This window comes from Phymastichus coffea, unplaced genomic scaffold, assembly GCF_024137745.1.
Source record: "Phymastichus coffea isolate CEN01 unplaced genomic scaffold, Cenicafe_Pcof_1.1 PCOF00021, whole genome shotgun sequence".
In the NCBI taxonomy this organism is placed as follows: domain Eukaryota; kingdom Metazoa; phylum Arthropoda; class Insecta; order Hymenoptera; family Eulophidae; genus Phymastichus; species Phymastichus coffea.
In genome coordinates this window covers 2163429-2235517 of record NW_026706832.1, presented here as the reverse complement: position 1 = coordinate 2235517, position 72089 = coordinate 2163429, and positions in this window count along the sequence as shown.

The window sequence follows — 72089 nt, the reverse complement described above, 5'->3', positions numbered from 1 at the left end:
GCAGAGGCACAATGCCGAAACGTCGACAGATATAACAAAGACAACCGCAATATTGGTGGACGAACGAAATAGCCGAGTTACGCAGGATATGCTCGACAAATCGTCGACGAATGACAAGGGCGGGGGGCAGACCCTACAGGGAAAACCTCCAAGCCATATACTAAACAGCACGGAAGACGCTGACGAAAGCAATACGGGACAGCAAGACGCGATGCTGGAGGTGAACGAGGATCCCTGGGGAAACGGCTACAAGATCGTGACCGGGAAACTAGGGGCCCGAGTCTCACCGGAACTTAAAGATGCCGAAACAGCAGGACGGATTGTTGACGGATTGTTTCCGACGCACCCGATTAGGACAAACGCTATGGATGACGTGGACGCACAAATGCCCCCCACCTTTGCCGCTGAGGAGCTCATCAGAGCAACGAATGCGATGAAGACGGGTAAGGCACCGGGACCGGACGGAGTACCATCCGTGATCCTCCGGCTTGTGGCTCTCTACGGCCAGAGATACTCCTCGACCTGTACAACACGTGTTTGATGACAGGAACGTTCAGCAATCGGTGGAAGGTAGCAAGGCTCGTTCTTATCCCAAAAGGTAGGGGCGATCCTGTCAAGCCTTCGGCTTACCGACTGTTGAGTTTACTTGACACGACTGGTAAACTCTTTGAACAACTACTGAGACCGAGACTGATGGATGCGATACAGACCGGAGGAGGTTTATCGGGTCTGCAGTTCGGTTTCAGGAGGGGTCGATCGACGATTGGAGCGATCAAAAAGGTGGTCGATTCTTTCTTGGAACTAGACAGACACTTCCACGCTGCGCGACCTATAGTGTTGCTGACGACGCTCGATATTAGGAATGCTTTTAATTCGGCTAGGTGGAAGGATATCTTGGAGGCGCTGAAAAACAACTTTGGGATCCAGCCATACCTGCTTCGGGTTGTGGAGGATTACCTAACAAACAGACGGATAACATACGAGACGATCAAAGGACAAGTAACGAGACAGGTCACCGCTGGGGTGTCACAGGGGTCGATACTGGGATCTGACGGTGGTTACGGAGAGGTCCCCCGAGCTGGCGCAGCTGGCGTTGAACCAGACCATGAGACGAGTCGGACGATGGGTGACAGACCACTGACTACAACTCGCAACGGAAAAAACGGAACTGATGTTTCTCACGAGAAGACGCATACAGAGGATACTGCACATGAGGGTGGGGACATGCGAGATAGAGACCAAGAGGGAAGTCAAGTACCTTGGAGTGACCCTCAATACGAAGATGACCTTCTGGCCCCATATACAGAAAACAACACGGAAAGCGGCAGAGAGGATAGCATCCTTGAGTCGCCTGATGGTAAATACGACGGGACCGAGATCGGGAAAACGACGACTGTTAATGGCGACAGCTCACTCGATCCTTCTATACGGCGCGGAAATATGGGCAGACTCCCTGAAGACAAAAAAATAGTGTAAGACGATGATGATGGTACAGAGACAGGGCGCACTGCGAATCGCTTGCTCCTACCGAACAGTCTCTGCGCAGGCTGTTTTGGTGGTGGCTGGCATTATACCCGTGGATCTTTTGGCCTTTGAGCGCAAAAGGATCTACGGGAGCAGCGCGGACATAGGACGAAAGAACGTGGCAATCGCTGAATGCGACAGGACAATTGACATTTGGCAAGGCCGGTGGACAGAGGAACGAGGTGGTAACTGGACGAGACGATTGATACGGGACTTGAGGCTGTGGTTCGGAAAGAAATTTGGTGATGTAAATTTTTACGTCACCCAGCTCTTGACGGGCCACGGGTACTTCCGACGGTACCTCTACAATATGAACAGACTACGAACACCCGATTGTAAGTACTGTGGACACGAACGAGACGACGTGGAACACACGTTTTTCGCGTGTGACCGCTGGACAAGACACAGACAGGAACTGGAAGAAACGGTCGGCAGCATCACCCTCGATAACATTGTGTCTCTCATGCTGCATGAACCCGAATGGTGGCGCTTAGTCGCTACCTATACGGAAACTATACTGAGACGTAAGAACGCGGACGGCTGCCTGACAGACGACTAAGCAGACGAAGTGACGCGACGTAACGAGATACGGAGGAACGACACTAACGGACGAATACAGACAGAACCTCCAGTCAGAAGTAATATCAACATTGTTCCTGGCTGGGGGGAAGGACACCAAGGAGATGGCGGTTTAGTGGCTAAGCCTATTTTATTTTCGGGGAGTCCCACATAACCCCTTAGTCAGAAAGACTAAGGGGAATCCACAAAAAGAATTCCGCAACTCCATGTAAAAAAAAAAATAAAAATTACAGTAATACTGATAATAGTGTTACGTCGAGGACGAGTCAGACTATTTTATAGCGATAAAATTTGAATTTTTTTATGAAAGGGCAGTTCCCGTAATTAAAAGTAATAGTCATTTAATAGCTGACTTTAATCGCAGTGACGCACTTACCCCTTCTGGGATTAACCCTTCATTGATTAGTTTTTATGTATTTTGTGCTATAAAAGAGGACGCAAAACAATTGTAACGGAGACTTTATTTTCTACTCTGTGACACTACGCACCTTCTGTAATTCGATCAATAAATATTATAAATCTATTTCTATAATAACTTATTTGAGAGTTATACCTAATCCACGTTCATCTCTGAGTTCTGAGGTACGAGTTTCTGGACCAGTTAAACTACAGGTAAATTATTTAATTTATACTTAGTTACTCGGTACTTTAGATACGTTGCCGCCCTGCTTTCGTTTGAGTCTCCTACCCGTGGTAAAGCGCTTACGCGTTGACCGAAAAGAGACGGTCGCGTTTGAGTAATTCTTGTCAATTCGCGGCCGTTACGTGAGACGTAAGAATTGGGAACCCCTCCGGGTAAATTTTTTTAACGAAAATGTAACGTCGGGCCGTTTATTATCCATAAATTATTTTTCCTCGTGTACTTTTGCGTAGCTTAAATTTTAACTCCGTAAAGGGAGAGCATTCAGCTGAAGCAGCTGGAGGACACGTCAAAATAGCCGTTCCTTTGTCGCGCGCTTTCCAAATTTTACCTCGAACGATCGTAAAGTTTTTTTTGAGTAGGTTTAGATATAGAGTAAAGGAGCCGCGGAATTCCGCCTGCATCCTGTTATTCGATTTCACCCAAAAGTTTTCCACTTTTAGAAGCTAAAACTTTTGCTATATAAAAAAAATCTTAATAATTAATTTTACACAAATGAATCGGGAAAATAACAACATGATAGGAAAATTTCGCAGCTTCTTGAAACCTCCCACACACTTTTTGATTAGAAACATAGTTGCCGCGCAATCATCGAAAATATCTCAAAGTTTTGAAATTATAAATTAGAAAATGAGATAAATAATCGAAAAACAGTTACTTAAATGAACTTTAGCAAATCAGTTATATAGTCCACAATTAAATAATACCCCTTTTTCATTCCATATTATTTAAACAACGAAGTGAGTTAATAATTTAAATTACTAATTGTAAACATGTAGAATCAAAGATTTTCATTATCTAAAAATTTTTATCATTATCTTTCCTTTTCCTCTTCTTATTAGAGTAGCCAATCGAAACTCGTGAGAATAAGTCTTCGAAAAGTATTTCAGCAGGAATTGAGATACTTTTCTATAAGACAGTCGCGCCGTTAAACAAAATTTAAATACTTTTTATGTGATAATTCCGGCAAGGTTTGGGATTTTCACAACCAAGTCCCGTTTCCATTGGACCCTGGTGTTTGATGGAAGACTTGCAGTCCATACTTTTTTTTCTCTTTTAGCGCAAAACGCGAAATAGGAAGCTCTAATTCTCCAATTGCTCATCCCGGTTTAAGCGTACGCACGCAGACCAAAAAAGAGCACCTGAGATAACGTCCGCCTCAGACGTACCTGAGATAGTGACCCGGACGTCACAAAAAGCAGGATTAGGCAAAAGTTAATTTTTTTTTACAAACATGGCTACGGAAGCCGATTTGAGAGACAAACAAAATGAGGAAGCACTATTAATATTAAGAAACTGCATAGGAAAAGTAGATCCGAATTTTATAACTAGTAGAGAACCAACATTACTAGAATGTATAAAATTTCTGCACGCTCTTCAAGATTTAGGTTTCGAATTAGAAAGCAAAAAACAACAATAACTAGAAAAATTAATAAAAATTTTAGAACATTATATAAATGAACAATTAATAAGGAATTCATGTCAAGATCCACTTTTACTCACTCATTGTAGAAGAATTAACAAAACGTAATATAAGTCCAAAAGAAATTCTAGTCGTAGTAAATCGTAGTGACAGACTAATACAATTTGAAAATAAATTTGACCCAATAATTGAATCAAACGCGGAAATAACGGAAAACGAGTCAAGGGAATATTTCCAAGCTTTGACAAACTTGACAAATGACAATGATAACGAAAACGAAATAGATAAAATAAGAAACGAAATTCCTATTATAAATCATAAGAACGTTAAATTTTTAATACCAAAAATCACTGACAAAAGTCAAAACGAGAAAAGTAGCAATTCAGAATACTTTACGCCAAAGTCAACAAGTAGATCATTTGCCAGCACAAGACCGATTTATCGGTCAACTCCACAAGAAGTAATCACAAAGAAGAAGTGAGAAATGTAAGTTTGAAAGATATCGTAGATTTCATTCCTAAATACGATGGATACTGCATTCCACTACATGACTTTCTAGACGGTTGTTGGAAAGCTTATAATGTTATTCCACCCAGAAATGAAGCGGATCTAGCAAGATTAGTTAAAATGAGATTATACGGGGATGCATTAAAAAGTATGCGTGGAAAACATTTTGAGACATTTAGCGAGATTGAAATGTATTTAGATCATCTTTTCGGATCAGAAAAAACTTTCAACCAATTATCTGGTGAGCTGGCTATGCTCAAGCAAAAAGCCTCAGAAAATGTAGTATAATTCTCAAACAGAGTTAAAACAGTAGCGTGAGAATTATTAAGCGCAGCAGTGCGTGAAAAAAGATATAATGTCGGATTCTTAAATCAATTAGAAAAGGATAAAGTCAAGTTATTCATCCGTGACTTACACTGTGTGATTAAAGCGCGAATGGGACAGACAAAAAATCTTGAAGAAGCAACAGCAAAAGCGGTAGAGATTGAACGCGATTTCGCAACACAGGAACCCAATGATCACAACCAGACAGTAAAAGTACTTGCAGAAGCAAAAAAAGAATTAGCAAACATTAAAAGTGTAAAAGTAGTAAAAACCGTTAACTCGAAAGTATGTCAAATTTGTAAGTTGTCAAATCATTTAGCAGATATGTGTTTTTACCGTAACAATGGCAGTACAAAATTTAGAAATGAAAGATTCAATAGTAACGAAAGCCAAAGCAAATGAATAGTCAAAATTCAGCCAATAGAGAAAGAATGAACCAGCAAGTAGCTCCGCCGTAAGCAAATCAGAACTCTGCATCAAAAAATCAATACAGGGAAATTTTAATTCTAATAATCACGGACCAGGAAATCCAAAGAGATCCGACTATTTGTAATTAATGCGGTATTAAAGGTCACTGGAAAATCAGATGTAACAAAAGAATTTTTAACGAACAAAAGAAACAACAACAGGGAAACGCCGGTGGTTTCCAGGTGAAAGGCGCGACCGGAGAAACGACCAGCCAAACGGAGCGCCGAGCTTAGGTAAGAATACCAAGAAATTAGAAGTAACGAAAAGACTGGTATTGCTAAACTTGTATAGTAAGTCACCAACTTTCATTTTAGAAGATAAAAATCAAAATATCAGTCTTTCTATCATGCTAGATACTGATGCTGGACCAACTCTACTGAAATGGTCTAAGAAACCAAACGAAGCATATCTGAATAAATTGAATATTTTAGAGTTACGAGGTATTACATATAACAGTGTAGTAACATTAGGAAAAATAAATATTACAATAAAAGATTCAGAATTCGAATTTCATATGGTACCCGATGATTTACCTATTGAAGAAGACGGACTAATCGGCAGTGAATGTTTGCGTAAATTTAACGCTAAAATAGATTATAAAAACAATATTTTAAAAATCGCTGATAAAGTATTCTCTTTATCCACAAACAATACAACTACTGATAATCAATATACAACAGCGCAAGATGATGATAGTTATTCAAAATCAGTAGTAAACAATTTAGACAGATTTGTGAGAAGCGTTCCCAATAATAAGGAAAGCCATGAAGAATCAAAGATAGATTTTGAGCCAGTTTAAAACTATATCAGGAAAATTAAAGAGAGCGGTTACGAAGACAATCGTTCAAATAAAATTGGAGTAAAATTGCGAAAATTCGAAATTTGTAAATTGCCACACAAAAAATTTGAGATTTGTAGTTCCGAAATTGGACTGGAAAAAGCTAGCGAAGTTAAAATTAGTGAACCTGAAATCTGTACATCCGAAATTAGAAATTCGAATATTGAAAATTGTAAAAAATCAGAAATTAGAAAAAACCAAAGTACGTACTCAGTTTAGCAATTAGCCAACAAAGAATACGGGAGTACACGCCCAATTTCCGCGAAAGCTAATTCGTTATTTATTCAGAATAATATAACAAGTAGGGCTGAGCAAAGCCATAATGAAATCACTCTCCATAAAAATTTCGTAGGTGATTAAATTCACCCCACGAAATTCTCTATGACAGAAAATAAATTGAGTATACAGCCATACTATAAGTTGAAAATTAGAGAAAGTAGTAGCAACGATCGCAAAAAGGTAGATTGTTACGATAATGCTGACGAAACTACCCTATTGAAAAGGGTTAATAAAGGTATTAATGTATTAAATAATACGAATTCTTACACAAGTAATAAACCATATTCGGTGAGTAACTTTTTATCAGTAATTAATTCTGGAACCACCCTCCTCGGAACATTGGACAAAATCAGAGATAAAGAATACATTAAAGAATTATTAGAGGAAGTGGCACAAATAGCCGAAAAATATAAAGCTACGAGTATAAGCCACCTTCAAAGATCCAATAAACAACGAATAGTTTTACAACTTTTGGTCGCCGTAAAGTTTTTATTGAAGGGGAAAACACGATTAACTCCTACTATTAACGAACACGCGCGGATAGCCAAAATAAGAATGAATCAGAATACGGAAGATAGGGCATCAAGAATAATCGGCATGTCACAACTAGATCATTTGTATTTAAATGAAAAGGAACATATTGTTGATATAATAAATAAATTCACCGATAGATATCACTTACCTGGAGACAGATTAGGATATACTAATCTACTCCAACACGAAATTCCATTAACATCGAAGGTACCTATCCGCATAAAACCTTTTAGACAATCCCCGGAGTTAAGAAAAGAAATTGATGCTCAAGTTTTAAATATGCTTGACCAAGGTATAATTAAAAGGTCTTTTAGTCCTTACTCGTCTCCAATATTTTGCGTAAACAAGAAAAGGAATGCTGAAGGCATAATCAAGAAAAGACCAGTAATAGACTTTCGCGCAATAAATACACTGATTCTAGATTACAATTTTCCAGTGCCGAATGTAAACGATCAGTTAGATGCGTTAGGAGGATCCACAATATTCTCGCTCTTTGACCTTTATTCAGGATATCATCAATGCCTAGTTAAAAAGGAGAACAGGCAGGTGACAGCATTTCAATGCGATCAAGGACTTTTCCAGTTTACAAGGTCACCTTCCGGATTGAAAACCAGCGCGCCGGTCTTTCTATCATTAATTCACCTTTTAACGACAGGAATGAAAGAGTAGTAACCTTCTTTGATGATATTTGCCTACATAGTAAAACTATTGAGGAACACTGTGAGAGCATCATTGAATTAATGGAACGTCTAAGAAAAGCGAATTTAGTATTAAATCCCGAAAAATGCGAGTATTTTAAATCAGAGGTAGTATACCCAGATTATGTAATCTCGAAAGACGGTTTACTACCTCACAATGATAAAATTTTAGCCGTCCAACAATTTTCCACGCCGAGAAATCCAAGGAATATTAAATAATTTATCGGCCTGTGTAGTTACTACAGACGATTCATTGACAAATTTTCCGACATCGCGCAACCCTTAAATAAACTGTTAAGAAAAGATCAGCAGTTTATATGGGAACAAGAGCAGCAGAAAGCCTTTGGACTGTTAAAATGCAAATTGTGTGAGCCACCTATATTGGTTCACCCAAAATTTGAAAAACCATTTATTTTAACAACAGATGCTGTGGATACTGTGTAGGATGCGTTTTATCTCAAAAACAAGATGAGATTGACTTTGACAAGCCAGTAGTTTATGCATCACGAGCGTTAAATGATACAGAAAGACGTTACAGCACTTTCGAGAAAGAAATGTTAGCAATTGTTTTCGGAATTCTTAAATTTCGACCGTACTTATATGCAAAAAAATTTACCGTCATTACTGATCATAGACCTCTAGTTGGATTAAGATCGCACAAAGATCCCAACTCACGAGTAACTACAATTAGACTGAAGGTAGCAGATTTTCAATATGAAATTAAATATAAAGCCTGAGCTACAAATATAAATGCAGATGTTTTATCACGTAACCCAATAGAATTACATACATTAGATCCGCAATTAATTCAAGAACCAATAAATATAGTAAAAATATTAGAAGCAAATGATGATAAAGTACCGGAACCGGAAAGGATGATCATACGATCGCGCACTGAACAAATTCCTAGCGCTAAATACGAAGAAGCTTTAAGCGCATTGAAACCTAGTAAACAGAAAAAGAGACGAGACCAAAGTGCCACTGAGGTAACAACACAACAAAAAGGAAAAGACAAGAGATCAGAAACCCCTGAAAACACCAATAGCAACACACCATGTACGCAACGAGTCGAGAACCAAGCAACAGATGTACAAAGCAAGGGGATAGGTGTACCATTAAAAACTAGTTTAGAGACCATCAAAGAAGAAGACGAATACGAATCAAACGAAACTAAGATAGACGCAACAGAGGAGATCGTAAATAATGAGAATGAAATAGAAAACAAATTACCTCAAAGCAACATCATTTATTGTCGCGAAAAATTGTTTAGGAGAAAAGATAATTATTTGTATTTTGTCAATGATAAAGAAGAACCTCTCGATGAAGGAGCTCATCTTTTAAAAGAAGTAAATAAATTACCAAGATTAGAAAATTTAAAAGTAGGATATCCTAAACTAATTAAAGTTGAGAAAAGTTATCATTTAGTAATGCCGCTAAGGTGCGAACAACGAGAAAGCACCGAGGATATAATTATTATGCTAAAAGCATTACTCATGAATTTAAGAAACATTATTGATGAAAACAAGATAGCCAAAAGTTTTAGCTTAGCTAAAAGTGAAAGCATAGAGAACGTGTTATGCAGTAAAATTATTAACTGTATACGAGATAAGCTTAGAAAACTAGATATCAAAGTCATAGTATGCACCGGACAGGTAAAATATCCCCTACCGAATGAGAGTGCAGAGATTATACAAGAAGCACATTATTCAGCAGTCGCAGGACACGTGGGAGTTAATAAAACATTTAATCGTATTCGACATAAGTCGAACTGGGAACAACTTAAAGAGGACGTACTTAGTTTTATACAACAATGTGTTGATTGCGAAACAAAAAAATTAGTACGTGAAAAAACTAAACAGAAGATGGTCGTCACCGATTCTCCGTCAGTACCATTTTTCAAAACTACAATGGACATTGTGGGGCCGATGCCAACAACCAAACTAAATAATCGTTATTGTTTAACATTTCAGTGCATGTTTACACGTTTCGCTATAGGTATTCCAATACCTGATCAAACGGCTATTACTATAGCAGATGCTTTTATTAAACGCGTAGTCTGTGTTTTCGGAGCACGAAACGGCTTGCTTACCGATTGCGGGCAAAATTTTTTGTCAAAATTAATGAAAAGAGTTGCAAAAAGATATCGTATTAAACAATTTCTCACAAGCGCTTTTCATCCTGAATCAAACGGATTAAAAGAAAGACAACACTCCTCATTAAACGAATATTTAAGAGTTTTTACAAATAAGTTTGAAGATTGGGATAAATTTGTAAAAATGGCAATGTTCAATTATAACACTAGCAGACATGAGGTTACGCATTATACTCCATATGAACTCATGTTTGCAAGAGTTGCACGAGTACCATCAGCAACTCCGCCAGAACCGGAAGATCTTGTGCCTACTTATGCTGATTATATGTCACAACTAATTAACCGTTTGAATACTTTGCACCAAATTGCTCGTGAAAAAATTACACTTGCAAAAATTAAGTCAAAACATTATTACGACAAAAAAATCAATCCCAGAGAAATTAAGGTAAATGATTATGTTTGGCTTTTAAGTGGTCCCAAACCAAAAAAATTCGATGACCAATATTCTGGTCCATATCTGGTATCGGAAGTATGGCCCAACGGAAATGTACGAATTGAGATCGGCAAAAACCGCAGCAAAATTGTACATACGAACCGTTTACCCATATCGCATATTAGGCCAACCGAATAAGAGTTTCGCAAAATTAAATAGACAATCGCGCCAATTGTATGTTCTGATTAAGATCTATTAAGGAACAACTTAAATTTATTATTTACAAATGATGAGTCTTCTAATTTGCCTACTGCTCTTGGAACTTGTCACCAAGGCGACGACCTTTATTGCTTATGATTGTGCGCAGAAGTTCGCAAATATTACATCTTTTTCTTTAGTAGATATTGCAGACTGCGAATTGCCACCACCAATCGTCAATTCTACGCGAATCGAAGTATCACTATTGCAACTCAATGAATATTCGTCGGTCCGAGTGCGCTATTGCAAAATAAAAATAGATAGGGACGCTAAGAGATGCGGCTATAATAATCATAATATGGAAGTTGGATTAGGAAGAATAAAATATCTACGCGAAACATCTAGAGACGAATGCGAAAGAATTCACGTACACAAATCAATATCTATAGGAGATCGCCTCTTTCAGTCCTTACTAGTGAATAATTCAGTAGTACACGCTACAACTTTCGCAGGATCAGCTTGTAGCACAGGTGGATGCAGTAATGCAGGCTACTATAATGACCCATATGGCGAGTTTCAAGACGTTTTTGTGACAGGATACGTAAAAATTTCATTGCAAGAACACTGGAAAACAGTATCGCTAGATAATAATAAACTCACATTATCAACAGGTACGGTTTGTAAATTCAGTGACGATAAATGCATAGATAACGTTCTCGGTTACGCTTTTTGGGACCCGATTCCCATGCACGAGTGCCAAGAAAATAAGTTCACAGAACTTTATACCGGATACGTAGATAAAGTCATGGAACAGGGTAGCGAAAGGCTACCACTATACGTGTTAAATACACAAGGAGTGTCCTTCGCATTTAAAGATCTAGAGCATTACCTAAATGCGGATTTGTCTTAACCAGAACAGAACATCCGAGAACTTTTATCCTAGACGATGAAAATAAACATACCTTCCCAGCAATAAAAGATAAAAACATTAAAAACATTGATTTATTTGCATATTTTAATGCAAAGATACTTTTCTCTGAAAAACACGTAAGAAAAAGCTTACAAAAGTTATATTATGACGTGTTATTTCAACAGTGCCAGTTAGAAAAGAAAGTCATAATGAATGCACTAAATATCGCAACAATTAGTCCGGATTTATTAGCCTATTATTTGATGAACGGACCAGACTACATGAGCCTACTCGCAGGCGAGGTAAGTAATTAATAATTAAGTGCTTAGCAGTAGACGTACGGACAACAAACTCTTCAGAGTGCTATCAAGAACTACCTGTACAGCGCGACGGTAGACCTATGTTTATGACACCTCGCACGCACATATTAAAATTTTTCGGTACAGAAACAGCCTGTGATGAGACAGTACCAGTAATGTTTAAGGTGGGAAGTGAATGGTTTAAGATGTTACCACGACCGACCTATTTTAGCGACGGACCAGGAGTTTTAAAGCCTTAGACAAAACAAATTTATAGTTTTTCCAATATTGAAAAAGCTATATTAAAAAGCTATATCATGTTTCCAAACGAACAAGCAGTGATTTTAAATAAAGTAGCAAAAAGTGTATCTTTGGACGGACGTCCCGGAGCAGAATTATCATTTTATCATATGCTCGATGAAAAAGCGCTAGAGAAATTAGCCGAATCTACATGGTCGAAATTATGAGGAAGATTTATGAGTTTTGGTTTGGTAAGCGCGGGCGTTATTTCCGTAATTATGCTTTTTCACGTGATTAAATTTATACTCGATAAAATCATTCATGGATACACACTCTATTCGCTTTTCGGATGGTCTATCAAAATAATAGGTGCAGTGTAGAATTCACTTACAAATTTACTTGTCCATTTAGTTAGGACTCCTACTAAAGAACAGGAACAAGATAAGAATCAAAATAAAATCGAGCGAGGAATAGTGGTCAACACCAGTTATATAAACGTCCCTCCAAATTCCCCATGTGCTCCAAGTTCCTCGGACGCACCAGCATTGAAAGCGAAAGTAATCGAATGTACCTTTAAACCGAACACGCAACAGGTAGCAAACAGATTAATAGATACTAGACTGTATCACGTATTACAAGAGCCTTGCACTCGGTCAATTCCTCCAAGGAATAAACGATCTCCTTCAGGTAGGGATAAATAAAAAAAATTGGTATTAAAATTAGATTTGTCATCGTGAATGATTCAGAAAAAATCCAAGTACTAGAAAATCTAATTTGTATAAAGACAAAATTAATATGTATGGCTCAAAGAAATAACGAATCAACTCATAAATTTGGAAAAAGAGCCATAAACTTATTAAAATCATACAAGATTGCAGGCCATTTAGCTCAATTACAGTTAGATGAAGTAACAGACACTATGGAAGAAAGAGAACAATTAGCAACGATGTGTTTTGTTGAATACCTAAACAAAAGCATAAAAAGATATATGTGTCAATACAAATTTTATAGCTCATTACAGCAGGCAGTTGCACACGCTGAACAAATTAGCAACAATCTAAATGAATTAGAAAATATTGCAAACGCAACAGATTTAGCAGCTAATCAATATCAAAACATTCAAAGATCTTTTTTTTAATCACATAATGTATTTGATTCATTAGATAAAATTTGTAAAAGGGTATTATAAAAAAAAATTGTAATAACGATAATACACAACCTAACCCAAGCATGGATTAACAATAGTGTATTTGACGTTAATGGTCCTAGAAGCTTGTATAAAAAAAATATCATTTATCGAATAATAATTGTAACATATATCGAATTGCAGTTTGCAGAACACACAAAAGAAAAAAAAAAACAAGATGCAAAAGGAGCAATCTGCCTGTATTTTCTTCTCGGATTTATGGTAGTTAGGGGACGAGAAGAAAACCCCGTCGTACATCTGAATTAAGACAATCCAGGGATTGCGTTTCATAAAATTGAACGTATAGCCTTTACGCGTGAAAATTGGAGTTTACTAACAACAATTGACATGCAACACATTTTCATTTGGAACGAGGTACTTACTAATCAAGTAACTACTTTAAATAACATCTTCGTAGAAGATAATGTATCCAACATAGAAGCAAGTTCGATTATACAGCATGTTATGGATGATTTGCGGGATATTAATCATGTTGACGATTCCCTGAATTGTCTTGTCAACACTTTGCATGTTGACAAAATTAAGGGGGGAGTAAAAGTTTTATCTTTTCAAAACAGTTACGCATTGAGTAACACAAAAAAAGTTATAAAAAGAGCAACTAACATGCGTATAAATGATCTATCTTATATTGTAGGCGATGAACCGAAAATTTATTACTTTGACAATGGCTGCATGAACAAATTAAATCAGTAAACTTGAAAACTGACTATATTAAAAGATGCGTGCAACTGTTAAAACAGAACCCAAATATAATAGACAAAAATCAGGCCGCTAATTTCCATAAAACAATTTCACTCATTAAAGAACTACAACATGAAAGTAAAGAAATTATGATATTAATGGTTGAAATGTTTAAATATAACAAATATTTATTAGCTATGCACACCTTACAAATAGTAATACATGAAATAGAAAATACATCACTTTTAAAATCCATTGTTAAACCTAATAGTATTAATACAGCAAATATTGCTGACACAGTTACATTTTATGATGTATAAAAAAATACTAATTGTAGAAATAGTACTACCGTTCGTAGATACCGAACAGTTTGTCGTGTACAAAATGATGTCTTTTCCAGTTTTTCAACAATCTGAGACAAACAAGTTAATCGCTGCATACATTGAACCGCGGAATGATTACATTGTTGTATCAGAAACTAATAATTCATATTTCTTTATGAGTGAAACGGCCTTTGAATTTTGTAGCATTGTAAAATATTATAGAATATGTAGATTAGAATTAATAGAAAATACCAAAGCATCTTGTGAGTTTAACATGCTAATAAAGCCAAAAATCAAAACTTTATATGAATGTAATGTTAAATTAAGTCAAGATGACGATTATTTCCTAATCAAAACTGCTAGCAGTCATCTCTGGTTATTTTCAACGAGAGAATATGATTCATTAAAAATTAAATGCATTAACAAATTGATATCTATTCCGAAGCTTTCTTCTGGCATAATTAAATTCCCAAGGTCTTGTGACATATGGGCCGACGGAAAAATATATAGAGGTGTGACCGGCAATAAAGTAAAAAAAAATCGAATTATTCTGCCTTTTCGACTAACCCTTTTAAATATAGACGAGCGGTTAGACAGTACAACTAAAATTGAGATAAAACCGATCAATACCCTAACAACAAAAGTAGAATCAAAAACAACTAACTTGTCAACTTGGAACCTTATTTGTATCAGCATTCCAATTATATGTTCAATTATAAGCCCTCTAATTATGTTTATAGTATATCACTGTGTCAACAAAAAACAGAGTAGGAGAGGCACTACAGTAAGCGAAACATATATACCAATGTCTAAATTAGATACCGGGTTTAGATACGATTTTACGTGGCCACCGTTTTACGAGATACCCCGCATACCTCCTAAAAAGGTTCATGACTATGAAAATATGTTAGCAACTCTATTAGAATCAACACAGGATGAAGAGCTAAAGGAAGAATCGTCTGAACAAATAGGAATCGAAAGCTCAGAATCAATAAATATCAAAGAATAAATAAGTATACCTGTTATTGAGGGAGTCAGTCAGCCAGTTGCAGTTTTAGCATTCACATGAAATATTTAGCTTTGCGGGGGAACGTTATCCGTAGTATTAGGCCAGGTGTGGGTAATAAAGCTTTCCTAGTGTGACTAGAGTAGGTCATGGATTGTAAAATGGTAATCATCCAGAAACATAAAAGTAGAAAGAAAGAGGTAGGGAATTAGAAAAAATCACTATTAAAACGAATGGAGTAAGAGGAAATTAGTTAGTCTATAGAAAACAACAGTACAAGCAATTAATATAATCCAGTAAAAAATGTACGCTCAGTGTGTTTCCATCAAACTCATAAGTAAAAGAGGATTTTGCCACGGTTTTCTCTTGAACGAGAAAGGTGTTGTGCAATGAGACCCTCTAGGACTGTTCGAAACGAGTGAAAACTACTGTTGGACACCCGAACCGTTCCATATTTATCGCTAGGGAGCTTGCCGTTGGTTGAACAAAACAGCAAGTGAATACGGATACAAAGTGCGGACCTTCCAGCCAACCAACACGTATGAATTAATCGGAGAAATAATATATATTAACTCATCAGAATTTCAAGAAATATACAAAGAAAGTGTAACGAAGATGGGATACTCACTGCTAGGTTCAGTAATACCAGGACTCACAGTGACACAACAGCAAGCCAGAGGCAAACGTTTTACATTAAGAAACAATAATGAGATATTTCAATATCAGGAATATCTTACAGTACCAAAGGATAGTTTATTCAGGAGCCAAAATTTGCTATTTCAAACCGTGAGTGAAAGTACTGATATCTTCATTCAGCATCTGTTTAATATAATTTATGGTAGTCTTAATACAGATAACCGCCTTACGTTTGGATATTGTGCAGTGTGTCAAGTACCATTATTAGCAGTACGTAATTGTCATTACTGCACGGCATTACATTTAAGCAAGCAGTGTGAGGATCTGTTGATGCAAATTTTGGAATGCCCCTTTGCTGAACATCGGAAGTCATTAGAAAATGATGACGAAAGGTGCCGATTCCATCAAGAAGGTAGTGAATTAATTCAGACGTGGAGTAGGCAAGTAGATCAGTTATTTTCAGATAACAGTAACTATTGGCTAAATCTTAGTGAATAAATTTTTTTTTTCGGGGCTATTTTTATATAAAAATAGACATAAATAAATAAATTATTATTAAAGTGAATTTATACTGCAATTTCCTGGCAAGACTCCTCCAAATACAGTTGACATAGAATACACTAAATTCGACACCTGGTATTTGAATAAATAAAGTGGTATCTAGCAGTAGGAAAGAAACAAAATTAGAATTTTATAGCTAGATTAATGATTAATTTTCCGGTTTGAAAGGTAGAGTAAAATAAAAGAGACTTAGTTGCCAGTAAGACAACATAGTGTCAACTAGTTTTGTCTCTGTGACTCTATAAGTAATTGTATAACATGTTCGTGAGTAGGGTCTTGCAAAAGTTGAAAGAAGTTTATGGAGAAAATCACGGATTTATGATCACAGAAGAAGGAGTGATAAGTGATCCCTTAAACTTGTTCAACAATCCGGAACCACACGACAACATGGTTTTACCGGAAATGTATCGACGAGGAATCATCTTGTGGTTAAACAGCTAGTGTATGCGTTGTTTCACACTTTTCCGTTTTGAGGGTGGCATAGTATAATCAAACATTACCACCCCTTTCTCTGGGCGCCAATAGGTTGGCATAGCCCACTGTCTTTCACTCCTTCGCTTTCAAACACTTTGGAGATCCGGAAGTCAAGTTTGCTACGACATCCCTGACGCACACAGCGAGTCGGAGCCTTTTTGGTCTAAGGCGGTGACCTCCTCGAAAGGAGTAACGATCTTTTCACTGTTCGACGCTCAGGGAGAGCGGAACTAAAGGCTTGACCCTCGGTTTGGGCGCGACGGGACTCTAGTTGCCCCAACGTCTACTACGTCGGAAGCACGCAGCATACAAATCTTACGAGATTTGCTTGACCTGGTACCACTACCCCGCAGAGGCCAACCCAAATTGGGATGTCAGAAGAGAGATTCAGCTAGGACAGCCAGAGGAGATTCCTAAGACGATCAACCAGCTAAACCTCCCATCCTGGGCTTGCGTTCGAAAAACATCCCACCCTGCGTACCTGTATTAAGGGATTGCTCCCACGACTCACAGGTCCATCGCTTCGACGTGCCGTGGCACGTCTTCCCATTGGGTTTCGGTCATCCCCGCTCACGCTGGTGGGTGTCCGTTATTCGAAAATTTTGTGTTCTGATTTTTGCCCGAGTCTCGGATTTCGCTTTCCATGGAAGGCTTTTATGACTCACTGATATTGATCTCTGCTCTTTCGATTAATTTTCTGACTTGGGTCAGGGCCGGGGTCTCGCCTAGCCGACAAGGCAACTCCCCATCAGTTTTCAATATTCGTGCCAGTCATGCCATTCATTCGAATCAATTTCCGAGATCTAGGCTCAAATCAGGTGTTTTAGCGTTCGAAATTAGCGTTCAAATTGTGTTTGTACGCAGAATTTGTACATTTGCCTTATGGAGGTAGAGGTTTTGCGGACCTATTAACCTTTGATAACTATGTGCAGTGCTCTCGGCCTCTACCTGTGTGGCGTTTTTGTAAGTTGTGTATTTTGAAATACTTAAGCCACGAACCAAAAAATATATTCCCCATCTGTTGGGAGTGCTGGTCAACTGCTCATCAAAATGCCCTTCAACCTGGAGAAAAGTGCCGTATGTGTAAACCTGGCACCGTAGGAGAAGAAATATTTTTAAGAAAATTAAATGTAGTGTGAAGTGGTGGTTTCTTGCCTTTTGAAAATTAGAGACTTTATGTTAAGTAGTGCTTCGAAGTGTTTCTCTTTTAAACATATATATGTGTAAAATTACTTTGTATCTAGTACGTAGTATTTATTGTAACTTCGTTATATGCAAGATATGAGTATAAGTATATTATATTTTGATGTACGAAAATTCAAATAGACAGGTGCAATTTGCGAGCGCTCTGCGTCGCTAGTCTTCAGGGGCGGGCGTTTTACGTCGAGGACGAGTCAGACTATTTTATAGCGGTAAAATTTGAATTTTTCAGAAAGGGGAGTTCCCGTAATTAAAAGTAATAGTCATTTAATAGCTGACTTTAATCTCAGTGACGCACTTACCCCTTCTGGGATTAACCCTTTATTGATTAGTTTTTATGTATTTTGTGCTATAAAACAGGACGCAAAACAATTGTAACGGAGACTTTGTATTCTACTCTGTGACACTACGCACCTTCTGTAATTCGATCAATAAATATTATAAATTTATTTGTATAATAACTTATTGATGAGTTATACCTAATCCCCGTTCATCTCTGAGTTCTAAGGTACGAGTTTCTGGACCAGTTAAACTGCAGGTAAATTATTTAATTATTACTTATTCACTCGGTACTTTAGATATGTTGCCGCCCTGCTTTCGTTTGAGTTTCGCACCCGTGGTAAAGCGCTTACGCGTTGACCGAAAAGAGACAGTCGCGTTTGAGTAATTCTTGTCAATTCGCAGCCGTTACGTGAGAGGTAACAATAGCAATGATAATGAAAAATAATAATAATGAGAATAATATTTATTATTGAATTTAGATTTTTTGATAAATTCATTAAATCGTATCAAATAGTATAATTATGGAATTCCAGACTCTAAATATTTTACTATAGATAGAATAATCATTACTTCGAGAATTCATCTAAAAAACTTTTGGCTTACGAAATAATTGTAACAATGTAAAACTCCTAAGTTTGACAACATTAAAATGCAAAACGCAAAAGAGGTTGATAATCTAATTTTATTAACCTATGTTTTTTCATTTGCAAAAAAGTGTGGACTTTTAGAATTTATAAAATTATATAATTATGCAATTTATAAACTACTTTATAATTTATAAAATTACGTTTGAAATTATGTTAATTTATAAAAGCAGAAAAATAAATAATCTTTCATTAAAACATAAAACGAGACGTTATTTGTTACATACAAAATGATTGAATAAAATATCGGTAATATGTCTATACTCGTGTTTACGGTAAAGTATAGGCCTTCGGCCTGTCTGAAGGTGAGGGGTTTGGAGTCGTTTGGTTAAAAAGCACAGAGATCTAGCCTATTTGTTGTTTAGGGGTTTAGGGTTTAAGGCTCTTTAGTTCACATGTACAGGCTACAAAGATCACACATTTGTAAACAAGTTGATATGAAAATTAAAATTTTTTTTCGACATATTCGTCCACCACATTGGTTTCGCTATTTTGAATTTTCAAAATCTCATATTCGATTTGTAAAGAGCGATCTCGAAAACCCATATATACAAACCTTCTACAAAATATTATGGATTGACGTATACTTATAGTTATTTTGTGTTAGGGGTGATTTACCCCTCCTCCCCCCCCCCCACCCCTAGTGATAGTATCTATGAAAGAACCGAAAATCTTAATTTGTTTATTATAGATGTTTACAAATTTTTTCCAATTTTTTTAGTTATTTAAAACTTTTTTATTATATAAAATTTTCTTTCGATATTTCTGTCCGCCATATTGGTTCCGCCATTTTAAATTTTCAAAATCTAATAACAGATTTGTAATCAGCGACCTCGAAACCTCTATATACAAACTTTCTACGTAATATTATGTATTGAATTACATATTTATAGTTATTTTGTGTTAGGGATGGTTTACACCCCTTAGGGGTAATATTTATTAAAACACCGAAAGACGTCAACTAAATTTTGTTATTATGGATGTTTAAGTATTTTTTCCATTTTTTTTGTCGGTTTAAACTTTTCTATTATAAAATTATGCCAAAAAATATGTTTTCAACCCCTAAAAAATAGGGAATGCTACCCTTACTCTTCAAATCACCATGAAATACTTGCTCCTTTTGTAAGAAATAACCTTCACTTTTTTTCACTGAAAAATATTAATTTAAGCCGAGATTTTAAAATAATCGTCTTTTGGGGGTTAACTTTAGGGGAGGTATTTACCCCTTAAAAGTGAAAATTAACCGATAAAAAATACGTGTCTTGTAAGGAGGTGCTCGCCCCATCAAACAAAAGTACTGCCCAGTTTCTGGCAGAGTGGGAGAGGAAATGCACGCGCTAGTCAAGTATATGCTAGATAAAGATGTAATCGAACTAGCGATCAGTGGATGGTCAAGTCCAGTGGTGATAGTAAAGAAGGCTTATAGAATGTATAGATTTTGCGTTAATTACCAAAAGGTAAACGCAATAACCAAACCAGATGCCTATCCTTTGTCATATATGGACGACATCTGAAGACGGATAAGGGATGCCAAATTCATATCCACGCTGGACTTGAGTAGTGCGTACCATCAGATTCCCTAAAGCAAGAATCGCGCCCGATATCTGCCTTTACAGTACCTGGATTGGGGTACTTTCAATTTCAGAGAATGCCCTTCGAACTGTCATACGCGGGAGCCACCTTCCAGAGGTTGATTGATAAAGTGATAGGCTCGGATACGGATCCATCTGCTTTTGCTTACCTCGACGACGTAATTGTGATTTCGTCGTCATTCGAAGAGTATAAGCAGTACCTGGAAAACGTATTAAAGAGATTTCTAGGTGCGATCCTAACCATCAGCAAAGTCAAAAGCCACTTCTGTAAGACGGAAGTAAAGTACTTGGGAGTTCTCGTGAACCAGGACGGAGTAAGACCAGATTTCGACAAGATAAGACCAATACTAGAGTATCTAAGACCCCGGATTGTCAAACAGGTTAAGCGATTCATGGGAATGACATCATGGTATAAACGTTTCATACCGGACTTCGCCATGCTCGCTGAACCTATAAACCGCCTGACGAAAAAGAATGTACGTTTCTCTTGGGAGGAGGAGCAAGAGAGAGCTTTCACGAGGTTGCAGGAGGCGATAACTTCCGCCCCAATACTGCAATCACCCGATCCTAGAAGTCAGTTTGTACTACTATACTACAAACTGACGCCAGTGACAGTGGGATCGGGGCAGTCCTCACACAGGATGTCGATGGAGAGGAGCGTGTGATAGAATACACCAGCCGATCACTCAACAGCGCTACATAATTATACAGTCTCCGAGAAAGAGTGCTTGGCAGTGGTATAGGCCATTGGAAAGTTCCGGCCGTACATTGAAGGGCATCACTTCAAGGTTATCACTGATCACAGTTGCTTGAAATGGCTCATCAGTATGAGAGATCGCACGGGAAGACTAGCGCGGTGGGCTCTAGCATTGTAAGGCAACGTCTTCGATATTGAATATCGAACGAGAGATCTCAATATGGTGCCAGACGCACATCCCACAAAGAAGCTAGTGGGACGGAGGCTGTATCACTATCAGCTTGATGAGGACGGTGAGGATCCATCGATAATGATGAAGCGTAGAAGCTTGCGGTGCATAGGGAGAAAAGACACCTAGTGCTCTAGTAGTTCCATGATGCTCCGATAGCAGGGTATCAAGGACGAGAGCGTACGTTCTCCAGGGCTAGGCGATTGTACTATTGGCCTAAGATGTATGATCAGGTCAGGGAGTACGTCAAGAGTTGCCCGGTATGTCAGCAGTGCAAGGTGGAACAAAGGGCATCTTGCGGGCTGATGGATCGTAGACAAGTGTCACGACCCTGGCAGGTGGTGGCCGGTGATATCACTGGTCCATTCCCTAAAAGCTCTCAAGATTTTGAGTATGTTCTAGTGTTTGTAGACTTTTTTACTCGCTAGGTAGAGTGCGTTGCGATACGCAAAGCCAATGGGAAGACGATCGCAAGGGAATTAAACTAGCGGATTGTCACTAGGTTTGGCGCGCCAGTGATATTCTTGTCGAAGAACGGTTCCGATTTCAAGAATTAGGAAGTCAAAATACGCTGGTCCGTACGTGATTGAAAAGGTTTGCGGTTCCAACACGTACAGACTGGATAATCAGCTGGAGATCCTGTCCGAGCTCTTCCATGCCAAAAACATTAAGCCGTATTATGGTCCAGGGGAAGAGGAAAGCGAGGAAGCGACCGCCAACGATCCTCGCGAGCCGCGTGAAGAAGGGCCGTTGGAGGCGAACGAATCCGCGAAAGCGTGCGAAGATCTGGGGAGAGGGGATTTGTCGAGCAAGCGGATAGAATTAGTAGCCCCCACGACCGTCTGTAATGATTTCACTGAGACGTCGGATTTACCGGTATTTTCCCCAACCAAGAGAGGTAGAGGTCGACCTCGGAAGATCTCAGAGACGGTCACCGGTCAGGCAAGTGGCGATAATTTAAAGGAATCTAGAGGGAGAGGCAAGCCTCGAAAGACTGTGCCCGTCGTGCAAAGGACGGTTGAACCAATAATCCTGAATAAGAGACAGGAAAGGAACAGTAACTGACGAGGGCCAGGGCGTTCACGAGAAAAATAGCGAGAGAACGCGTAATTCGGTGGGATGCGGCGTTTAGTAGAATTTTTCTTCGCGCAGGGAGTTTCATCCATAATTTTGTTTTGTTTTGAATATTACAGATGAACCTGAGATTCGTCGTGGAAGAAGAGACTTTCGAGGTGGTCCCCCAGATGCTATTTGATCTGCAGCTGGGTCCTGTTGCGATACAGCTTATAAAAGATCTACGTAGTTTCGCCGGGATCCAGTTGGAGGGGTCACCCCGAAGAAGGCTTCTTGGGACGCTTTAACTCAGACGGATGACCAGGACGAGGTCAAGCGTACTAAATCCACCGTGTACCAGGGGGTGTACACTCTTAACTCCGGCGTAACCCAGACGTTGGATAGTGCGAGCCAGTGCCCTGGACCCAGGGAAACCTGTGGGACTTCGCACTGGGTCTGCAACCACCCCCGTATCCCAGAGCAGCCGACTCTCTTTCTCGAATTCAGACATGTACGTCTGGGGCTCAACGAGGTTGAGAGTGCCTGGCGGTTCGCAGTAGATCTCCAGTCTTAGGTGCACGAGCACTTGAGACACTTTATGAACCGCCAGGGCGCAGAAGAACTGTTTGGGGAGTGGGCAAATGTGGCTCAATGCCAGAGGGCCTACGGAGAGGCGCTGCTGCAGGTGGAACAAGGACAGGATTTCCGCGCAGCGCTCCCGATGACGGCTCAGGAGAAGAGAGCTCCGGGAGCTGCTGGTGCTGGGCCGATGGTCACGGTCCACGTGAATGGGCGTGTGGCTCCTGATACCACAATCGTAGTCAGGTCGCAGGATGAACGTGCGACCACCACGGCGGGAGGCGTTAAAATCTCCGCCTCCCAGGGAGTCAGCGCCTAGCACTCCCTTCGAACTATTAAGCAGACCCAACACGATCGAGAGGCTTAATCCCGATCGCAGCTGAGGGGCTGCTACATCTGTGAGAAGCCTGGGGTGACCAACTCCCAGCGGTGCCCGAAGTAGGCTACACATTGGCGCTACCCGAAACATCGAGCGCCAGGTCTAGTCAAAAAGTGATGTAGGCCCTAGAGGGCAAATAATAAAGTGCCCCTACATAAAAGAGGAAAGCTTTTGGTTTATTTGGTTCTTTTTCTCCCTTTCTTTTTCGCGTTCCTGATGGCGGCGAATCACGGGTATTCATCCTGCCCGGGTAGTCAGGACTTGGAGGGCGCTGCAACGGTAGTCGATTCGATTAATTCATCCATTCGCGATTCGGTACACTCGCGATGCTAGTAAGCACGACTAAGAAAGAGAGAGGGCGCGCAAGAGTTTAAAAAGTTCAGTTAAGCCTCAGCTGTTACTTCATGTAGTACCGCCAAATTAGTTTTGCACAGTGTTTTACCGTTTCGCTATAAAAAGTTTATCAGAATTGTTGATACGTGCGAGTGTAGCGAGGAAGCATGACAGCAGCAGCATTTAAAGCAGCAGCAACTATAACAACAGATATTTGCGAGCCAGGCAACTGATTGTGATCTGAGGAGCACCTTTAAATTATCTGAATAAACAATTACGGCTGATCACCGTAATTACACCGTAAGGTAAGTGCACCTCCCTTTTATGGTGCGACAAAATACTAGCGAGAATATTTTGTCTATCGCGATCGTAATTTTTTGTATTCGCGCCGAGCGTTAGTTTTCGCGGCAAAGTTTCGAATACTCTCTCTCTCTCTCTCTCTCTCTCTCTCTCTCTCTCTCTCTCTCTCTCTCTCTCTCTCTCAAGACACTGAAACGAAAGTATCAAACGTATAGGTGAATACACATACGAGGTGTGTTCAAAAAGTAAGGTGACTTTGTATTTTTAAGAAAAAATATTTATTTATTTATCAATATTTATGTTGTCCCCTTCAAAGTAATCTCCCTCAGAAACAATACACTTATGCCAACGGTTTTTCGAATCCTAAAAGCACTTCTCATAAGCACTTTTCGGTATAGCCTTGAGCTCTTCCAGCGATGCAGTTTTTATCTCTTCAATCGTTGCAAATCTCCGTCCTTTCATAGGTCTCTTTAGTTTTGGGAACAAGAAAAAGTCACATGGGGCCAAATCCGGTGAATATAGTGGCTGAGGCATGATTGTGGTGTTGTTTTTGGCCAAAAAATCTCTCACAAGCAAAGGTGAGTAAGCAAGGGCATTATCGTGATGCAAAAGCCATGAATTGTTTTTCCACAATTCTGGGCGTTTTCTTCGTATTGCTTCTCGCAAACGACGCATAACTTCAAGATAATACTGTTTATTCGCCGTACGTCCATATGGTAAGAACTCCTGATGCACCACGCCATGGTAATCGAAGAAAACAGTGAGCAAAACTTTGACATTTGATCGAACTTGGCGTGCTTTTTTCGATCTTGGCTCATCTGGGCTCTTCCATTGGGACGATTGGACTTTGGTTTCGATATCATAACCATATACCCATGATTCGTCACCAGTTATAACCTTTTTGAGTAAATCTGGGTCGTCGTTGACGTCATTCAACAGATCTTGAGCGATGCTCATGCGACGGTTCTTTTGGTCAAAATTTAGTAATTTCGGAACAAACTTCGCTGACACACGACTCATGCCCAAAACGTTAGAACAAATTTCATGGCATGAGCCAAGCGATATACTACCATCCTCAGCAACTTTTCTGATAGTGATTCGATGATTTTCCAGAACAATTTTCTTCACTTCTTGAACGTTTTCATCAGTTGTTGACGTGCTTGGGCGTCCAGAGCGAGGCTCGCCATTGGCATCTTCCCGGCCATCTTTGAAGAGTTTGTACCTCTTGTAAACATTTTTTTTACTCAGAACAGTTTCACCGTATGCCACCATCAACAGTTCAAGTGTTTCGGAGCACTTTATTTAATTTTTTACACAAAATTTGATGCAAATCCTTTGATCCATATTTTTCGATAGCAAGAAATCGCCGAGCACGGAAAACACTTATAACCTTTACGCCTCTCACAACCAAACAAAAAATGCTATACACTTGATACTTGGTACAAATGTTTAGGAAGAGTGTACCAACATAACAAAACAAAAAAATCGATTATCGAAAGTACGTTGCCCGTGAAATTTGAAAAGTCACCTTACTTTTTGAACACACCTCGTATATTCATTCGTATTTAACGGAGGGGTGGTTAGCTCTAAATCGTGGGAGTTTGTGCGTTAATAATTTCCCTTTGTACTAGTTAATCAGCAGGCAAGACGTAAACGTCAGTTCAAATATATAGTGGCTATAATTAATTAGAATGTCGTTTGAAAAGTCCGTGCAAAGTTAAAGAGATGGCGCTACTAGTGCATATCAAGGTCATTTTCAGTTAGTGGCATATCTTGGAAAAGCACACACCAAGTTTCAGCCAGATTGGACGATTACTTTGCGTTTTACATTCGTTTCAATCAAAGAAATCGAGAGGTTGTAAAAAAATGGACGAAAAAGATTTTTGTGTATTGATTAAACATTACTTTTTCAAAGGCAAAACGCCTCAGGAGATTAAACAGAAGCTTGATAAACATTATGGTGATTGTGCACCTTCGATTAGAATGGTTTATAAGTAGTTTCAAAATTTTCGGAGTGGCCATATGAGCACAAAAGACGCTGAACGTTCTGGACGCCCTGTTGAGGTTACCACTTCAGAAATCATCGATAAAATCCATGATACGGTGATGGCTGACGGAAGAGTGAAGGTGCGTTAGATTGGTAGTACTGTAGGCATCTCGAGTGAACGGGTACATAATATTTTGCACCAACATTTGGACATGAAAAAGCTATCCGCTAGATGGATGCCGCGATTGCTCACGATTGACCAAAAACAAGATCGTGTGAAGTGTTGCAAGAATGGTTTGTAACTGTTCCAGCAAAATCCGCAAGACTTGAAGCGTCGTTTCATCACTGTAGATGAAAGATGGATACATCACTACACTCCTGAGATGAAAGAATAGTTGAAACAATGGGTTACCAAGGGGGAATCTGCTCCGAAAAAGGCGAAGACAATTTCTTCGGCCGGGAAGATTATGGCAACTGTCTTTTGGGATTCGTAAGGAATAATCTTCATCGACTATCTGGAAAAAGGTAAAACCATTACAGGCGAATATTATTCATCGTTATTGAATCGTTTGAAAACCGAGTTGCTAGAGCAACGTCCACGATTGGCCCACAAAAAAGTCCTCTTCCACCACGACAATGCGCCAGCTCACGTCTCAGCAGTTATGCCCGCAAAACTGATGGAGATAGGGTTCCAACTCGTTTCACATCCCCCCTATTCTCCAGACTTGGCTCCGTTGGACTACTATTTGTTCCCTAATATGAAAAAGTCGCTGGCGGGGAAAAGATTTTATTCAAACTAGGAGGTGATTGCAGAAACGAATGCTTATTTTACAGACTTGGACAAATCCTATTTAGAAGGGATTAACAAACTAGAGCAGCGTTGGATGAAATGTATAAGCCTAGAAGGAGACTATGTTGAAAAATCAAAAAGATTTATGAAAAAAAATCAAGCAGTTTTTATTTTTGCATGGACTTTTCAAACGACCCTCTTATGTAGATGGTTTAAAATTTTTTATATCCTTCTGACTTTGGTATAGATTTGGTGTTGGTAGAATATTTTTCAGTGTATGATTTCCATTGAAAAGACTGTTTTGTTTTCTTATCAGTTTCATTGAAACTTTTACTAACGTCAGGAAGACGCATGTAAGGTTGTGACACTAATGATTAAATTAACAAGCACGTTTTGGGGAATTATCTTTTTAATAACTCCCACGAGCCATACAACGGGCCGGTGCCCAAGCGCCGTGTCATAAATTATTTAAATGAGTAAGGTAAAGGAGGCTCTTACGCTCCTCTGAAGCGGCGACGATGGGCTTCGTCACGAAGTTGGCATTTTGGGCGTTTGATCGAGAGGAAGGGAATGACGGGCGCACACAATGATTATTCCCAATATTCTTTAACTATATTTATTCTCAAACGTTTCACAATCAAAATGAGCTGCGATGCGGATTTTCGCGTCGTTCTCTGCGGCGGCGTGCTTTCGCTCGTGCCGACAGACGCACGGGGCACGATATAATAATTGAGAAGATTTCAAAGAAGGGATTCGCTTTTTTCGCCGTTTTTGCTATGCTCGCGGATGATCGCGAACACCTCGCCGACGCGTCGCGCACGAGAGAGAGGAAAAGAGCGCGAGCCAGACAGGGCCGGCCATTCTAGCCAGGGCCCCGTCACAAAGTATATTATTTTTCTGACTCATTCTGATGAAGAATAATTACAATAATCTAAGCACGTTCTATTGATAGTTTAGTCGTTAAAGTTCAACCACTTGTAATTTTTTTAAATATTTGTGTTATCAAATTCTAATAATTTACTAAAGCGTTTACTAAAAGTTTTTTGCCTTGTATAGTCGATTATTTTGAATGTAGAGAAAATTAGGGAAGTAGAAGAGAAGGCGGTGGTAAGTGGGGGTAATTTTCATCTAGTCAATCTAATACTCATGGTATAAAAATGAACTGAAACTCAGCGATAGCCAGATTTGGCTATTCACATCAAGCGTGTTAGAGTTAAAAAAAAGAAGTGGCAAGAGCTTTCCGTAACGCAACATTCTCGTGTGAAAAAGTGATATTCTGTAACGATTATGAGCGAGAAAGTGATGGACTACAGGTAACTATTATTTATTCGATATAATTTATTTAATTTCATTTCATCATATTCATTTTTTTCTCGATTTGAACAAATGAGGTTGGATAGCTTCACCCATGGATGGTCTTGCGAGCACGTGAAACCAGCAGATATAGCCGCAGCGGGTATTTATTATACAGGACAAATTGTGTACACTGCTTCAAAAGTCTCATAGAAATATGTGGCTGGGAAATAGACGATAATCGTATAACAGATCATCTACGATGGGCTAGTCGATGTTGTTTTATTCGCAATAAGGGCTGCGGTAATGTGCCAATCAGATCGAACAATGTACGCATATGGCCATGAAGAGGTAGGAATATTTGTGGAATGTATGAGCTTGAGTATCGGTTTGGGGTATCAGGACAACCAGCGCTTGCAACAAGCAGCATAGCTACAGAGAACTTAAATAAAAACAGCCCAGCTGCAGCTAGTGCAAGTACAGCAACAGCCAAGCCAACAGTAGCATCAGTAAATGAAATCACGAAGGTGCTTGCCGATTTAAATTTATTAGAAAAAATGACGAATGCATGAGTTAGTATAGCAACTGTTTGTCAACAACTTATATGTAGTTTCGAAAAGATTATTACTAAACACAATAAAGATATACAAGAAGTCATTAAAAAATCAGAACGAGATACAGCTGATATGTTACATTAGCTTGAATTTAATGTATGCAAAATATGTTTGGATACAAGAATTGGTGTAGTATTTTTACCATGTGCACATGTTGTTTCATGCAGTGCATGTGCACGTCCACGTGAATGGGCGTGTGGCTCCTGATACCACAATCGTAGTCAGGTCGCAGGATGAACGTGCGACCACCACGGCGGGAGGCGTTAAAATCTCCGCCTCCCAGGGAGTCAGCGCCTAGCACTCCCTTCGAACTATTAAGCAGACCCAACACGATCGAGAGGCTTAATCCCGATCGCAGCTGAGGGGCTGCTACATCTGTGAGAAGCCTGGGGTGACCAACTCCCAGCGGTGCCCGAAGTAGGCTACACATTGGCGCTACCCGAAACATCGAGCGCCAGGTCTAGTCAAAAAGTGATGTAGGCCCTAGAGGGCAAATAATAAAGTGCCCCTACATAAAAGAGGAAAGCTTTTGGTTTATTTGGTTCTTTTTCTCCCTTTCTTTTTCGCGTTCCTGATGGCGGCGAATCACGGGTATTCATCCTGCCCGGGTAGTCAGGACTTGGAGGGCGCTGCAACGGTAGTCGATTCGATTAATTCATCCATTCGCGATTCGGTACACTCGCGATGCTAGTAAGCACGACTAAGAAAGAGAGAGGGCGCGCAAGAGTTTAAAAAGTTCAGTTAAGCCTCAGCTGTTACTTCATGTAGTACCGCCAAATTAGTTTTGCACAGTGTTTTACCGTTTCGCTATAAAAAGTTTATCAGAATTGTTGATACGTGCGAGTGTAGCGAGGAAGCATGACAGCAGCAGCATTTAAAGCAGCAGCAACTATAACAACAGATATTTGCGAGCCAGGCAACTGATTGTGATCTGAGGAGCACCTTTAAATTATCTGAATAAACAATTACGGCTGATCACCGTAATTACACCGTAAGGTAAGTGCACCTCCCTTTTATGGTGCGACAAAATACTAGCGAGAATATTTTGTCTATCGCGATCGTAATTTTTTGTATTCGCGCCGAGCGTTAGTTTTCGCGGCAAAGTTTCGAATACTCTCTCTCTCTCTCTCTCTCTCTCTCTCTCTCTCTCTCTCTCTCTCTCTCTCTCTCTCTCAAGACACTGAAACGAAAGTATCAAACGTATAGGTGAATACACATACGAGGTGTGTTCAAAAAGTAAGGTGACTTTGTATTTTTAAGAAAAAATATTTATTTATTTATCAATATTTATGTTGTCCCCTTCAAAGTAATCTCCCTCAGAAACAATACACTTATGCCAACGGTTTTTCGAATCCTAAAAGCACTTCTCATAAGCACTTTTCGGTATAGCCTTGAGCTCTTCCAGCGATGCAGTTTTTATCTCTTCAATCGTTGCAAATCTCCGTCCTTTCATAGGTCTCTTTAGTTTTGGGAACAAGAAAAAGTCACATGGGGCCAAATCCGGTGAATATAGTGGCTGAGGCATGATTGTGGTGTTGTTTTTGGCCAAAAAATCTCTCACAAGCAAAGGTGAGTAAGCAAGGGCATTATCGTGATGCAAAAGCCATGAATTGTTTTTCCACAATTCTGGGCGTTTTCTTCGTATTGCTTCTCGCAAACGACGCATAACTTCAAGATAATACTGTTTATTCGCCGTACGTCCATATGGTAAGAACTCCTGATGCACCACGCCATGGTAATCGAAGAAAACAGTGAGCAAAACTTTGACATTTGATCGAACTTGGCGTGCTTTTTTCGATCTTGGCTCATCTGGGCTCTTCCATTGGGACGATTGGACTTTGGTTTCGATATCATAACCATATACCCATGATTCGTCACCAGTTATAACCTTTTTGAGTAAATCTGGGTCGTCGTTGACGTCATTCAACAGATCTTGAGCGATGCTCATGCGACGGTTCTTTTGGTCAAAATTTAGTAATTTCGGAACAAACTTCGCTGACACACGACTCATGCCCAAAACGTTAGAACAAATTTCATGGCATGAGCCAAGCGATATACTACCATCCTCAGCAACTTTTCTGATAGTGATTCGATGATTTTCCAGAACAATTTTCTTCACTTCTTGAACGTTTTCATCAGTTGTTGACGTGCTTGGGCGTCCAGAGCGAGGCTCGCCATTGGCATCTTCCCGGCCATCTTTGAAGAGTTTGTACCTCTTGTAAACATTTTTTTTACTCAGAACAGTTTCACCGTATGCCACCATCAACAGTTCAAGTGTTTCGGAGCACTTTATTTAATTTTTTACACAAAATTTGATGCAAATCCTTTGATCCATATTTTTCGATAGCAAGAAATCGCCGAGCACGGAAAACACTTATAACCTTTACGCCTCTCACAACCAAACAAAAAATGCTATACACTTGATACTTGGTACAAATGTTTAGGAAGAGTGTACCAACATAACAAAACAAAAAAATCGATTATCGAAAGTACGTTGCCCGTGAAATTTGAAAAGTCACCTTACTTTTTGAACACACCTCGTATATTCATTCGTATTTAACGGAGGGGTGGTTAGCTCTAAATCGTGGGAGTTTGTGCGTTAATAATTTCCCTTTGTACTAGTTAATCAGCAGGCAAGACGTAAACGTCAGTTCAAATATATAGTGGCTATAATTAATTAGAATGTCGTTTGAAAAGTCCGTGCAAAGTTAAAGAGATGGCGCTACTAGTGCATATCAAGGTCATTTTCAGTTAGTGGCATATCTTGGAAAAGCACACACCAAGTTTCAGCCAGATTGGACGATTACTTTGCGTTTTACATTCGTTTCAATCAAAGAAATCGAGAGGTTGTAAAAAAATGGACGAAAAAGATTTTTGTGTATTGATTAAACATTACTTTTTCAAAGGCAAAACGCCTCAGGAGATTAAACAGAAGCTTGATAAACATTATGGTGATTGTGCACCTTCGATTAGAATGGTTTATAAGTAGTTTCAAAATTTTCGGAGTGGCCATATGAGCACAAAAGACGCTGAACGTTCTGGACGCCCTGTTGAGGTTACCACTTCAGAAATCATCGATAAAATCCATGATACGGTGATGGCTGACGGAAGAGTGAAGGTGCGTTAGATTGGTAGTACTGTAGGCATCTCGAGTGAACGGGTACATAATATTTTGCACCAACATTTGGACATGAAAAAGCTATCCGCTAGATGGATGCCGCGATTGCTCACGATTGACCAAAAACAAGATCGTGTGAAGTGTTGCAAGAATGGTTTGTAACTGTTCCAGCAAAATCCGCAAGACTTGAAGCGTCGTTTCATCACTGTAGATGAAAGATGGATACATCACTACACTCCTGAGATGAAAGAATAGTTGAAACAATGGGTTACCAAGGGGGAATCTGCTCCGAAAAAGGCGAAGACAATTTCTTCGGCCGGGAAGATTATGGCAACTGTCTTTTGGGATTCGTAAGGAATAATCTTCATCGACTATCTGGAAAAAGGTAAAACCATTACAGGCGAATATTATTCATCGTTATTGAATCGTTTGAAAACCGAGTTGCTAGAGCAACGTCCACGATTGGCCCACAAAAAAGTCCTCTTCCACCACGACAATGCGCCAGCTCACGTCTCAGCAGTTATGCCCGCAAAACTGATGGAGATAGGGTTCCAACTCGTTTCACATCCCCCCTATTCTCCAGACTTGGCTCCGTTGGACTACTATTTGTTCCCTAATATGAAAAAGTCGCTGGCGGGGAAAAGATTTTATTCAAACTAGGAGGTGATTGCAGAAACGAATGCTTATTTTACAGACTTGGACAAATCCTATTTAGAAGGGATTAACAAACTAGAGCAGCGTTGGATGAAATGTATAAGCCTAGAAGGAGACTATGTTGAAAAATCAAAAAGATTTATGAAAAAAAATCAAGCAGTTTTTATTTTTGCATGGACTTTTCAAACGACCCTCTTATGTAGATGGTTTAAAATTTTTTATATCCTTCTGACTTTGGTATAGATTTGGTGTTGGTAGAATATTTTTCAGTGTATGATTTCCATTGAAAAGACTGTTTTGTTTTCTTATCAGTTTCATTGAAACTTTTACTAACGTCAGGAAGACGCATGTAAGGTTGTGACACTAATGATTAAATTAACAAGCACGTTTTGGGGAATTATCTTTTTAATAACTCCCACGAGCCATACAACGGGCCGGTGCCCAAGCGCCGTGTCATAAATTATTTAAATGAGTAAGGTAAAGGAGGCTCTTACGCTCCTCTGAAGCGGCGACGATGGGCTTCGTCACGAAGTTGGCATTTTGGGCGTTTGATCGAGAGGAAGGGAATGACGGGCGCACACAATGATTATTCCCAATATTCTTTAACTATATTTATTCTCAAACGTTTCACAATCAAAATGAGCTGCGATGCGGATTTTCGCGTCGTTCTCTGCGGCGGCGTGCTTTCGCTCGTGCCGACAGACGCACGGGGCACGATATAATAATTGAGAAGATTTCAAAGAAGGGATTCGCTTTTTTCGCCGTTTTTGCTATGCTCGCGGATGATCGCGAACACCTCGCCGACGCGTCGCGCACGAGAGAGAGGAAAAGAGCGCGAGCCAGACAGGGCCGGCCATTCTAGCCAGGGCCCCGTCACAAAGTATATTATTTTTCTGACTCATTCTGATGAAGAATAATTACAATAATCTAAGCACGTTCTATTGATAGTTTAGTCGTTAAAGTTCAACCACTTGTAATTTTTTTAAATATTTGTGTTATCAAATTCTAATAATTTACTAAAGCGTTTACTAAAAGTTTTTTGCCTTGTATAGTCGATTATTTTGAATGTAGAGAAAATTAGGGAAGTAGAAGAGAAGGCGGTGGTAAGTGGGGGTAATTTTCATCTAGTCAATCTAATACTCATGGTATAAAAATGAACTGAAACTCAGCGATAGCCAGATTTGGCTATTCACATCAAGCGTGTTAGAGTTAAAAAAAAGAAGTGGCAAGAGCTTTCCGTAACGCAACATTCTCGTGTGAAAAAGTGATATTCTGTAACGATTATGAGCGAGAAAGTGATGGACTACAGGTAACTATTATTTATTCGATATAATTTATTTAATTTCATTTCATCATATTCATTTTTTTCTCGATTTGAACAAATGAGGTTGGATAGCTTCACCCATGGATGGTCTTGCGAGCACGTGAAACCAGCAGATATAGCCGCAGCGGGTATTTATTATACAGGACAAATTGTGTACACTGCTTCAAAAGTCTCATAGAAATATGTGGCTGGGAAATAGACGATAATCGTATAACAGATCATCTACGATGGGCTAGTCGATGTTGTTTTATTCGCAATAAGGGCTGCGGTAATGTGCCAATCAGATCGAACAATGTACGCATATGGCCATGAAGAGGTAGGAATATTTGTGGAATGTATGAGCTTGAGTATCGGTTTGGGGTATCAGGACAACCAGCGCTTGCAACAAGCAGCATAGCTACAGAGAACTTAAATAAAAACAGCCCAGCTGCAGCTAGTGCAAGTACAGCAACAGCCAAGCCAACAGTAGCATCAGTAAATGAAATCACGAAGGTGCTTGCCGATTTAAATTTATTAGAAAAAATGACGAATGCATGAGTTAGTATAGCAACTGTTTGTCAACAACTTATATGTAGTTTCGAAAAGATTATTACTAAACACAATAAAGATATACAAGAAGTCATTAAAAAATCAGAACGAGATACAGCTGATATGTTACATTAGCTTGAATTTAATGTATGCAAAATATGTTTGGATACAAGAATTGGTGTAGTATTTTTACCATGTGCACATGTTGTTTCATGCAGTGCATGTGCAGTAAAACTCAATCACTGTCCAATATGTTACCAAGTAATTACGACACGTGTTCATGCTCATTTTGTATACATTTTCTTTAATAAAATATTTTCTATTTAAACTGTGCATATGTGTTTTTTACTATCATTTACTAAATTAATTTTCTCAAAAAGGATTTAATATGTTAAACTGTTTATACTAACATATTCATCTTACGATTAAAATCACGTCGAAAAGACTTTTTTTAATAAATCAGTATTCATTTTGTTTTTATTTTAAGTTATATAAACTCTAATATATAAAATATTAGTGTAATTATAAATGATAATTAATTGTATTTTTGACGAGCAAATATCCACTTGATGATAGGTAGTGCGTTTTTGTAGGCACACGATGGATTTGAGCGACACTTGTGGTGTGGTTACTGCGTAAAGACAAAGTTTTGTTTGATAGTTTCATGAGTGAAGGACAACCCAAATCTTCAACATTTATCATAGTTATTATTTAAAAAATAAAATAATAATATCATATATATAGATAACACTTTATAATTATATGTGTGAGAAAGAATAAATTTACTTTGCATTGGTGAGCAAAGACCTTAACCAATTTACTTTTTCGTGGCCTTTAACAAAAATGGTAGCTCCAAAGAGAGTTTTTCTCATTATTTTCCAAAGCTTATCGTAAATCGTCACATTCCCAAGGAATGCCAGGAAAGTTCTTCAGCAGCCAACGATTTTCGGATTGATATTTTTTTCAAAAACCAGCTCCACAAATTCGTTCATGAAAGTCTTGAAGTCTTCTACATCTACAACAAACTCTATCTTGATTGATTAAACATTAAATTCTCTAATCAGCGCCTATTATATACAGCTTGCAATCACTCGTTCCCCATCATTTTATTCTAACCTGTTAAAATAATTTTTCTTTATTCTCCCCCCCCTCTCTACCCCCTCCCATAATTAAAAAAATTCTAATTTGCTGACCCCTACCATAGTGTTTTTGTAACCAATCAAATTCAACTAATGTTAAATATAATGTGATTAATTTGCTAGAATTGATTAGTTGCTCGCTTTTATCACCGTGAACTATAGTGAAATATTGATTACGCGTCGTTGAAGCATTTAGATTTGAATACATTTCTGAGACATGCTAAACGACTGTTTCATGCTCAAATCGATGAAGCCTTGAAGCTACATAAATCTATAAAAGTGAATGTTGTATTAGATACTGAGTATGCAGTTACCAAAAATGACGAAGTAACACTCGATGTAAAACATTTCAATACTAAGATGATGCCGATATACATAGCTACGGATATAAACGAATGGTATATTGAGAATGTATTTGAATCCATCAGCACCAGTACGGAAGACTTCCAAGAGCAAGATTGAGGGTGGTCTCTTCGCGTTATACTAAATTTAACTGTCGATATCAGTAAATATAATCCTATGTAACACGTACGTTAGTAATTTAAGCCCGAACAACGTTGCGTCACAAATTATTTATGGGGAAAGGCTCGGAAAGCGCATTCGCTTCGTCGCGAAAATTTAACGAGGGCTATGTCGTCCGGTAATATCGATAGTCGCAATTTAATCAATTACAAGAGAGACAGGTTTAAACAGAATAAACTCATCAATTCAACTATTTTACTCTTTATTACTACAATAATATACATCCGGCGTTGGCGTGTGCGCCGGCCGAGTCCGGGCTAAGTTCGTTCCGTGCGAATTAACGCACAGGAAACAGAACGTCACCTTACAACGTATCTCGCGAATTCCGCGAGGACGATGCGAGTTCACGCATGCAACCGCTCGTCCGCGTCCGGCCTATACGATGCTAGGAGAGAGAGAAATCGAGGTGCGCACCGAGAAACCAAAAAGCGTACCTGACCTTGAGAGGGAGCGCTGCTGCTGAAGTCCACGTCCTCTGAGCAAATGATGTTGTCTTTCAAAGGCGGGATTCTCGATGCAGCCGGTCTTCCTTCTTGCTGATGGTCGCTATATGGCAATTAACCGCACAAACACTCGTTCTGGTCGCGAAGCTTGACTAGCTGGCAATTAATTGCCGGTCAAAACTCTACTGACTGCGATCTCGCGCCTTCCGCGATTTCTTACGCGCCCCTCCCTATAGGCACTCAAAAACGGCCGAGCGCCGCCGGCTACGCACACATGTGCGGCTCATGCCGGCGACACTATTTCTCTCTCTCCTCCTCTGCTCCTCGCTCACGCCTATCCCTCCAACGCCAGGCCATCTCCGCCGATCAGGAATCAGACCTGCAACAAAGCCACATCGTGCGTCGATACTCGGTTTTACTCAACCAAGACCGATGTGGCAGCGGCCCAGGGGAAGGCACGCGGAAGAGAGAGAGAGGCGAACAGGGCGATCGAATTCTACGATCGATTCGCCCGTCACACCTATAAGGGCTGTTACTTACATTAAGTTGCCAGACCTATCAGAAAAAGGAGGGTCTGTCTAAATGTGTAGAACTATGTTGAGTGTTTAAATGGGCTATCCTCTCAGCATTACTATGCATCAGCATAAGTGTAATTTTAGGAGTCTTACATTTTTCCTGGATCCGAGGCAAGTCGTTAAATTTGAAAAAGAAAATTATGTTTCAATAAATGTGTATTTTCTAAATTTGAAAAATGGCATCTACGAAGTTTTACCTCGGCATTTGACCGCTAAAAAGAAGGAAAAGCACGTCAACCTTCTTTTAGTGGAGAACTATTACGTTGATGTAAGTGCTAAAGAGAATGGAAATCAAATATTACGTCCTTATATGCCTTATAAAATACACTATGGATGGGTAAAAGACTTGTCTTGACTGATGTATCGACAATTGTCATCTGGGAGTTGTAAGTCATATGTATGTGATCGTTGTCTGTACTATTTCTGAACTGAAGAAAGATTGAAAATACACAATATTGATTGTAAAATGTAAATATATATAAAATTGTGCTTCTTGATGAAAAAGACAAATTTTTAGAATTTGACAATTTCAAAAATGAGTGTCCTATGCCGTACATTGTGTGTGTCGATTTCGAAAGTCTCTTGAAGCCCGTGTCTAACGATGAACGCGTCTATCAACATCACGAACCGTATAGTGTTGGATTTTTCATAATGTGAGTAGGTAAAGTAGAGAGGCCTTAGCTCAGAAGGGTATCAGCTCACTGAGCTGATGTCCTCCCTGAGCTAATGCCCGTGCATCTTCAGTTCAGGACTATCAACTCAACCCCCCCCCCCCCATTTACTAAGCTGATGCCCGTGCGTTCTATGCACTTCCCCGCCTCCCTCCCGTACTGAGCTGGTGTCCTCTGATACCCGTGCGTTCTGTGTTCCAAGCTTTTATTTTATTGTGTCTGTGTTAAATTTTTAGACGTAATAAAAAAATAAATGTTATTGAAAAAAAAACGGACGGACAGGTCAAGGCATCGAAAGCGCATCCTCTGGATCCGCCGGCCGATGCTCTACCGCTAGAGCCACTGCCATTAGTACCCCGGACAGTTCTGATCGTGTATATATTATTAATTTATTTTGGTGGTACTGATATATTTAGTTAATAATAATTCTATTATAATTTGTGTGTGTCTGTGTGTGTGTGTGTGTGTCATGTACCGAAGATGGTTTAATAGAAAAAGTGCAAGTACCTGTGAAGACCAAGATGAAAAAAATGCAACACAAAATCCTGCTTACTTTCTTTTATTTGTAGCCTTCGTGATTGTAAGCTACTATAAATAGCACAGTGTAAGAGATATCGAATCATTCATCAACCAGTATTCTAATAAAATGGAACGCTACTTTAAAGTAAAGTACTCTCGTACAGGAGACTTTCTCGTAAAGTACTTTTCTACAGGAAGACACAGACAAAAAGAAGAACAAAGAATCATCGACATGGAAACAAACTATTTTCAAATTTTCGAGAAATACTAATAATTTTCCTGGCCAAAATGGCTATCAGTAGTTCAATAACGAAAAGAAGGACTAATGATCATATGTACACATGTCATTATTATACACATACACATACAGAAAATTTTTTTGTTGATAAAAAATATAAAATTTATTATAAAAAGATGAACTACTGCTGCTGCTGCTGCTGTCATCGTCAGAGTCAGCGGAGAATTTCGCTCTTTTTTGTTGGTTTAATAAAAAAAAAAAAATATATTTTTTTTGTATCAATCGAAACAAAAATTTTTTATTGATAAAAAATTATATATCTTATTCTACATATTCTTAAAAAATACATGTTATTCTACTAATTATTTACTTAAGAAAAACAAAATAACTACAGAAATTCTTCAACGACTTAATAGTTCTTTTCGCCAACCATACAACAGCCATCGATGTAAAACTTTTTTATTAATTTAACGTTTTGATGTGCACATGTTGTTACGTATTTGCCGTTATGATTAGAGCACACAGTAACTGATTTTATTCTTTCGAAAGGTGAATAGCTTAAATCATTCAAATCGGAAACTTTGAGACCATATCGTTATAAACACTATTTTTTCAAATCTCCGGAAACGAAAATTTTTGTGGCATCTTTAAGTGTATCCATGATGATGAATTTATGCTTTTCGTATTTATAATCGCCAGAGTTCCATGTTAATCCATGATAGTAGAGTTCTAACCAGAGATTTTCCTTTAATACCCCTTTCCCCCTCTCCTAAATAAGTTTCTTCACATCTCCATTTATCGGATTATACTGAACGATGCGATCGTGTAGAATAAGACAATACGCTGTAGTTCCTTCGGGAATATTTTCTCTGGTTTCGAACTCCAAGCGCACATCTACTGGAGCAGTCTTTAATGATTCGTTTTGTTTCGAACAGTCAATCACTACGAGTGGCATGTAATTTTTATATTCGAGTTTTTTGAGCATCGGTTCGGCATCCTTACCGAGGTCTACGTTTTGAAAATTGGCATACATATCGTATAACATTGCGTACTAGTTTTTACTGAAATCAATGTTGAGATTACCGTATGGATAGCACTGAGAGTTGAGGTACAGTTTTACATTTCTGATGTTACAATGATGAAATATACTAGCGTTAGAGTTTGGTTCATTTTTTCGATTGGTTTGGAAGGCTAAGATAACGTAGCGTGGTTTCTCCAAGTGATTTGTCGTTTTAACTGTCCAGACGTAATTTGTGTTTGCAGGCAGCGCTGGATATTCGTACAGTTACCAACTACGAAAACTCATTGAAATACTTCGTTCACTTTTTAGAAAGTCGAGTAGACGTATTTTCTTTGCATTCGATGCAGTCACATAGGGCATAAGCCATTCGAGACGTGTTACATTAATCTTGAATTCTTCGTAAGCTTCAACATTGGCCACGGTCTTCTTCGTTTGATAAACTGCATTTAAATCAGTACTCGATCTTACGAGAATTAATTCATGTTTCATATTCACTAGCACTTTGCGATAGTCCTCAGCGAATCCAAGTATGAAGCTCAGAGGAAACAAAATGTCAAAGTCGCCATTCGCATTAGTTATATTACGGTCCTTTTGTTCTAAGGTATTTAACCATCCGGCATTTTCGGCAATCAAGGTTTGACTTGGAGTGAGAGATAACCAGTTCTTCATAACAGTTGTGAGATCAACGTTCTTACATTTATCTATTTCTATAGCATTCAGCTCATACCTAATTTCTTCAAACATGTGACAAATGGCATTATTAACAAAATCAGTATTCGTTAACAAAGTGTTATTGTTGCTGCGTAATCGTCCACAAATGTGTAACGAGCTGCGAGATGGTAAAAGGCACAAGTCTTGATGTTGAATTGATGTACGAATCTCGTCACTATTTTTAAACGATGAATTGGTGTAAGGTTGATGAGCGTGGATCTCGTAATGAGCCAAAGATTCATCGAAGACGACAGGTGACTGTATTTCTAGAATGTTCTCCATTGTTTCGTTGAAAGCAGCAGCAAAAAGAAAAAATTAGGCAATTTATTTTCCACCTGGAACTACTCTTAACCCAAGACTTTTTAGGAACTTTATGCTTTGACGTGTTAAAGCTTTCGCTTTCCGATGACGATTGATGACTGGAGTTCGTCGTGTTGACGTTTTCAATTTCTGTCGACGACTGATGATGGGTTTGCATTTTTCAATGCTTATATAGTCCCTACCACTCTTTGAATCGTAAACAATTCCCATTATACGCTTTTGAGGTGTAATCTGATGGTTATAACTTCACCGCGAAAATTAATTAAATTTCCGTCTTGATCGACGATGCGTAATTGTAAATAATTTATAGACTTTTTCGTAACTGGAAGATAAATCACGCGAGAGGGAATTTCAATAATTTTATATCCAGGCGGTACTGCTGGAAAAAATTCGTGAATATCGTGAACGGTGTTTCCGTTCAAGTAAGCTCCAGCGGTTATATTACACAGCGTTCACTCTGAGAATACTGACGGGAAGATCAGAGTTGTAAGAAACGTTTGCCTCTAATGTACGTTGTGAAAAACCCAACAATCGTCCGATAGAATTCTGCAGACGAAAATCGATAGGTTCGGAACACTTGATTGTACAATGCAAGATGTTGTTGTTTGGTTTCAAACTAAATATTATATTATTATTATCAGTACGGAGAGGCTGCACAACTTTGCGAAGAAATTTATCAATGTCGTCGATCTCCTAGGTCCCGACCGGTATGTCTATAATTTGATTTGCGACGTAAAATTTATTATTATGTACGTCGATATTAGGTATCGAGTTGAACGTTAGAAACTCGACTAAGCCCAACTTGTAATGTTTATGCTGTGATAGTTCGATTGGTGGGAAATAGTGCGCTTCCAACAGTAAAGAATTACCCGAGAGCGTCAGAGTTAACGAATCCTCCATGACTGTGTGAACATGACTACCGATATTTTCACGTTGCCTTTACTTTTATACCCTCGCACAAAAACTGTAAGCAAAGATAACCGCATACGTGAGAATTGAAATCTTGATATCTTTTCGTATTATATTTGATCTCGATATCGCCAAGATACATCATTAAATCAATAGGTGGTCTAAGATCTCCAAAGCTATCGAAATATGTGACGTTTTTTCCGATTTTGCGATAAGCCACCCAGTGCGTTCCTGTTCCTTCGACGCCATCAAGATTGACTATAGCTGATTCGTGATAATATGGTCCAGAACTCGGTAAGTCATTTCTCATGAAGACTCCGCGAAAATTTGGTATACTTAAAACTTTTGCATACTTCATCAAGTCGGCATTTTTGAGGGCTCTATCCGGTAAATTTATTTCGAACTTTTTTTTTTTTTCAAACCTGATCCCAGATAAGGTTTGAGATAAAGTTCATAGCCTTTTTTATAAGGTTTGAGATACAGGCCTTTTCCCAGAGTAATGGTCTCCATCGTTTTGTTGTGTCTCTTGTTCTCTTCCAATTGCTGTTTTGCAGACTTTGCATCGTTCACGGCTTTTGCGATTCCCGCGGCGCCACCAGCTAGAGCGCCAGTTGCACTCAAGCCTGCAAAAAGTGGTATGAGGATGGGCAAAGCTCTACCCATCTTAGTTGATATTGGCAGAATTCGTGGAACATTGATGTTTGCTTTTCCATCAGCTTTTTTAACAGTTGTACGAGCTTTTTTCAAAGCAGAACCGATGACTTTGCGCGCACATTTACCCTTGGACCATTTCAATGTGGCCGCTTTAATCACGCTTTTCAAATTAACTAACTTTTCCGTTTCCTTGCGTCCTTTCGTCTTGGTTTTCTTTCTTCTCTTCGCGAGACCCATACCAAACTTTGATTTTAATTTCATCGCGTTAGATATAGCGTAAGCAACTGCTTTCTCATCAAAACTAGAATCCTTAGCGAAGACTCTTTTGATCGCTTTTTCAGCTAAAATTCTGTCTGCGATATTTCTAGCCTGGATATTTTCTCGATTTTTCGAGTACGCTATATCGTGTTGCTTGCAAGCTGCGTCGAGAGGATTGATTCCTGGATCGCCGCGAGCTAAACGTGTCTGTAACTTAGTTCCTGGTCCACAATATTGATAGCCTGGAATATGGAGTTCAAATGGAAGTTTATTAATGATATTATTGACGATCGTCCTTTCTTTGCTCTTTGACGTTTGCATATGATCATACCTCGACCACGTCCAACACACGACTAACGTTTTAAACTATAAAAACAGGTATATATATAGCCATGTGGTCAGTTATCGTTCGAACTCTGTCTCGTGAGTATGAATTTCAAGAAACAAACTGTGAAACTTCCCGTAGAAAATTTTGACGTCATCGTGCGGGAGGATAAGCAACCAAAGCGTCACGGAGATTTATGATATTCGACGACATCGCCTGTGAGAAACAGGACAATGTACGCGCTTTCTTTTGTATGGGCAGACATAGGAGCGTCGACTGTTTCTATCTCTCGCAAACGTACACGCGTATTCCTAAGCATCTCGTGAGAGATAACGTCAATTTATTGGCAATTTTTCGACAAGACGAAGCAAATATGAAACATATATACGACGATCATGTGAATTCAGATATGACTTACAATCAATTTAAAGAACTTTGTGCAAAATGCTGGTTGGATGATAAATATGGGTTTTTAGTAAGCGACAAAGACAGAGCTATAAACTGTGGAAGATATCGAAAGGGCTTTGATTGTTTTGTTATAAATATATCACGATAGTAATGCGGTACACAGTCTCTCGATGATCGTCGAAGCGTTAACATGGCTGATCATCAAAGGGAAAAACATGTGCTTTCTCAACTCGTAAAAGCGCAAGACGCGATAAGACGAAAATATAGTTTATTGAAGCATAACCGAGAGTATACCGACGAAGTCTTGAATAAGACATTCAAACCAATAGTCGATCCCCTTAAAGTCATAATAAGTGAGAAGGAACAAAAAAAAATCTTTCCCCCGAAACTCCCGTTACAGTTATTAAAAAACCGAAATTTCTAAACAAAAAAAAAATTAAAATACGAAATCAATTCGGCTGATAATGTCGACAAGTACGAAACCGCTCAGTCTAGTGGCGGAGATAGCGATGCTACTGTCACGCACAATACTACACAATTTTATAACAGTTTATCCGACGAACCGAGCGAGGATGAACATTTAGCTGGCGACAAGTACACGAATGCATTGGATAAAAGTGATTCGAATTTTGTGGACTTGATTTATGGAGTACGTAAAGAACGAAATGGATCATACACGCTTGGTAAATCTACGGTGATTTTTGACAAAGATAACGTAGACATCGATGATTTCAAGTATCCAAAAACACAGAGTTTGATGGAGTTACTGGTTGCAAAGCAACCTGATCAAAGTTTAATCACTTCCAATGATCTCAAAAGCTACAAAGAAATCTTGGAGATTTCTAATATTCATAGGAAGAAAAATAATCCAAACGAGGCTATACGAGCGCACAATAGTAATAAATTCAATAACATAATTGGTCCGTTATTTGGTTTGACTAAAAAAATACAAAAGTAGGCGAGGGGCTGCTACAGACGACTGATACGTCTTTGCCTACCTATAAGATTGCTCGAAACAATACTTCTATGGATTACTTATACTGGGATGATCCGAATGAGCTCATTGATCGTCTTCGATTGTTATTGGCTGAGCAATCAGCTGGTAACAATAATCACATCAACGAAATTCATTCGATAATCGAAGAATTACGCGAGGGTGGATATATATATATATATACTAAGAGCACACCTATCGTTCGAGCATTATCAAAATGAACGTCGACATATCGGACGTAAATATAAAGAGCAAGGAGTTCACGGTCTTCGCGGTCCGCCCGGTATTGGGTTCAAGCTCACGAGCGAGTACCATTATGATCTAGAGAATAAAAGATTGGAAAATCTTGCTCCTCCGCGGAAGGCTAAAGATGCTATAAATTGGGAACCTGCGGAAAACATCGTTCAGATGGCAATCAAATCTATGAGAGACGTGATCGCACGATTAAGGAGTGATCTTGAGGATTTAGATGCAATTATCAAAGAGGAATTACCACGAATAAAGTTAAGTGTTGAAAATTTAGAAAACAGTCGATTAGATGGAAGCGGTGGTGGAGGAGTTGCACAAACCCACGAGACGTAATTATCCAAGACGAAAGTACGACGTTCGAGGTATTGATGAGACGTGGTAAGCCGATCTCGTCGATATGCAGGCCTATTCTAGACAAAATCGCGGCTATAATTGGCTTCTCACGATAATTGATAATTTTCCCAAGCACGCGTGGACTGTGCCAGTGAAAAGGAAAACCGGTCGCGATGTGACAGCGGCCATGAAATCTATTTTAGCGAAAGGTAGACGGCCAAAGAATCTTCATACGGATAGAGGCAAGGAATTCTACAATGCAGATTTTCAAGCTCTCGTGAAAAAATATAATATCAATCTGTATTCTACCAATAGTTCGCTCAAAGCTTCGATATGCGAACGATTTAATCGCATGTTGAAGAACGCGATGTGGAAAAAGTTTAGTCTCCGTGGGAACTACAAATGGTTCGACGTACTACCGGAGCTCACAGCTGCTTACAATAATCGCAAACAAAAAACTATTGGTATAAAACCTATCCAAGTTACAGCGGCGAATCAAGCTCAAGTTTTAAAAAAATTTATACAATACGTGGGAAGAAGAAGAGAAAGAAGAAAGCCAAAGTTCAAAGTTGGCGACAAAAGTCAGAGTGAACAAAGCGAAGCAAATATTTGAAAAGGGATATACACCAAATTGGTCAACGGAAATATTTACAATTGTGCGCGTGGCACCAACAAATCCAACTACTTATCATTTGAAAGATTATCAAAATAAGCCTATCCTAGGTGGCTTCTACGAACAGGAACTTCAGAAAACCAAATATCCCGACATCTATCCAGTGGAAAAGGTTATTAAGAGGCGTGGTAATCGTGTTTTCGTAAAGTGGTTAGGATTTGATTATTCGCACAATAGTTGGATAAATAGAACCGTATTGTAGAGAAAAAAAAGAAAAACTATGTAGATTGAAGAATTAATAAATAAACACACACACATATTTTGATTTGAAAAAAATATAAAGGAAGTTTATTCTCTTCTTTTTTTTCTTGTTATGCGTACATTGATATACATATATTTATGCAGTTGTAAATTCTATACAACCATTACCCTTATGGCTGAGAAATAATTTAAGTTTATTAGCGTAATCCGACATATCGTTGAACATATTTTCATTCACGATCAGTGCACTCGATACTTTGTTTGGTAGAAACAGCTGAAACTCCTCGTTCACTTCGGCTACGATTTTTGCACCGTATCGTGTTTTAACTTGTTTGAGTCTGGTGATCATATACTTGGATTCTGTGTCCAATTCACGAATCTTCATAGTGGGTTTGAATCGATTACAAGCTAAATTATTCAGCTGCGCGAGATCCATCTGTAGAAAAAAACAATGATATTTAAACACAGTTGACTTGAAACAAAACACACATACACACAAAATCACAATTACCTCGTGTAATTTGTTTATTTTTTTCTAATTTTATCGACAAACCGAGCTTCCAGTAACTTTCTTTTCCTCGGTGCAAGTTGACTAAGAATGAAATTCGAAGACTGCTGCTGTTGCTGATGCTGCTGCTGCTGCTCGCTACTCGTCGTCAACGTTGCTGGTAACTTTGTCTCGATGAGAATGAGCTGCGAAGCCTCGGGTGTCGATTGATATAACCCGTCCCCCACTCCGCTCTTTTTTGGCGACGGCGACTCGACAGCGGCGGCGGCGTCGGCCGGCGGCTCGACGGCGTCGGCTGGCGGCTCGACGGCGTCGGCTGGCGGCTCGACGGCGGTGGTTGGCAGCTCGACGGCGGTGGTTGGCAGCTCGACGGTGTCGGCTGGCGTCTCGATGGTAGTGGTGGTGGTGGTGGCGGCGGCGGCAGCGATGGCGGCCGCGGCGTCGGCGGCGGCAGCAGCGACCGTTGGCTCGACTGCAATCATTCCCAACGCCTCTATCCGCCCCTTCCTCTCCACCAATGGAATGCCGTAATGGCCCCAAGGAAGCGTATCGGTGGTTACGGGCAGCAAGAAGCGTTTATCGTCGTGCGCGCTGAGCGTGATCTTTGTTTCTCTCGCTGTACAACTGATGATGACGCGATCTGATGGACTTTTGCTGTCGGCTCAAAATCACATTTTCTCGGAGACATTTGACGTGGTCAGCGAACGTAATCGTGGTATTCAGCACCCAATTCTTGATCCCCTTTGCCTTCTTTATCGCATCTCTATTCCGAACTCTCACGCTGTACATTTTGCTTCTGAGTCCCACGAACTCGAGCATGAGCATTCCGGCGTTCTCGTCCTTCATCTTGCCGACCACCTTCTTATTGGCTCTGGGAATCGCGATGCGATTCGGCTCTGGAAAATCCGACCTATCGAATTCGTGAATATCACGACGCATGACCTCGTACATGTCTACATTGGTGATCTCGTACACGAGACTGTCCGTGTCGGTGTACAGAAGCTTGCAACGCTCCTCGCCAATGGCGGCACCGAGCATGTAGTCGTAGTGGAATCGATACACGAGCGTCTTGGACAAGTCGAGAACAGCGAGACCTATGTAAATGGGTTTTCTCACGGTGATTTCCGTACGCAACAGTTGAATCGCCACCAGTTCGTCGTCGAAAATGTCGCTACTGTGGAAATTTGGTCGAGCTATCAGAGCCTCGGCACCGTATCGCCCCTCCCACTTGTTCACCAACTTCACGTCGATATGTTTCTTCTCGTTTTCCATGGTCTTGCCGTACACCGCATTGTTGAACAGTTTGTACAGCATTTTTTCGAATTCGTTTGCCGCTCGCTTACGCAACTCGCTATTCAAATCGATGTACGTCTTGAGCCATGGGCTCTGCTTAAACTTTAAAACCCGATGTATCTTCGCGAGGTGCAAGCCATGCCCTATTGCTTGTTTCAGAGCTCTGTAGTGGATCACGTAACGCTCCTTATCATGGAGAGTCGTCATGAGCTTTTTCTGCTTGAATCCCGGAGCGGCTTTGTGTTCCGGACAAAATGGCATATCTCTGTGCGCATCGTGAATTTCTTCTGGATACTCCAAATCCACCTTGAGTATGTAACCGAAGGCTGAGTCATCGGGAATATCGAAGGAAAAGTTGGCGGCGGCGTCAATGTCGCACCATTCGAAATCACCGAGTGGAAGTGGCTCGGTCATACTCCAACCGTAAAGGTTATTGACGTCAAAATACATCAAATATTTGTCATCTTTCTGTGGATCGTAGTTGTCGTCGTCGTCGTCGTCCATGTATGGATTGTTCGCGACAGCGTACCTATTACAACACTGGCTAACTCCACCGCGAATGCCGCGCTCGACAAACATGAGCATGTCGATATCCGTCAAGAGCTCCAACCTTACACCCGTATACTTCAACATGGCGTCCCAACTTAATCCGGGCGTCGTATAGTAGTGGGCCGGATCCAAACGATACGCCGTTCGACACTTGGCTCTGAAATTTTCAAAAACTTCGGCCAACAAGAGAACGTCCGTCTTGAGATACAAATCCGAATAGTTACCGAGATCGGCGATGTCGAACGTTCTCCAAACGTTCTCCGCGTGACTGTACTCCTCGTCGCTGATATCCGAATCGTACAGACTGCTGTAAAAATCTTGCTTTTGTGGAAGCGTCGTCGTCTCCTCGAGTTTTGTAAACGACGACACATAGTCATACGGAAATACACCTTTTCTCTTGAGTAGGGCAATCTGCGGCAGTGTGTATCCGTCATCTTGCTGAAAATGTCGCTCTAGAATATCGTGTTTTTCCAAATACGACGATAGTTTGTCGAGCGAAGACGTCATAAATCGAAACGAATCGACGAAACGCAGCTTTATATTGGTACCTTCCACGTACTTCGTAAAAGATATGTATTTTTCCTTGGTTTGAGGAATGAGGCTCACTCGACCAGGAAATACGTTCGCAATTTCCCGTTTAAATAGATGCGCATCGTATCCGCTGAGATTGTGAAAAAAAACGGGTATAGTTCGCGATTCTTGATAAGCAATGTTACACGTGCTGTGAGCAGCTCCACGATACTTGCCAGTAAAGTGACAATGATCGCGAACTTTTCTGTCTTTTTTTTTTTCATTCTCGACAAAAGGCCTATTACATATATGACATAGCGTAGCACGAAGAAAGCTAAATGTATCTTGGAACGTTAAATTTTCCATAGGCTGCGGGCTTCTGTACAACTCTTGCAGATACTTGGCCAAATCGTGAAGATTGCGAACGAACCACTTGGCCGGACCAACGTCATCGACGGTTTTCTGTCTGTAGCTTCGATAACGCGAAAGAGAGTCATCGTAGCTACACTTGACGAAAAAGCCAACGCTGTACGGTTTGTGACGTTGATAGATCCGCTCGTCGTTGGACACCGCTTCCAAGAGACTCTCAAAATCGGCGTACACGACGAACGGTACCGCGCACTCATTTTTAAAGTTTTAAAATTGTAAATATTTATCCTTGACACTGGGAAGCACAATTTTACAAATAATCACATTTTTATGATCTCGTGCGTTTTCAATCTCTCTTCAGTTAGAAAATAGTGCAAGCAACGATCGCATATGTACGACTTACATTTGCGAAATGACAACTGTCGATACATCAATCGAGATAAGTCTTTTATCCAAACGTAGCCTATTACACTTTGTACGGTATACCGGAACGTTCCATTTGCTGCTGCTGTTGCTGCTGCTGCTGCTTTTCGTTCACATCGATATAATAATTTTCCACTAGAAGAAGATTCACGTGCCTGTCTTTTTTCTCATCGGTTAAATGTTGCGGTAACACATCGTAGGATCCATTATTCAAATTTAAAAAGTACACGTTCACTGAAACGTTGTTTTGCTTTTCAAATTTCACGACTTCTTTCGGGTGTACCGGAAATGATAGATCTTTGAAATTATATTTATCTTGATGAGCAGTATAGGCAGTGACACGGCATGCATTCCTTGCGACTGGATGTAACGCCGAAAGGATGGCCCATTTGAAGTATTCGTTGTCGTTGTTCCGCACGTTCACACAGGCTCTCTTTCTTTTAATAGGCTTGGGCAATTCAACGTAAGAACCAGCTCTCATAGGATTGCAGGATCACTAGCATAACCTGCATTCGCCAGACGATGTGCGCGCAAGAGCAACAAAGCTGTGTTCTTGAAATACTCAGCCATGATGCTAGTTACTCAACTGAGCAGATTTGACAAATCCATCGCGTTATATTCATTATTCGTCAATGCTGATTGGTTGGAAAAAGTATAGAGGGGAGTGAACGATTGTGATTGATCGAAAAATTATAGTGGGACATCAACAAGTGCAAGCTCAGTATAAAAAGACATTCATTCGTCTGTATTGACGCAGTCGTCGACGTCGATTCCTCAGTTACTACGATGGATTTTGTTGTAGACGTACAGGGCTTCAAAACTACCTTAAACGAATTCGTATTCAAGGAGATTGCTGTTTGTCCTTTGGAAGAAGATCCAACTCCATCGGTGCTTCTGTTTAATCCACCTTACCCATGGGAGTGGTTATTAAAGAAAAATCAGTGTGAAAACCGGTGGTTAGCGAGAAATTTTCACGGTATTCCGTGGGAATCTGGCGATTTACCGTACGACGATCTTGGAAAAATAATGAAAAAAACACTTTTTGGAGCAACTATTTTTGTCAAAGGTCTTGAAAAAACAAAATGGTTGAGAAATTTGTTGACCAATGCACAGTAAGTGTCTTTTCGTCGCGTATCATCTTAAAGAGAAAAAAATGATATCTAATGATTTTTTACAGAACGACTGTGGTTAACGGTGAAGATTTGGGTTGTCCATCACTCAAGAATCTTTCAAACGATAGCATTTCCGTATGCAGTAACCACAACGCGTATCTATCAAATCCACCGTGTGCCTTTAAAAACGCGCTGGCTATCAGTAGATGGATGCTCGCTCGCAAAAGTCATGATATGTAATTTGATTTTTTTTATATCTAAGTTTGAAAATAAATTTAAAAAATTAACGTATTGATCATTCCTTGTTTTTTACTCACTTATAATATATAAATTTTAGAAATGTGTATTATTATATATAAGAAACAAAAAAAATTTAACATTAAAATACAAAAAAAATATTAGATTAAAAGAGAAAAAAAGTACACAAACATTTTTTAAAAAATAATAGGAACTTTATTAAAACCAAACAAGAACAAATTTACGCAAAATAAGCACGAACGCGTTTGGTAATAGTTTGACGACATATTGGACAATCGTCAATTCTTGATGCACATTCCATGCATACAGTGATATGTCCACAAGGTAAAAAAAGTACAGTGATCCTAGCATCCAAACATATCTTACCTATATCTCGCTGCGACTTTTCAACCCTTTCGCGAATTTTATTCATTTTTGCATTTTGTTTATCGATACTCTTCTTATAACCGCGTACAAATTCTTCGCAAACAGATACTATACCAACAGTCGCATTTGCTATGGTTTTTGAAGCACATTTCTCCGTCAAATGTAAATCGGAAAAAAGCTTTGTAATAAGACTCTCAATCGATAACGATAACGCAGGCTCGTCTATACTCGAAGGTGGGCTTGTTGTTGCGCACGCTGTTGCTGCCCGATAGTCGAGCTTATACGGTCCACAAACATCTTTACTTTTTCTTCGAGGAGGAGGAAGTACCGGTACGGGGCTCGATCCGATCGGCACATTGCCGCAACTTCTGTTACGAATGAAAAGGCAGCCACCATCCCAGCGCTTATGTTCCGTCATAGGGTCGTCACCTTTTTCCCAACGACAGACTTCCATACCACATTCAAAACAACGCACTTGATCGATCTGCTCCGTATAATAAAAGCCGGCCGCAGCAAGATCTGCTGGTCGTACGTGTGCGCATGTCCATTGAGACGTGAAGCTATCCAGCCTCGCTTGCTCAAATCTGCACAAATAAAAAATATTAAAAAAATATATAAAGTATGTTCTATAAACAATAAAACAAATAATTACCTATAGTCAATCTCGTTGGAGCTCATTGTAGAATGTTCGTATAACCTTTTCTCTTTCAAACTTTACACTAGTTCACTCTGGATGCGAATGCGACTGCTGATGAGATGCAGCTCATTTTTATAACGGACGATTAAGATTTCCTCCCTCCATCCTCCATTAAAAAAATTCCATACATGCTATACATTCCATTCATTCCATATATACCATACATTCCATAAAAAAAAAAATTCATTTAATTTTTATGAGTTATACATACACGTGCGCGCGCGCGTGTGCGCGTATGCGTATGTAAAGCATACAACTTGTGGGGAATTGACTCAACGGCCTATGCGAGTGACGTCATTTAAAACTGTCGCATATACGCACTGATTTTTTAGAGACATTTGTTGTTGTTGTTTTTAATGACGATATTTCAATTATTTTTAATTAAGAAGAAATTACCTGTCCTTTCTGTTAAATTTAATTGTTGACAATTTACATATAAATAATTAATTGTCTACATCTAATACTCTATTAGAAAAAATTAGTAACATTATTTATCGAATTTTTTTCTCGCAATAATCTTTCGGTAATAGACATACAGAAGAATCGAACCTAGCCTCCTTTGCATCTATATGACAGTGCTCTACCGTCTGAGTCATTGTCGCTCTTTCTAAAGATAGTACATACAAACTGTATATTACTTTATGATTTAGGAAAAAAATTATCATTTTTTTTAATATTATTTTGTACGCTGAATTAAACGAACTATTTTTAATTTTGTATATTTTAAATATTATATTGATTAACTAATTAAAAAAAATACTTTTAACTAATTAAAAAAATAATTAAAAACTAATTTTTTAACTAATTAAAAAAATACTTACCTTATACTTACCTGCTCGTTTGCTGAAAATGGAGGGGGTAAGAATAATGAAAAACGCAAGGTTAAATTTATTCGTAATTTCAAATTGTTATTGTTTTTAGTACTTACCTTTGCGGCTACGATATATTTGCACATACGTTTGAATAGCACTTAAAAGTGCTGATTCATTAAAAAATTATATAAGTATTTTTATTAAACCAATATTTAGTCTATGTTATATTTAACCATACGTTTGAATAGCACTTAAAAGTGCTGATTTATAGAAAAATAATATAAGTTTTTTATTGAAAATTTAGCACTGATATATTTGCACATACATTTAAAAGAGTATTTATATCTTGATTTTGTTTTAGATTAAAACATGAAGATCAATCCTTTAAACGTAGTCAATTTATTATTAACATATTTTCAAAGTTTACAAATACCAGATAGCGAGATTAATTTCAAAGAACTTAAATTATCAGAAAAGTTGAAAGAAATATTAATAGATGCTGTGTATGAGTTTAATTTATATTGATATGATTGTTGAAGAGACGTTAGATTTTCATGAAGATTATAAAGATAATGATGCTCAAATAATCGAAGATGAATCACTTTCCTGATCCTGATTTTGCACCAACAAATCAGTGCACAAATGATGATGAAGAAATCACATTTGATTATAAACAAAGAGCCGTAGAATTTTGGAGGAGCGGAAAAAACAGAAAATTAAAACTAGATACTGTACTACAACATAGATTCAAAAAAGTTTCTTCTAGAAGTCAACTTAAACGTTGGGCGAAGACAATTAATAAAAATGGAACTTACCGAGAAAAAATTGCGCAAATTTGCCAATACACGTTTGATAATTTAAAAGCCGCTGTTGCAGCTGGTACGATAGTGCATGATCGAGATATACGAAAATGGGTATTGCAAGCTCAAAAAATTGTTGGCCATGAAGATATAAGATTTAAGGCTTCTCAAAATTGGTTACAAAAATTTAAAAAAGCTTATAGAATTGTATCTAAAAAAATAAATAAATTTATCACCAAAAAACATTAGAAAGTAAAAAAGAACTACAAACTAATGCTGATGCTTTTGTAGCTGATGTTAAATCATGTATACCAGAAATCGGCATTGCAAACTTTTATAATTCAGATCAGATGGTTTCCAATTAGAAATTTACTCGGGAAGAAAATTAGTAGTTGAAGGAGAAAAGCAGGTGCAATGTCTGGTATAGTCGGTTTCATTGACAACGCACAGTTATACAATTCAGCCAACTATATCAGCAACCGGGAAACTTTTATCACCACTTTTTATAGTATTAAAAGAAAAAAGTGGTCAATTCGGTCCCATAGTGGAATCTTCATTATTTAGACCAGAAAATGTGCATGTGGAAGCATCTAAATCTGGAAAATTAACGACAAGTTAGTATATTTTTGTTTATTATAATGCAATGACATAAAAAAATGTTGACATTTTTTCATTTTAGATCATTTTAAAATTTGGTTGAAAGAAGTTTTTTACCCAAATGTTGGACCTCAATCTGTACTTTTACTCGACTCTTGGAGTGGACATTGCGATAAAGCTGCAAGGGAAACGATGCCGACAAACAAAATTGTTAATATAAAAAAAATTCCCACAGAAATGACAGGGAACATCCAACCACTCGATGTTTATGGATTTCGTATCTGGAAAAACTTCGTTCGAGGTTCCTCAGATCAAGTAATTTTGATGGACTATGAAATGAATCTACATTTAAGAAATAACATCATAAAGATGCAGTCTCTTGTCCATAACCAGCTTTCTTCACCAAGATATACAAATATTTTTAAATACGCTTGGTATAAAAGCAGCTACATTGCTGAAAAACCAGCTGAAACGGATAACCCTGTTAATTTTAGTTTTGGAGATTCTTGCAATATACATTGCGAAGTAGAAACATGTAAACATGTTGCTATAATACGGTGTAGTTCGTGTAAAAGATCATTATGTTTCAAACACTTTTTCGATGATTATCATTTCTGTAAGGAATTCGTTGAATGATACATTTTAATTTACCAATAATTAAAAAAAAGAAAAAGATGAAAATTGTTATGAAAAATCAAAATATTTGTAGTATCGCGTACGATGGCTCTTACGTAAATATATTTATGTATCTACATACGAATATAAATATATATGTTGCAACGATTACCGAAAATCGTTCCGACTCGCGTAGGTTACGAAGTGGCTGAGCGTAGCAGCCGCGATCGGTTTGAGAGAGAGAGGGCGCGTAGGGGCAATGACCTGGAGGGGAGAGTTCGACAATCAGTATGACTGTGTCACTCAGTCCGGCTACATCTAGCTACCGTTTTTTGAGCTGCCACGGGTTCCTTAGTTGTGAGTGAGATCCAGGAAGTGGACAGAGTTCAAGTGCGGAGCGTGAGTGAGGGCACAGATTAGGTGCGTGACCTCGACGTCTGCTTTGGCAGCATCAGCAGCCCCGACAGCAACGCAACAGCGAGCGGCGGAGAACAACAGCGGTAGAGTAGCGAGCTTGGAAGCGGCTAATCCGCAGCTAGTACGTCAGATACGGTTGGCCACCGTATCCCCAACAACTCCGCGGTAGGTGCACCACATTGTTTGTAATAATTGGCGTGCGATCCCGCGCAGCGCGCGCGGTGAAATTGTTTAAAGCGTGCGAGCGTTTAGTCCGCGACGATCGCGAGTTTCTCTCTCTCTCTCCTCGTTTACATTGTCAGTCGAATTCGCGTGCATGAGTCTCTCGGCAAATCCCTCCCGTGTATTTGGTTTAGTTTAATAAAGTGGTCGGCAGTTATTCTTAACTGAGGTGTTGTTTTGTCTTTCCTTTGTCCGGGGTGCATGTTATTGTTTACGTCCGATTCGAATAAGCCGGTAAGATAGCACGGATCGTGTAGGCATCGAGAGAAGCGACTTGCAACCTGAGTTACCAGCAGCGGCCGACGGAGCGCTGCTAAGCAAGCGCGACAGCGCCACCAAGCGGAGAGTTCAGGAACCCAACTCAGATCGGTAAGGGAACTCTGCGCAGGCGCACTCCCGGACAAGGTAGGTCAACGTGCTTACGGCACGTAGATAACAAGGCGTCGTTTGACCGAACTAACGAATAGGTTTAATAGGTTGAAGGTTAAACAGCAGCCTGTCACAATGTATAGATCTATAAATGATAATTAGACCTCGTGTTATTCTCGTATTTATTTTTAAGAAATAATTCTCGCCATTTTGGTACTATTAAAATCAAATGTATTAAACATATTTTTATTTATCATAAATTATGTTTGAGCTACAGATGACCGGATCCATTTCAGATCGGGCAGGCCTACGGCAATGATATCTCCGATTGACTCGGCTGCGGAGTATGTTATTCTACTTCAAAAATAAGCGGACACGTATTTTTTTTTTTTTTCGATAAGACCTCTACATCATTTTTGACGAGCATTTTAAAAAAGTGGTTAAAAAATAAATTTTCTAAAAATCAAATATTAAAATTTAAAAAAATGCTCTATATTTTCTAATTTTTTTACTTAATATGTTATTTATAGCTTATTTTACTGTATTTCTTATACTCTTTCGAATGCGCCATGCAGAATAAAAAAATATTGAAAATTGGCGGGAAAAACTCAATTTTTCGAAAAAATTTCAAACTCAATTTTCTCCAAAAAGCCATCGTTTTTTTTTCAAATTTTTATGATAGATTAAGCATTACAAGACCTTTAAATTGGTATAGGAGTGATCGTGTACTTTTACGTTTTAGTGATAAAATATCGATTTTTCGTTTTTTTTTTGCCCAAAACATTGATAATTATAGATTTAACATGTGAAACGTGTTTATATATATATACATCCATATATACATATACAAGAATTGTACGTTTGATAGTAGTCTTGCGATTTTGATAGAATTACATTCCTTCTTCTATAAATAGCTTATAAATATACACGTGCTCGCATTGCTGATAGCACATAGTTCAGTTTCTATCAGTCGTAAATTGTGTACACACAGAGAAGCATGCATGCTTTCTAGGTGTATATTATATATTAAAGCAAGTGTACGTTATAACAAAAATCACTTTAGATCATAACTGAGTGTTTTATTTCTGTGTTTATAATTATGACTCCACATAGTACATATTCAGATAAGAGAGTTAAGTGTTGTGACTTTTTAAAAAGGCATAAATCATGTGTATATAAAACTAAAAACAAGCGATTTAAAAGCCTTGGTGACTTAGCTAATAAATTGAAATTGAAGTTTGGCAGAAAAAAATTTGAACCGTTGGATAATGTGTGTGAAGAAACAAAAGAAGAAGAAGGCTTCAGTTTTAGTAAGCAAAAAAATAAAAAAAACTAAAAACAGAAAGACTAAAAAGTCTAGAAAATAAAAAATATAATTTTTATTACTTAAATAAATGAGTTTATTTTGAAACTTTTCATAAAAATAAAGTGTTTATTTTTTTAATTTTGTTGTAATGATTTTTTTGAACATTCACAATGTATTTCATATCTATATAATACACATAAAACATATATGTAAATAAGTTTTACATGTCAAAACTATAATTATCAATGTTTTGAGCAAAAAAAAAACGAAAAATCGATATTTTATCACTAAAACGTAAAAGTACGCGATCACTCCTATACTAATTTAAAGGTCTTGTAATGCTTAATCTATCATAAAAATTTGAAAAAAAAAAAAACGATGGCTTTTTGGAGAAAATTGAGTTTGAAATTTTTTCGAAAAATTGAGTTTTTCCTGCCAATTTTCAATATTTTTTTATTCTGCATGGCGCATTCGAAAGAGTATAAGAAATACAGTAAAATAAGCTATAAATAACATATTAAGTAAAAAAATTAGAAAATATAGAGCATTTTTTTTAATTTTAATATTTGATTTTTAGAAAATTTATTATTTAACCACTTTTTTAAAATGCTCGTAAAAAATGATGTAGAGGTCTAATCGAAAAAAAAAAAATACGTGTCGGCTTATTTTTGAAGTAGAATAACATACTCCACAGCCGAGTCAATCGGAGATATCATTGCCGTAGGCCTGCCCGATCTGAAATGGATCCGGTCAGATATATTTTATCAAAAAAAATGGCATACCCCACGTACGGTATAGAAATCAATTATTTTAAGAAAAAGCAACTGATAAACTCAATTCTCCCAAAGTTAGGTCTATTAATCTACATTTGATTGGGTAAGGGTGGTTTATGGGGGTTTGGTGGGTTAGAGGCAGATTGGTTTGTTCAGGTATCTCGCTCAGGCGTAGGATTAAATTATTTCAGGAAATAACAAACGACTTAACTCGTGTTCCCCAGGGTTAGGAGGTTTAGCCTGCTTGTGTTTCAGTATGGGTGGTTTATAAGGGTGGGGGTTAGATAGGTTAGGGATAGGTGGATAAGAGGTATGTTATACAGCTGGGATAACTTGCTTATGGTGTAAAATTCAATTATTTCAAGAAATAACAAACAACTAAAGTTGCTTTTCCCAGGGTTAGGAGGTTTAGCCTGCTTGTGTTTCAGTAAGGGTGGTTTATGTGGGTTTGGTGGGTTAGAGGCAGGTTGGTTAGTTGAGATAGCTCGCTCATGCATAGGATTAAATTACTTCAAGAAATAACAAACGACTAAACTTGTTTATCCCAGGGTTAGGTGGATTAACCTGCTTATAGTTTGACGGGGGTGGTTTTTTGGGGGTGAAACACCCCTTAAATATATTTTTTCTTAAATCCGGAAACACGTTAATTTAATTTTGGTTTTTTCTCATTATCATTGCGATTTTTAAATTACTCGAGCTGATTTATTATATTACATGTAGTAAAACAGTACAAAAAATAGTGTATTTACGCCTATTATAAAGGGGGTTGCAACCCTTCGATATAAATGTCATGTCCTTAAAAGCGCCTTTTTATAAGAAATTTTTTGACGTTGAGTTTACTGAAAAATATTCATTTGATGCTATGAAATATTAAAAAAACTTATTTTAGGGGCTGATTTTCAGGGTGGATTTCACTCCTTAAAAGCCCTTATGGGCCGATAAAAAAAACACGTATCTAATTTTTTTTTATGTACTACAAAATATCACAAAATCCTTCAAATGGGTGAGGTCGGGTTAGGGTGGTTGCCTTGTTAGTGCTGGTCCGCAAGATTGATAGCCTGGAATATGGAGTTCAAATGAAAGTTTATTGATGATATCATTGACCAATTCTTCTCCTTTCTTTGCTCTTTAACGTATACATATGATCATCACTGGATCGAGTCCAACACACGGCTAAAATTTGAAACTATAAAAACAGTTATATATATAGCCATGCGGTCAGTTACCATTCGAACTCTGTCTCGTGAGTATGAATTTCAAAGAACAAACTGTGGAACTTCGCATAGAAAATTTTGACGTCATCGTGCTGGAGGATAGTAGTATAGCAATGTATGTTTCAGCTCAACTGCGGGGGATTCGTAATCCTTTGATCGCCTGGCTTAACCCTTTCATGTTAATAATAATTATTATTATTGTTAATAATTATTATTATCAATATTTGTGGGGGGTCCCTATCTTAACCATTTGGTTTCCTGACCTAACCATTCCTTGTTAATTATTTGTTTGATTATTTATTTACAACTTATATGTTACATTTGGTTTAGATTTCTTATATGATTATTTGTGTCTCGTATCCAGTTTGTGTAGTTGATTATGTATGTGTGTGTGTGTGTGTGTGAGTGCGCGCGTGCGTGCGTGTGTGTGTGTTGTGTAAATATGTGCATTTGTAGGTGTGTCTGCAACTCTTGTGTCCCCGTCTTCTGCGCCTGCCTGTTCCTCTTTTCTTCTCATTTTTCTTCTGATTAATCTTCTCTTCCTCTTTTTCTCTCCAAGATCTGCCTTTTCCGCTCTTCTGTTTTTTTTTCTTTCTTGCAATATTTTCTTTTTAGCTTTTCCTTTATTACTTTCTTTTCCCTTTTCACCTTTGCCTTTCCTTTGCTTTTGCTCTCCTTCTTGCTAATCATTTCATCTATCTTTCTCCTTATTAAGGCTTTAACACCTATTTCTTGTTTTCTATTGCTCCCTCTGCCTTTCCTTTCCTCAACCTCACTTATTTTTCCTTAGTATCTTATGATTTGTCTTCTAGTTTACCTTTTTCTTTCTCTTCTTCGATTCTTCTTCTTTTCCATTTTACGCCATCCTCCAATACCTGTTTCCTCTCGCTTGTGTAGTTGCTGTTACTTGTGTCTTATGTGTGTGTGTGTGCATGTGTATGTTTATGTTTGCGCGTATGTTCGTGTTTTGCGTGTATGTGTGTGTGTGTAGATGTGTCTGCGAGACTTGCTTCTCTGTCTTCTGTTTCCGTCTCTCCTTAGGGTCTTGCAGCTTCGTCTTCTTGCCTTTCTTTTTCTTTCTTCTTTTCGTTTCTTCTTCTTTTCCATTTTATCTCCATCATCCACGCTATCTGTTCTTTGCTTCCTATTATTATTTTTTCCTATTCTTCCTCTTTCTTTCTGCTTTTTTCACATTTTTCTACCATGTGCTTCCAATTTTCTTCCTCTTTCATACACATTCTGCATCTCTTATTTTCTTCTTTTTCCCAATCCCTGCTTCCTCTCGTTTCATTACCTAACCTAAACATTTCCCTTATTTGCAGGCCTTTTATTCTTCCCTCTCCTTGAATTTCCTTTAATCTATACCTTTTCATTTCTTCTTTCAGCTCTTTCCACGCATTTATGTATCTTGATCTTTCTAGTTTTTCTTCTAGTTCTTTTTCATCTTTTTTCTTTAGCTCATCTCTTATTTCTTCCCAAAACTCTGTCCTCATTTCATCTCCCTCTTCCCTCTCTCTGTATATTTTACTTTTTTCCAAACTTTCCTCTCTCTCCTCCTTCTTACCCTTTTTAACTTTTTCATTTCTTTCCCTTTTCTTTAATTCTCTCCATGCTTCTTTTTTTATTGAGCCATCTCTTTCTTCTCTTATTTTGTTTTCATACTTCATTGCTCTTTCTAATGCTGTTTCTTTCATTTCTTGTCTTCCTGTTTCCCATCGTATTAGGTAACTTGGCGTGTTTCTATCTAATCCTATTACCCACTTTATGTATTTTAGTTGTAATCTCTATTTCCTCATATCTCTTCCATCCCCAGATTTCTGCTCCATACATAATCACGCTTTTCGCTATTGCATCGAACAGGTTCATCCTAAGCTCCCAGTTTTCTCTAAATAACTTTTCTCCTAGCCCCCATAGCTTTCAGGGTCCCATATTTATTTTCCCTTCTACCTTCTTTATCTGCTTTTTATTTCCGTTATTTCTGCTTATCACATATCCCAAGTAGTTGTACTCTTTCACCATCTCTATCTTCTCACCTTCCCATTCGAATTCTTCTTCCTTCCCCCTTGCTCCTCCGCTCCTGCATTTCATCATCTTTGATTTTCCTACATTTAACTCTAATCCCCTTTCTTCCAGGTATCTTTTTAATTTTTTCAGCATTGCTTTCATTCCACTTTCATTCTTTGCCATCATCACTATATAATCTGCGTATCCTAATGTCCAAATTTTCTTCCTTCATATCACTACCCCTCCTTCCTGCACCTGCTTGATCTTCACTTCCAGGTCGGCGAAGGCAAGATTAAATAGCGTGGTGCTCAAAGGGCACCCTTGCCTTACGCCTTTGTAATTTCAAACTCCCCAATTATTTCTCCTCCAACTTTTACCTTACTCCCTGTTTTCTTGTATATTTCTTCTATTCTTTTCCTCATTTTTCTATTTATCCCTTTCTCTTTCATTGTTTCCCATATTTTCTTCCTCTTTATTTTATCAAAAGCGGCCTTCATGTCTGCAGAGAATACGAACAGTTTTCCTCCTTTTTCCCTTATTTCCTTCCCTATTATTGTTTTTAATATATATGTTGCTTCCATTGTTCCTCTTTTCTTCCTAAATCCCATCTGCGTATCACTTAGCGTTTCTTTAGCTTCTAGTTCTCTTTCCAGCTTTTTCCTCAGTATTTCCGCATATATTTTATATCCCATATCCATCAGCGTTATTCCTTTATAGTTTCCTACTTCTTCTTTCCTCCCTTTCTTATATATTGGTACTATTATTCCCTTCCTCCATTCTTCCGGATATCCTACTCCGTTCCATATTCCGTTTAAGCATTTTGTCATATCTTTTATCAAGCTTTCCGTGCCTTCAACCCACGCTTCATTTGCTATACCATCTTCTCCTATCGCCTTTTTCTTTTTCATTTTTCTTATTACATCTTTTACTTCTCTTTCTTTGATTTCTTCACCTTCCTCTCCTTCGCTGTCTTCGGTTTCTTCCCCTTTGCTTTCTTCCTTTTCTTTCTCTCCCAATTGTTCCTTGAAGTGCTTTATCCATTCTTCTTTTCCTATATTTTCATCTAATCCAATTCTTTTCTTCCTATTGCCATTCACTTTATCCCAGAATTTTCTTCTCGTCTTATCTTTTCTTATTTCTTCTGCCACTCTTTTCCCTTCATCTTCTTTTGCTTTTCTTATTTCCTCTCTGTATTCTCTCTTTGCTTCTAAGTATTTGCCTCTGTCTCCTTGCCGTTTTCTTACCTTATTTAACTCTGCCATCACCCTATCCCTTTTTGCCTTACATTCTTTTCTCCACCAGCTTTTTTTTGATCATTTTTTTTTCCTTATCTTCTTTTTTACAACTGCGTTCTTCACTCTACTTTTTACATCTTTTCATTTTTCTGTTCTCTCTATTGCGTCTATCCATCTCTGATACTCCCTTATACCTTGTTCGCTCCAGTCGTCTATCATTCTTTCTTCCTCGTCTTTTCTTTCTTCCGCTATTTTGTCTCCCAATTCCACCTCTATTGGTGAGTGGTCCGACTTTACCCACTCCTTTATTTGAACCCTTTTTATCGCCTCATCACCTTCCTCGATACGTACTACATAGTCTATCGTTGACATTCCTCTCGCTCCTATATATGTTATTTCTCCTTCTTCATCTCCTTCTTTTCTCCCATTCGTTATCACTAAGCCCATTTCTCCTAGCCATTTTATCATTTCTTCTCCCTCTGCGTTTAACACTTTATCCTAGTCCTTTATTTCCTCTAGGTTTTCTTCTGTCTCCCATTCTTTTTCTTCGTTTCCTGTTCTTGCGTTGAAGTCTCCTTCTATAATTATTGTTTTTCCTCTGTTCTCCTCTATCTCTTCGCTTAGGTATTCATAGTTTTTCTTCTTCTCATGTTGCATATACACCGATGCTATCATGTATTCCCTCTCTCCGATCTTTATTTCTCCTACTATTACCTCACTTGTCCTTTCTTTCTTCCATTCAACCTTACTCATCCCTTTCTTCTCTCTTTCCGCCATTATTCCTCCCCCTATTTCTCTCCCCCTTCTTCCTTCCCTTCTTGAGTCCCGTCACTCTATGCTGTACCCTTTCAGTTGTTTCTCCACACCAGTTCTTGCCCCTTGTCTCTTCACCCAGGTTTCCGTTAGCCCTATTATGTCGAATTCCCTAACATTTTCCCAGTCGTCTTCCTCCATGCTCCTCACCCCCGCCACGTTCCAGAATAGAATTTTTACTGCCTTTCTCCCCTCTTTCTCCCTTCTCTCCTCTCTCTCTCTTATCTCTATTGTTTTCGAAACCCTTCCACCCCCTTTTCTACCATTTTTCCCTCTCTCTCGCTCCACTACCATTCTTCTTCCTCTGACTTCACCCCGTTATGCCACATCTTTACCTCTTTACCTTTAATTTTTATTTCTTTCGCTTTCCTTCTTACTTCCTCTCTTATCCTTTTCTGCTTCCACGTCCAGTCCTGGCCTATGTACGAGGTGTGATCAAAAAATAAGGTGAATTTTGAAATTTAGCGAGCTACGTCCGTTCGATCTTCGACTTTTTTATTTGGTTATGTCGGTACACTCGTCTAGAACATACGTTCCAAATTTCAGCTTTGTAGTATGTTTGGTTTGTTTGTGAGAGGCATCAAGGTTAGAAGTGTTTTGCGTGCTCCACGATTTGCTGCTGTCTAAAAACATGGATCAAAGAGTTTGCATTAAATTTTGTGTGAAAAATGGAATCAAGTGTTCCAAAACACTTGAAATGCTGAAAGTGGCATACGGTGAGTCTACTTTAAGCCAAAAAAATGTTTACAAGTGGTATAAACTCTTCCAAGAAGGCCGAGAAGACACCGACGACAAACCTCGTTCTGGACGCCCCAGCACATCAACAACTGATGAGAATGTTGAAGAAGTGAAGAAAATAGTGTTGGGAAATCGTCGAATTACCATTAGAGAAATTGCTGATGATATTGGCATCTCATTTGGTTCGTGCCAATCAATTTTGATGAGTGTTTTAGACATGAGACGTGTGTCAGCGAAGTTTGTTCCGAAATTGCTCAATTTCGACCAAAAGAAACGTCGCATGAGTATCGCCCAAAAGCTACTGAATGACGTCAACGATGATCCAGATTTACTCAACAGGGTTATAACAGGTGACGAAACATGGGTATACGGTTATGACGTCGAGACTAAGACTCAATCGTCCCAGTGGAGGCATTCTGGATCACCAAGACCAAAAAAAGCACGCCAAGTTCGATCAAATGTAAAGGTTTTGCTTACAGTTTTCTTTGACTGCAGGGGCGCGGCGCATTATGAGTTCTTGCCACAGGGTAGAACAGTAAATAAGGAATATTACCTGCAAATTATGCGCAATTTGCGCGAAGCAATCCGCCAGAAACGTCCGAATTTGTGGAAAAATAAAAATTGGCTTTTGCACCATGATTACGCCCCTGCTCACACATCGTTGCTTGTGCGCATTTTTGGCTAAAACCAACACAGTAACGATGCCACACGCACTGTATTCCCCAGATCTGGCCCCCTGTGACTTCTTCTTGTTCCCAAAACTGAAGAGGCCCATGAAAGGACGGCGTTTTACCACGATTGAGGAGATAAAGACGGCATCGAAGGATGAACTAAACAAGATCACAAAAAATGATTTTTTGAAATGCTTTGAGGATTGGAAAAAGCGTTGGCACAAGTGCATTATATCCAAGGGGGATTACTTTGAAGGAGATAAAATAAAAATTGATGAATAAATAAATATTTTTTGAGAAAAATAAAAATTCACCTTACTTTTTGATCACACCTCGTATATCGTTTTCTGTGCCAGATTCTTTTTCTTCTTCATAATTCCTTCTTTTTGTTCCCATAAAGCGCATCTAATTTGCCACATGTTTTTCCTTCTTTCTCTCCGATCATCCCTCTTCGCTGTTCTTCCTATTCTTCTCAGATCTCTCCTTTCATTTCTAGTACCTCCCTTAACCAGACCTCTGCCTCTCTCTTCTTTTCCCATCTTGACTCACCCTCTAAGTCTGTCACTATTATATTGTTTATCCTACTTTCTCTATCCATTTTTTCTCTCATATGCTCTAATTCTTCCTTATTGCCTACTTCTGTTCCTCTTTGCTTCTTGTTTCCTCCTTCTATGCTTTCTTTTAGTTTGACGCACTCCTCTTCCAACTGGTCCATCCTCTCTCCCCATTTTTCCTGCAGTTTCTGCTTTTTCCCTTTCTTCTTTCGTCTCTTTCTTTCTTTCTTCTCTCTCTCTCTTGTTCTTTCCTAACTTTTCCTATTTCCTTCTCCCATCTTTCTTCTCTTCTTTTCCCCTCTGCTTCCATTCTTTCCATTTTTCTCAGTATTTCTTTAAACATTTCTGTCCATTAGATAGCAACCGTCAGAAATTGATTCAACAAGTTTCAACGTGGTCGCACGTCGGTTTTTGATGAACCACGACTAGGTGCTCTGAAAACGGCTACCACAGAGGATAACTTGACAAAAATTCACGTTCTCGTATCGGCAAAGCGACGATTGAAGGTGCACGAGATAGTTGAGATCGTAGGCATTTCAAAAGATCGCGTGGCCCATTCCTGCATGAAATTTTAGGAAAAAGCTGTCGGCGCGATGGGTGCCGCGTTTGCTCATTTTGGACAACAAGCGCAACCGTGAGGCAACTTCAGAGCAGTGTCTGACGCTAAGCGCAATCCGAAGAAGTTTTTGCGTCGTTTCGTGGCCGTCGATAAAACATGGATCCACCGGTATACACCAGACACCAAGAAACAGTCGAAACAGTGGACTTTACTCGGCGAAAGTGCTCCGAAGAAGGCGAAGACTGCTCCATCGGCCGGAAAGGTGATGAGCACCGTTTTCTGGGATTCACAAGGTGTGATCTACATGGACTACCTGGAGACGGGTAAAACGGTCACAGGGCCGTGCTATGCTGAATTATTGGACAGATTCGACGTCGAATTGCAAAAAAAAAACGGCCCCATTTGGCGAAGAAAAAAGTGCTCTTCCACCATAACAATGCACCGGCTCACACCTCCTCCGTCGCCATGGCCAAATTGGTTGAATTAGGCTACGAACTATCCACCGTATTATCCAAATATTGCTCCCTGCGACTTCTTTTTGTTTCCAAACTTGAAAAAGTCGCTCGCCGGGTAGAAATTTGAATCGAATGAGGAAGTAATCGCCGGCACGGAGGCCTACTTTGCTGAGCTCGAGGAAACGTATTTTTCAGACGGGTTAAAGAAGTTGGAGCATCACTGGGCCAGGTATATCGAACTAAAAGGAGACTATGTTGAAAAATAAAACGCCACTTTTCTGAAAGTTGCGTTTTTTTTTTGTAGGCTAAGTATTTATCGGACCACCCTCGTATGCTGTCTATAGTTCTAGCTTAGGATGTGCTGCTATAGTAGTAAATGTATGCTTTTACTCTCATTCTCTCTCTTTCCGACGCTGTAGCTTAGCGTGGCTTGGGATCATTCTCTCATAGATGAGATATTTTAGTTCTCTCCATGGTGGAGAGCTATATTTCCTTGAATCCTCGCTACTCCTTGCCTACTGTCCTAGTCATTTTTACTTAAATCTATTAAAAGAAAGAGAGAGAGAGAGAAAAGAGAGCAGCTATGTTTACTACCTACCCTCTTATCTTAAGTTGACTATGTCTATCAACAATGTAGATCACAGCTGGTTTGAGGGTGATCAAGCTTCTCCACTACTCTCAGGGGTAGCTATAACCTAGGAACGTGCGTAGCTTATTTTATTTACAATGGATAGGATCGCTATTACTTTCGACATTATTTTTTTTGCTGTAATGTATGTAGTTCTAGAGGAAATGCAAACGTCCTATCTCACACAAAGAATGTCTGCATTTGTCTGTAGCGTTACACATATTGTAGAAAAAATCCTACCTGATAATAATGCGAGCGTTCGATAGAAATTAGATGGTCAGTCTTAAGGGAAACTTAGAGCTATTAACAGTGAAGTGGTGTTCTTTTTATAATTTAAAAATTTTTATAAAGTTTTTATATTGTAACGGGATAGTTATCCTACAAAATGAGAAATTTATTAATGTACAAACTACCACAATGCAGAGCTAACCACCGCTCCGTTAAACACGTATAGTTTAATTAACAAAAAAAACTAAAAGTCTTTTACGGGCAGAAAGGCTAATGCACGCGAATAGGATTTACAATTATAGATTATAATTCGGTGAGAGAGAGAGAATTCGAAAATTGCCGCGAAATCTAACACTCGGCGTGAATACAAAAATTACGCTCACAATTTACAAAATAATTTCGAAAGTATTTTGTCGCTCAATTATAAAGGGAGGTGCAGCAACCCTACGGTTTAATTACGGTGATCAGCCGTAATTGATGTTGAAGAAAATCAACGGTCGAAGCTCCTCAAATATCAGCTGCGTTGCCTCAGTAAAAAATCTGCTGCTGCTTGCTGCTGCTACAATGCTGCTGCTTGCTGCTACTATAATGCTGCTGCTACTACTCAATTGATGCACTCGCACACGTATACAGTCCCAGGAAAATTTTATAAGAAAATCGGCGAAACACAGTGCAAAACAAATTGGTGATTTTCTCGCGAAAGCAGCTGAGGCTTAACTGAAAATTCAAACCATCGCGCGCCTCCTCTCTCTCTTTGTCGTTCAAACTAACATCACGAGTAAACGAATCGCGAACGGATCGATTAATCGAATCGACTACCGTTGCAACATATTTTTTATAAATTTATTTTGTAAAAAGAAGTAGAAAACATTATTAGAGCCTGTCAATTTTTGGAAAATGTAAGTACAATTTTTAAATAATTTAAAAATAATTTAAGTAAATTTTAGAATTTTTTTTAATAATAATGTTATTTAACCCATTAAGTGGCAAACGTCTATGGCTGCAATACTTCGATTTAACATTATGCCATTCGTACAATTCTCAATAGATTTGGATGAAATTTGGTTTTCTTATGTTTTTGTGTATGCTCTTTCTAAAAATCACTAAGCTTTTTCAATAACTTGACAGAAGAAAAAATATGGGCGATTTTTTCGAAAAAATTCCAAATTTTTTTCAATTTTTCTCCAATATTCGCTCTGCTGAAAAGAAATAGACTCTAAAATAGGCTCCCTAAATAATATTTTTCGCAACATGGGACAATTATCTTTCAAGCGCATTCGACTTTATTAAAAAATGTTGATTAGAAAAAAAAATATGGCGGTTTTTGTATCGTAGTGTAATTTAGAAATTCATGATTTTTTTACTCAAAAGTTGACATTTTTTGGAAAAATTGTTGTAGAACAAAAAGTGCTCAGAATTGGTCGAGAAACACGTGTGAATTTTTACTAAATAATTTGGAAAATTTTTGGAAAATTCAAAATTTGAATTTCCCGAAAATCCAAAAATATTTATACTTTTTTTTAGAAGTGCTTATTTTTGCTAATTTTAAGTAAATGTATGTGTTATAACATTTTTTAATAAGTATTTTTCATTATTTTGAGCAGGAGAGTTCTATAATAGTTCATTTTTAGAAATATTTGTTTACTTCAAATTACTAATTTTACATATGTTATAAATAAAGGCCTTGGCCGTAACACATTACTAAGCAAGTTTTATAAAATAATAATAATAAACTTCAGTTTTAATTTATAAAAATCAATTACGAAAATATCATAATCTTATATCTATTGTCTATATTTTTTTGAGCATTTGCTATTTTGAAAAATGTAATTCGAGTTACCCCTGCAATTTTACTACAGCGATATTTTGAAAGCCTTTTAGAAGGGATTTATTTCAAACAAAATTTCTTTTTGTGTGAAAGTATATTTTCAAAACATTTAGGATTTTATTATTGTCGTATGCCGTGTAGTTTATCAACTTAACATTTTTAGTTTGAAGTGGTGTGATATCCAACCGTTTCATTCAAATATTTTGTAAACCTTAAAAGGCAATTACTTGTAATTAAGTTTTTTCTTTTTAATTTTGGTTTTCTCAAATAATTGCTGGTATTATGTCTGGAAAAAAACATATTTTACCTCAAAGAAGGTGTAATAAAAATAAAAAACAAATTGCATTTTCAAGTGAATCTTGTGAAGTGTCTGAAAATGATGGCACGGTAGATGTTGTTATGCTACCACATCCTGAGAGTTCAGATTCAGAATCTGAAAACGAATCTAACAATTCTGAAGATGTTAGTGATGAAGATAATGATGACGAAAATGAAGATAATGCTGATAAAAATGACGACGCTGATGATAAAAACGATGTTCAAGAAATTGTTGAAAAATTGTTATCGTACCATGAAGTTAAAAAAAGTTACTCTAACACTCAGAAACGTTTGCAAGAAGATCATGTATACGATTGGACAGATGGAGAGAAAAAGTATGATGAAATTACATCTAATAAATATTTGTTAAAAGATAAAGATCGTAAAATGATTGCTAATAGTACCCCTGTTGAATTATTTGAAATGTTCTTTTGTAAAAATATAAAAGAATATATCATTGAAGCTTCAAAATTTAACGGTTTAGATATAGTAATAGAAGAACTAAATAAATTTGTTGCCATTATTATTCTTTCTGCGTTCAACAAAAGAACATCTGAAAAAGATTATTGGTCCAAAAATGAGTTACTCGAGTCCCCAGTAGTTAGATCATTGATGTCGTTGAAAAAGTTTACGAAAATCAAATCAAAAATCAAATGCTCCAAACCTACAGATAAAAATAAAAAAAATCGTGCTTGGAGAGTTAGAGCTATATTAGAAATTTTTAGGAAAAATATAAAATAGTTTGGTTTTTTTCAGACAGGATTATCCATAGACTAAATGATGATTAAATTTTTTGGTAGACTGTTGATCAAACAATTTATAAAAAATAAACCAACTTGATGGGGAATAAAAGAGTTTGGAATTTGTGGTTCTGATGGATACCTCTTTGACTGTGACATATACTGTGGCAAAGGCACTCATAATGATGAATTGTCAAGTATTGCTCTAGGAAGCCAATCTGTTTTATCTATGAGCGAAGCTTTACTTTCATCAATTTCTAGAAAGAAAATTGAAGAATACCATCTTTGGTTTGATAATTACTACACAAATCCAGACTTACTTGTTCATTTAAAAAAGCTTGGCTTACGAGCTACTGGTGTAATTAGGAAAGATCGTATACCAGTAAAAAATGAATTTAATAAAAAAGCTCCTCGTGCAACTTTTAAAGTTCAATATGAAAAAAATAGTGGAATGAACTTCGTAACCGTGGTAGATTCTAAACAAGTTTCGATTATTTCAACTACAGCTGGTGTTACACCAACAAAAGAAGTGAAACGCTACTCCAAAGAAAAAAAAATGAGAACTGAGATTTCTATGCCACTTGTGTTTTCACTTTACAACTTATTTATGGGAGGTGTTGACCTACACGATCAGTACTGTAGTGCTTTATTACCTATTATTAGAAGTAAGAGATGTACTTGGCCAATATTGATGAGAATTATCCATTGCAAATGCAGTAATACTCTATAATGCTTGTTCAGGCAAAAAAACAGTAAGCGCAAAGAAATTCGCTTTGAGTATTGTAGATAGTTATGTCAAAAACGCTAAATTAGGTGATTTGAAAAACCACAATTTGAGCCTAACTATCAGAAGAAGAGCTTGCAATGGACAAGGATGTGCTACTCGTACGTTTTACATGTGCAAAGAGTGCAAAAAGTATTGTTGTAGTCAATGCTTTACTAATTTACACAAGTAAATAATTGATAACAAATGATTGTCAAAAAGAAATATTTCTAAAACCATAAAAATTGAATACAAAATTACAAAATACAAAAATACAAACAAAAATATAAACAAAAAAACTATTAAAGTGGAGATTTTTTAATTTAAAAAATTTTATTTAGCTGCGTAAATTCGCAAAACTTTAGATTCTATTTCCGTTACATTTTCGGTTGAATTCAAATACATACCAGCCATAACATCACTAAGAATTGTCAAAAAAACATGTTTAGAGAGAAACTTAATTATTATAAAATTTTTCAAAAATTTTCAATTTTTTATTTTTAAAAAAATTTTCAAATTTCAAAAATTCTCACATGTTTCTTGACCACTTGGAAGCACTTTTTGTTCTATAATATTTTTTTCAAAAGTTGATACTTTTCGAGTAAAAAAATCATGAATTTCTAAATTACACTACGATACAAAAACCGCCATATTTTTTTTTCTAATCAACATTTTTTAATAAAATGGAATGCGCATGAAAGATAATTGTCCCATGTCGAGAAAAAAATTATTTAGGGAGCCTATTTTAGGGTCCATTTCTTTTCAGCAGAGCGAAATTTGGAGAAAAATTGAAAAAAATTTGGAATTTATTCGAAAAAATCGGCCATATTTTTTTTTCTGTCAAGATTTTCAAAAAAACTTGGTGATTTTTCGAAAGAGCATACACTAAAACATAAGGAAACCAAATTTCATCGAAATCTATTGAGAGTTGTACGAATGGCATAATGTCAAATCGAAGCATTGCAGCCATGGACGTTTGCCACTTAATGGGTTAATCAACTTCAACTTACTAATCCCAATGTCCAGACCATAGCAAGAGAGCCGTTATATCGGCTATTAATTGTAATATTAATAACTGTATTTTTTTTATTATATATATATATATATATATATATATATATATATATATATATATATATATATATATGTTTATTTATTTATTTTGATTTATTTTTCAGTTACAAAGATTTGTAGACGACAACAGTCTTCAGGCTCTACAAATACAACAAATAAAGGTGATTGTTCAACAAGTATGTATTATTATTATTATTGATTTTTATAAAATTGAATCAATTTATATTTTTATTATTATTTAATTGTCTTTTCGATTTTTATTTTCAGTGGATCAAGGAATCCATAGCAGCCAGAATGTTAGCGCAGAAAGTCGCGTATCAAATTGATAAGGTTGTCAATGATGACATGAAAGCGCAGTTACATCAACGTAAACTTGCGGACGCGATGAAGAGGCAGCAAGAATTCGCTCGATTAGAGCGGAAACGTAAAGCAGACTTGGCCAAGACAGAGCAAGATGAACTTGTTGCGAAAGTTAAACAAAGGCTTTCCGGTACAAATACATCAGCTGGACCATCATCAACCCCCCCTCATGATGGATCACGACGAACCATCAGCAACGTCAATCATCATCACCAGCAACGACATCGTCATCAACAGCAACGCCATCGACATCATCAACAACAACATCCACATGCTG